The sequence below is a fragment of the Thamnophis elegans genome, chromosome 13, assembly GCF_009769535.1.
Source record: "Thamnophis elegans isolate rThaEle1 chromosome 13, rThaEle1.pri, whole genome shotgun sequence".
Classification (NCBI taxonomy): Eukaryota; Metazoa; Chordata; class Lepidosauria; order Squamata; family Colubridae; genus Thamnophis; species Thamnophis elegans.
In genome coordinates, this window is record NC_045553.1 from 1,138,688 (window position 1) to 1,190,750 (window position 52,063).

The 52,063-nt window shown below is 49.8% G+C and overlaps 1 protein-coding gene across 5 annotated transcripts; it reads left to right on the forward strand.

Moving 5' to 3' along the window:
* Nucleotides 1-709: 709 nt before the first annotated feature.
* ATXN2 (ataxin 2) lies at nucleotides 710-50,770 on the forward strand. Of its 5 annotated transcripts, none has more exons than XM_032229063.1 (25): nucleotides 710-772; nucleotides 12,753-12,789; nucleotides 15,474-15,533; nucleotides 18,518-18,589; nucleotides 19,825-19,975; nucleotides 22,136-22,260; nucleotides 25,358-25,449; nucleotides 26,801-26,998; nucleotides 28,169-28,347; nucleotides 30,411-30,611; nucleotides 33,419-33,622; nucleotides 34,141-34,338; nucleotides 35,214-35,327; nucleotides 36,818-36,888; nucleotides 37,000-37,307; nucleotides 39,492-39,555; nucleotides 39,925-40,077; nucleotides 40,292-40,358; nucleotides 40,492-40,676; nucleotides 41,402-41,534; nucleotides 44,584-44,637; nucleotides 47,546-47,691; nucleotides 48,183-48,410; nucleotides 49,038-49,206; nucleotides 50,036-50,770. In XM_032229063.1, exons 3-25 carry the CDS (start codon nucleotides 15,501-15,503, stop codon nucleotides 50,062-50,064), a joined length of 3,174 nt encoding a protein of 1,057 aa, XP_032084954.1. In that variant the 5' UTR covers nucleotides 710-772; nucleotides 12,753-12,789; nucleotides 15,474-15,500; the 3' UTR covers nucleotides 50,065-50,770. The 5 variants fall into 5 exon arrangements, with proteins under 5 accessions (XP_032084954.1, XP_032084955.1, XP_032084951.1 ...); XM_032229064.1 differs by having other exon boundaries at nucleotides 40,292-40,352; XM_032229060.1 differs by having other exon boundaries at nucleotides 726-772; nucleotides 33,419-33,592.
* Nucleotides 50,771-52,063: the final 1,293 nt, after the last annotated feature.

The window sequence follows — 52,063 nt, forward strand, 5'->3', positions numbered from 1 at the left end:
GGGGGAGCATTGGGGAAAGGGGGAGCATTGATCAAAGGGGGTTCCGTCCAGAAAGGGGGAGCATTGGAAAAAGGGGGAGCATTGGAGAAAGGGGGATCACTGCAGAAAAAGGGGGAGCATTGGAGAAAGGGATCACTGCAGAAAAAGGGGGAGCATTGGGGAAAGGGGGAGCATTGGGGAAAGGGGGAGCATTGGGGAAAGGGGGATCATTGGGGAAAGGGGGAGCATTGATCAAAGGGGGTTCCGTCCAGAAAGGGGGAGCATTGGGGAAAGGGGGGGGTTCCCCGTGGAAGCCCGGATCAGCCCCCTCTCCCAGCTCCCCTCTGCACGTGCTCAGAGGCCGAGTGCAAGGGGGAAGGGGGGGGGAAGGGTCGGGGGCGCGCGCGCGTGCCCGGGGCAGCAGCAGCAGCCGCCGCCGCCGCCGCCGGAGGAAGCAGAAGGGAGGGAAGCGGTTCCGGGGCTGGGCGAGCGATCGAGGCCGAGGCGGGCAAGGCAGCCTCCTCCTCCTCCTCCTCCTGCTGGCCCTCCGCTCCGCCCCGCGGCCGGATCCCTCCGCGGGCCTCCTCGCCATGGCGCTGAAGCCGTCTCCGCAGCCCTCGCCGTCCCCGCCGCCGCCGCCCGGACCCTCCGCACCCGCCGCCGCCGCCGCCGCGACGCCCCCGCAGCCTCCGCAGCAGCAGCCGCCGCCGCCGCAGCCCCCGGCCGCCCCGGCTCCCCCGGGCGGGCGCAAGGCGGGCGGGGCGGCCCCGGGAGCGCGGCCTTCGCTGGGCAGGTGGGTGCCGGACGGGGGTCGCTCGCCCTGCGGGCCCCGCTGCGTCCCTGGCCGGAGAGGCCGCCGCTGCCCTTCACGGCCGGCCGGGAGGGAAGGGAGGAGAAGGAGGGGAGGGCAGCGCCGCGGCCTGCTCTGCCGCAGGGACCGGGAGGGGGGGGGAGGACGGGACCCCCCCCACCCACACAGCCCCCCCCCACCTGGGAGGGGAGGGGGCTCCCCTGGGCTGAGCGGCTGGGTCTCAATCCCCCCCCCCCAAATAATGCCAGCCTGGCCATGGGCCCTGCATGCCCCCCTCCACCCCCACCCCCCCCCCGCTGGGCATCAACAAAAGGTGGGGAGGGGGCTGCAATGGGGAAAGGCAAGGTATTTCTCCCCCCCCCCCCGCCCGCCTAGGCCTCTGGAGGGGGGGAGGAAGGGGGGCGCCTCCCTTATCGTCCTTCCCCCCCCTCGTCCCCCCTTTGCAAGGCCGCGCAGGAGACTTTTTTGGGGGGGGGAATTCTTGTGGTTTTGCAAGGGTGGAGAGAAATCACTGGTGGGGGGGGTTTCTTTCTCTCGCTTTGGCCTCCCAAATTGCAGCCGGGTTAGCTAAGCTGCTGCTGGGGCTCAGGGAGGGGGCTGGGGTGGGGGTCTCTGCCAGCCTCCCTCCCTCCTTCCCTCCCTCCTTCAGGGGCTTCTAAGGGAGAGGAGAAAAGTTCTTGCAAGATCCAACCCTGGTTTGATTCTCTCCCCCCCCCCCCAACTCGAGATTCCCCCAGATTGGATCTGGCAACCCTATCCCCGAATATCCCAACGTTTGCCTTCGTGCGGCAGAAAAAAGTTCTAGTTGCAGATCCAGAAGGTTCAAGCTTTTTTGGGGGGGTGGGATGGGGGTGCGGGTCTCCCCAAAGCCCTTGATGGACGGGGGGGGTCTCGATCGCTGGGGGCGGGGGGGGGGAGCCTGTTGCCGTTTTTTTTCCAGGGGGGGGCAGACAGCTGTTGAGACGACTACCCTACACCCTCAAATGCCTTTTTCGGCTTATGCAACGCTGTAGTTAGTATGAATGGACGGTATACGGTTACCCCCCCCCCCCCCGGCAAAAGCAAAGCGCTCTTCTGCTTTTTCTATTCCGAGGCCGGTTCTCGTATTTGGAACGTGGCTATAAATTCAGCCTCTTTAGACCTCCGGAGTAAAAAAAAAAATCTGAAGGGAAGAAAGGTAGGATGCGTCCGTCTTTCCTCCGAATGGGAATCGAGGCTCGGATTTTGCACCAAATTTTTTTTCCCCCCCTCTCTAGTTTCTGTGGCTGGTGAGTTTGCACGGATCCCTCTTCTCCCTTACACAGAGTCCCTTTTTTATGTAAGCTCATTAGCAGAGAGACGGACAAGCAGGAGGAACGCTTTTGTAAATCTGCCGGCCGAGGGCTCCTTCCGCCCCGTGAGCCTTAGAGTGACCTGGGGGAGCCCATTAATCCCCTGGGAATGTCAACCCTAAGGCAGAGATGTCCCATAGGTGCTTTTTCAGGAGGCAACTGGACTTTTCTTATTTATTTTTTTCTTTGGAGGCCTTCCCATCCTAAAAGCTTCTTCAGCTCCGACAGGATAGTCAGGAAGGGAAGGATTGATATTCCTTGCAGGCAGCTGGCTAGTTGCATCCTTTGAGAGGGTCGTTGAGGCCGCTGGGAGCCTTATCCGTGTCCTTGAAACGGTTCCTAGTCTGGAGTTTTTTCCCCCCTGGAGATCTGTTCCTACTCCCACAACCACTCCAAGGGGGTCCCTCCCAAATTGTTCAGCTAAAAGTCTGTAGAGACTCCCAATCCATGATCTGGACTGCTGAGAATCTCTCTACAGACTCCTAGGATACAGAGGGAAGACCAGCGAGGTGAGTGGATGGGCAGCGGGGACAAGCAGGAAAATCACGAGGCCTCTTAAGCATTTCTGAATGGAGCTCGGATTCTCCTGTAAAGATGGGACTTTGCACCCTCCCAAGACATCCCCCCCCAAATGCTCCGGATTTCCTTCCTGTCCAGTTTCAAACTCAGTTTGACGTCGCATCTCCCGGAGCTGAAAGGCACCAGGAATGTCTTTGCTAGAGGACGCGGTTTGCCCATATGTTAAGGAAGAAGGACGGTCCGTTGGTGATCGGCCTGCTTGGGGCCTAGCCCTCCCCCCCCTTATGTCCGACATGTCCAAGGACCGCTTGGGAATGCTTCTCTGCTCCCCCAATTGGGTTGGGCTCCAAGCCTCCTGAGATGTGGCTCAATCCTTCTTGGCTTCGTGTTAAGACCGTTGGGGGGGTCAGGGTTGAATTGCTATCTTGCAGCTGACATCAAAAGTTAACTTTAAGGCCTGAAAAGCAAAATTCTTCCCTTCTTATCATGGAGGCTCCGGTTCAGGTTTAGCATTGCGGATTTTTAAAAGGGTAAAATTGGTGCCTGATTAATAGAACTTCCATTTTGGCTGTCATGCGTTGGGTTGGAAGCCCCCGTGCGTGGGTGGTAGGTAGGCCTATCTGGTCATGTTTGGGAAACTTTTGAGAGTTTTTATATTGCAGGCTATTTATTTATTTTTTTAAAAAATCCCTCTCTGGAGCATGGAAATCTGGTGCGCTCTGAGAGATAAATAGTCCAAAAACTATATACAGTCCTCTGAGAAATGGGACTTGATAAAAACCATCCTTGTTTTATTACCAAAAGCATTTTCGTTTCTCTTCTGTTCCTCTAATCCAGACTTTCTCAACCTGGGGGCAACTTTTAAGAGGTGTGGACTTCAACTCCCAGAATTCCTGGCTAGCCAGGAATTCTGGGAGTTGAAGTCCACACCTCTTAAAGGTTGGGAAACTCTACTAATCTAATTTACAAGAATGCCCTTTTCAGTAAAGCAAGGATAGAGTAGGGAAAAAACCCTCCAAAGCCATATAATTACGACTTTGGAGAAATATTTCATATAAAGTTCAAGAAAGGATTAAGATAGGCCTCGACTTACAACGGTCCATTCAGTGACCGTTAGAACAGCACTGGGGAAAAAAATGACTCGCGACCATTTTTCACACTTACGACCTTTGTCGCCTTCCATGTGGTCGGAATTCAGGTGTTGACTCATACTTACAACGGTTGCAGTGACTTCTCCCAAGCCAAGTCAACGGGGAAGCCAGATTCACTTAACAACCGAACACCTGCAGTGATTCACTTGACGGCGGGGGCAAGGAAGGTCGTAAAACGGGGCAAACTCACTTGAGAAATGGCTCGTTTTAACAATAGGAATTTTGGGGCTAGATTTTGGTCGTAAGTGGAGGAATGCCTGTAGCAATCTCAGTGTCCTTAACTGTTTGGGGCCTGAGAGTCATTAAAAAGGGGGGTGGGATTTATATCCATGTAAAGGGCTGTGGTGGCTGAGTGGCTAAGATGCTGAGCTTGTTGATCAGAAAGGTCGGCATTTCGGCGGTTCGAATCCCCAGCGCCGCGTAACGGAGGGAGCTCCCATGACTTGTCCCAGCTTCTGCCAACCTAGCAGTTCGAAAGCAGGTAAAAAATGCAGGTAGAAAAATAGGAGCCACCTTTGATGGGAAGGGAACAGCCTTCCGTGCGCCTTCGGCGTTGAGTCATGCCGGCCACATGACCACGGAAACGTCTTCGGACAGCGCTGGCTCTTCGGCTTTGGAAGGGAGAGGCGCACCGCCCCCTAGAGTCGGGAGCGACTAGCACAGATGTACGAGGGGAACCTTTACCTTAGATGAGACTTGTGGCCAGCCAAAAAGGCTTAGACCAATAAACTCAGTTCAAAGGATACATTTGATTTTATTTTTTGGCCTTAGTGAAGCTGGGAGAAAACAGGAAAATACGCACGGAAGCTGAATTTGAAGGCAGCCCCAATGATGGATGAAACAAACACTTCCGTTGTGTATCAAGAACTTAAAAGAGAAGAATCGGCCCGCCTTCATTTGAAAGGGATTCTGTAAATATTTACAGGGCTCCAAAGAGCTCCTTATCCAGCAAAGCCATTTTATGAAGGGACAGGAGCTGAAGGGAGCTTGTGGCTCATAAAAGCCTCATGCCTTAACATTTCATCGGCAAAGGTGCCACCAGGATCCTAGGCCAGGGGTTGGCAACCTGCAGCTCTGGAGCCGCATGTGGCTCTTTCATCCCTCTGCTGCGGCTCCCTGTTGCCGGTCAGTTCCACAGTTGATAGGGCTTTCGGTTAGGGCAGGTAGAGGAAAAAGGACGCCACGCTAGGAGGAGACTCTATGGTGGGGGAACTGGACTTCCGGTCGGCAGAGGAAAAAGGATGGTGCGCTAGGAGGAGACTCTATGGTGGGGGAACTGGACTTCCGGTCGGCAGAGGAAAAAGGATGCTGCGCTAGGAGGAGACTCTATGGTGGGGGAACTGGACTTCCGGTCGGCAGAGGAAAAAGGATGGTGCGCTAGGAGGAGACTCTATGGTGGGGGAACTGGACTTCCGGTCGGCAGAGGAAAAAGGATGGTGCGCTAGGAGGAGACTCTATGGTGGGGGAACTGGACTTCCGGTCGGCAGAGGAAAAAGGATGGTGCGCTAGGAGGAGACTCTATGGTGGGGGAACTGGACTTCCGGTCGGCAGAGGAAAAAGGATGCTGCGCTAGGAGGAGACTCTATGGTGGGGGAACTGGACTTCCGGTCGGCAGAGGAAAAAGGATGCTGCGCTAGGAGGAGACTCTATGGTGGGGGAACTGGACTTCCGGTCGGCAGAGGAAAAAGGATGCTGCGCTAGGAGGAGACTCTATGGTGTGGGGGGAACCGGACTTCCGGGAGGGCTTCCAGTTAGGATCTTTGTGGCTCTTTGAGTGTTTAAGGCTGCCCCTGTCCTAGACCCACCTGGCTTTCCTCCGGCAATTGCAACCAAACTCCCGTTTTATGATGTACGATGGGCCTTCTACCCGCCCCTCTGCTAGAAACTCCAGGGTGCAAATTCCCAGAGTCCACTGGACAATATTTATTGCTCTGGCCGGCATCTCAGGCCTGCGGGCAGGATAACCTTAGGTTTCCTTAAGGAGGGCCCAGATTGTTGGGGGCAAGAGGCTGACTCTGCAAACCGCTTGAGAGGGCTGTAAAAGCACTGTGAAGCGGTATATAAGTCTTAAGTGGGAAGGAGGGAAGGAGAGAGGGGAAGGAAGGAAGGAGAGGAGAGAGGGAGGGAGGGAGGAAGGAAGAGGCAAGAGGCCGACTCTGTAAACCGCTTAGAGAGGGATGTAAAAGCACTGGGAAGCGGTATATAAGTCTTAAGTGGGAAGGAAGGAAGGAGAGATGGGAAGGAAGGAGAGGGAGGGAGGAAGAGGCTGACTCGGCAAACCGCTTAGAGAGGGCTGTAAAAGCACTGAAGCGGTATATAAGTCTTAAGTGGGAAGGAAGGAAGGAAGGAGAGAGGGAGGGAGGGAGGAAGGAAGAGGCAAGGGGCTGGCTCTGTAAACCGCTTAGGGCTGTAAAGGACTGTGAAGCGGTATATAAGTCTTAAGTGGGAAGGAGGGAAGGAGAGAGAGGAAGGAAGGAGAGGAGGGAGGGAGGGAGGAAGAGGCTGGCTCTGTAAACCGCTTAGAGAGGGCTGTAAAGGACTGTGAAGCGGTATATAAGTCTAAGGGCTATTGCTGTTAAGTAGCCCTGAGCATCATTCACCTACAAGCAGCCTCGGGTTTGGCTTCGGGTTCAAATCCTTTGCAAATGTGGAAGGGAATCCTTTTCAGCCCAAGAGACACATACAGGTGGTCCTTGACTTGCAACAGTGACCATTCAAAGTTACGGCGGTGCTGAAAAAAGTGACCAAGGACCATTTCCCACACTTACGACCTTTGCAGCACGGTCGCGTGATCAAAATTCAAACCCTTGGCAACAGCTTCATATTTATGACGGGTTGCCGTGTCCCTGGGGTAACGGGATCCCCCCCTTTTGCGACCTTCCGACAAGCCGCGTCCATGGGGAAGCCGCTTAACAACCGGGTTACCAACTTACCAGCCGCAGTGATTCACTTAGCAACTGCGGCAAGAAAGGTCGTAAAATGGGTCAAAGGTCGCTGAACAAATGTCTCGCTTTGCAACGTAAGTGTTGGGCTCAGTTGTGGTTGTAAGCCGAGGACTGTCTGCAACAGCGACGGAAGGTAAATGACGAAGGGATCCATATTCACCCACTTTCCCCATAAACCAAATGGGTCAGAAGTGACTTAGAACTTCATCACGAGGACAGAAGTTCTGTAAGCAAAACCATTGATCCATTTAAGCAGGTAGGTAGGCAGGTCATAGAGAGGTAGATATAAATAGAAGAGAGGGGGGAGGGATAGATGATATGGATGGAAGGAAGGAAGGAAGGAAGGATGGATGGATGGATGGATGGATGATAAGAGTGCGAGGATAGATGATATAGGATGGATGGATGATAGATGATATAGATGGATAGTTAGTTGGATGGATAATAGATGATGTATGGATGGATGATATATGATAGATAATATGGATGGAGAGAGAGGATAGATATAGGATGGATGATAGATGATATATGGATGGATGGATGATAGAGAGCAAGGATAGATGATATGGATGGATGGATAGAGAGATGACATGATATGGGTGGATGGATGATAGATATAGATGGATAGTTAGTTGGATGGATGATAGATGATGTATGGATGGATGATAGATGATAGATAATATGGATGGATGGATGGATGGATGATAGAGAGCAAGGATAGATGATATGGATGGATGGATAGAGAGATGACAGATGATATGGGTGGATGGATGATAGATGATATAGATGGATAGTTAGTTGGATGGATAATAGATGATGGATGGATGGATGATATATGATAGATAATATTGATGGATTGTGAGAGAGGATATAGGATGGATGATAGATGATGTATGGATGGATGATATATAATAGATAATATGGATGGATGGATGGATGGATGGATGGATGGATGATAGAGAGCAAGGATAGATGATATGGATGGATGGATGGATAGAGAGATGACATGATATGGATGGATGGATGATAGATGATATAGATGGATAGTTAGTTGGATGGATAATAGATGATGGATGGATGGATGATATATGATAGATAATATGGATGGATGGATGGAGAGAGGATATAGGATGGATGATAGATGATGTATGGATGGATGATATATGATAGATGATATGGATGGATGAATGGATGGATGGATGGATAGAGAGATGACAGATGATATGGATGGATGATAGATGATATAGATGGATGGATGGTTGGTTGGATGGATGATAATGTATGGATGGATGATAGAGAGATGATAGATGATATGGATGGATGATAGATGATGGATGGATGATAAAGAGAAAGAGATGATAGATGATATAGGTGGTTGGATGGATGGCTAGATGGATGAATGGATGATAGAGAGATGCTAGACGATATAGATGGATGGATGATAGATAGATAGATAGATGATAGATAGATAGATAGATAGATAGATAGATAGATAGATAGATAGATAGATAGATAGATGAGACAGAGAATAGGAACCACCTCACCTGTGACTTCTCTTGGATGCCTCTCTGAGTTTGGTTCAAGAGTGCGAAGAAGTTGGCAGGTCAACTGGTTGACTCCTCGAGCTAATATCACGGTTGTGCGAAAGGAGAATCCCGCAAGAAAGGATTGTGGGTGCCGCCCCCTCTGGTGTTTTGGTTCCAGGTAGTTGAGAATACACCACCGAGTTGTAGCAATAGCGCTTAGACTTATATACCGCTTTCCAGCCCTCTCTAAGCGGCTTACATATTATTGTGTTTCCCTGAAAATAAGACCGGGTCTTATTTTCTTTTGACCCCCGAAATAAGCGCTTGGCCTTGTTTTCAAGGAGGTCTTCTTATTTTTGAGGTGCAGGAGGCAGCAAGTGGGGTCACCTCATGGCTGCTGCTGTGTTGCAGTATTTTGGGGGGGATTATTTTGGGGGGAGGGATTATTTTAGCACATGCGCTCAAAAGCCCCGATTGGGCTTATTATCCGGAGAGGTCGTATTTTAAGGGAACTGTGTAGATGAGCGTTTCTCAACCTTGGCGACTTTAAGTCCCATGGACTTCAACTCCTAGAATTCCCCCAGCCAGCTCTGCTGGCTGGGGGATTCTGGGAGTTGAAGTCCACGGGACTTAAAGTCGCCAAGGTTGAGAAACACTGGTGTAGATATTCATGTCACACAGAATATGACGTACATATGGAAACACGAAGGTTTTTTTGCCCAACTACTGGTGTAAGGATTATTCTTTATATCATTCATGTTGTCTTGTATTCTTGTATGGAGTGCACCAGTAGAGGCCGAACCAGTTTTGTTGTTCGTGATGTACAACAACAATAAAGGCTTTGACTTTACAGAGTCAGCCTCTTGCCCCCCCCAACAATCCGGGTCCTCATTTTACCCACCTCACGAGGATGAAAGGCTGCGTCAACCTTCAGCCTGGTGAGATTTGAACTGCCAAATTGCAGGCAGCCAGCAGAAGCAGCCTGCAGTACCGCACTCTCACCACTGCGCCACCGTGGCTGCTACCCCTTCTCTGGTGGGCCACGAAGCACCTGCAGGAGCTGAAGCAAGCTGGCATCTTCACTTAGTGTCCGTCCCAGTTTGGCAGCTGGTCCAGGAACATGCCTGGTTCTTTTTCCTCCTGGTTGTAAATTGCTCCAAGGGGAGAAGGAAGGACTTGTGAGGCTGTGAGCACAATGGTATCTTTCCCCTTGGAAGGATGCCTGTGACAGTCATCTTACGGAGAGCCCATCCGACTCCTTGTTGGGCATTGGTTGAATGGTTCATAAAGTCGTCTGGATTCCATTTATTTTATTTTATTTATTTGTTTGTCAAACATGAAAAGGTATAATAAGTATAAACCTGGTGATGAACAATAGCAATAGCAATAGCAGTTAGATTTCTATACCACTTCATAGGGCTTTCAGCCCTCTCTAAGCGGTTTACAGAGTCAGCATATCGCCCCCACAGTCTGAGTCCTCATTTCACCCACCTCGGAAGGATGGAAGGCTGAGTCAACCCTGAGCCGGTGAGATTAGAACCGCCGAACTGCAGATAACAGCTGAAGTGGCCTTGCAGTACAGCACCCTAACCACTGCGCCACCTTGGCTCTTCAAAGGAATGAATACAAATAAATGGGGACAGTAGGACAGGGAGAGTAGGCACACTGGTGCGCTTATGCACACCCCCTTAACCGACCTCTTAGAAATGGGGTGAGGTCCACGGGGGACAGTTTGAGGTGGAAGCTATGGGGGGTTGTTGAGGACGTAACAACGGAGCCAGGCAGAGCATCCCAGGCGTTGACCTCTCTGTGGCTGAAGTCGTATTTTCTGCAATTGAGTTTGGAGCGGTTGACCTTGAGTTCGTATCGATTGTTTTGCCCGAGTGTTATTGAGGTTGAAGCTGAAGACGTTGTTGACCGGTAGGACGTTGTAGCAGACAATTTTGTGTACTACGCTTAGGTCAGACCCTAGGTAGTTCCAGGTTGTCCTGGCCCAAAATTTCGAGCCTGGTGGCCTAAGCGATTCTGTTGTGAGCAGAGGAGTGGAGGACTCTTCTCGTGAAATACCTCTGGACCCGCTCGGTTGCGTTAACACCTGACGCACGGTGCGGATTCCAGGCAGACGAGCTGCGGATTCCAGGCAGACGAGCTGCATTCGAGGATTGGTCCAGCAAAGGTCTATTCTCTGGGACTCCCCTAAGAGGAGATACCACCGGTCTCTTTGGTGGGAGGAGATCTGGGGAGCACAGCCGGCGACCCCTTTTTCCAAGCCCTGGTTTGAGCTAGAGGGTGAGCTAGAGGGTCTTCCAAGTGGCTGAGGGAGCCCCCTTGGAAATCCTGGGGTGGGAGCAGCTGCTCCATTAAGAGCCAGCCAGGGGGTGAAGCTCCCAGGACCCTCATTGGGTCCTGCTTGGAAGCTACAGGATCTGGACTTGGAGGTGGGCAGACCTGCTACCCCTTGGAGAGAATAAGTTGAGACTTTGAGAATCCTTGATTGGTTGGCACCTCTCCACACACCCCACACCCCGCCCCCAGCCTCTTTGGGTTATGGGAGAGAGGTGAAGGCCTCTGGGAGGAAAGGCGCCACCATGCCCCCCTCCCTCCTCTTCTTCCAAGGCTGAACAAGGGCTCCCAGTCACATGACTGAAATTTGAGTGTTTTGCTCCTGAATGTAATGCAAGGAGGAGGACCTGGTTGGCGGTAGAGGAACTTACACTGAGTAGTTTGTCTCCTCCCTGTACTAACATTTGGTCAGCAATTCCTATTCGCGCTGCTAACCAAAGCTTGTTTCTTGGACAAGCATAAATTGGGGGGGGGGGAGGGATGGTCATAGAGGGGTTTTAATGGAAAATTGGGGCGCTTCCTAGGCAGGAAACGGGGAGTTTTCGAGGGGTCCTTAAGGGAGCAGGGATGCATTGCATTAATTAGCAAGTTGCAAGTATTTCATTGGTCGTCAAATTGCTTTTAATACAGGGAGACAGAAGCATAAGCGTTTAATTGCTTGGGGGGGGGAAATGACTGCCAAATGCCCGTCCTCAAATCCATATATTGTGGGGGGGGGGGGAGAGAGAGCGCGAATCCCGATAGGAAAAGGAAGAGCCAAAAGCTTGAGCTCCTGTTGCATCTTCCAAGCGAAGGGAGTTGAACAGCCTGTTTTAGGTTGCCACATTCCTGGGCTTACGGGGACTACACTTCCCAGCATTCCAAGGGAACCTGGCCCCGGTGGTGGTGGTGGTGGTGATGAATACCGAGCATTGTTGTCCGGCAAATTGGGAGTGTCACGGTTGCTTGTTCCTGGTGCATCGAGAGAGAACCGCAGCGGGAGCCCCGGAGCTGTGCCGGGAGGCGGGTGGTTCTCTGCAGAGCATCGGCTGGGTTGCAAAGCATTGGGGCTTGCATTAACCCTGGGGGGGGGTGGGTGGGGGGGTTATTTTCATGCTTTTCAGCTGGCCCAATGCCACTCGGGAGGTCCGTTGTGCAACATGCACAGCCTCGCGTGGCGAGGAGGGAGGGAGGCAGATCAACTCCCTTTCACCTGCTGCTTTTTAAGGGGTGTTGTCAGAAAACGGGGGGGGGGGGGATCGCAAGCAAAAGCTCCCTTTGGCAGAGATTTTGGCTTCGTCCACGCCGAATCTGCCCCCGGGGTTTGCTCTCTTAAGAACCTCTTCCCAAGGAGAGAAGAAAGAGAAGAAAGGGGGGTAGGAAGGAGGGAGGGAAGGAGAGAAGGAAGGAGGGAAGGAAGGAGAGAAGGAGAGAAGAAAGGAGGGAAGGAAGGAGGGAATGTAGGAGAGAAGGAAGGGGGGAAGGAAGGAGGAAAGGAAGGAGAGAAGGAGAAAAGAAAGGAGGGAGGGAAGGAGAGAAGGAGGGAGGGAAGGAGAGAGGGAAGGAAGGAGAGAAGGAGAGAAGAAAGGAGGGAAGGAAGAAGAGAAGAAAGGAGGGAAGGAAGGAGGGAATGTAGGAGAGAAGGAAGGGGGAATGTAGGAGAGAAGGAAGGGGGAAAGGAAGGAGAGAAGGAGAAAAGAAAGGAGGGAAGGAAGGAGGGAAGGAGAGAAGGAGGGAGGGAAGGAAGGGGAGTAGGAGAGAAGAAATGAGGGAAGGAAAGAGGGAGGGAGGGAAGAAGAAGTAGGACCGTTGTAAGATAAGATGGATCTATGGGATGTTAAAAAAGCAATCTTCAAGTATATTGTCAACAGTAGGGAAAAATTGTTATAAATACATATTAATAACAGTTATGAGATCATATAATTGTGAATGTATATATGAAATTGATAAAATAAAATAAAAATTAAAAATTAAAAAAAAAAAACCAAGAACCTCTTCCCGTTAAAACTCAACCCGCCTTCCAAAAGTCCTGCATTTAATCATCTCTTCAGCTTTTCATCCCTGGGCTTGAACGAACAGTCTCGGCAATGATAATAACTCTTCAATTTGCTCTGATCTCACCCGGCTTTTTTTAAAAACAAATATTGTTATTTTTTTTTTAATTTCAGAGGGCGCACCAGTGGCAAAGGGCCCCCTCAACCCCCAGTAAGTACCTCCTTTCGTTTTTCTGCTTCTTTGACGCTTGTTGGTTGATTTTATTCTTTATAAAAGTCAAAAGTCAAGTGTGTTTGATTGATTAGAGCAATGGAAACTGCCTGTCTCCATTAAGAACCTCACCCCACTTAATGTCACAATACCCGTAGATGTGTCAGGGTCTCTACTGCACCTTCAAATTGTCACATGGAAATATTCCCAGAGATAATTATCTAGTAAAATTATTATTATCATCATCTTTGGTGAGATTCACAGCCTTTGGGGCTGGTTGGTAGCTCAACACCTCGAGTCCTAATCAAGGATCTAGGAACTGTTAAGGTAACGTCGGAGGATATAAGCTGTATTATTATTATTGTTGTTATTATTATTATTATTATTATTATTATTATTATTATTATTATTATACTTTATTCATTAAACATGAAACAGTCAACTGAACCTTCAAAAATGCATCACAAATACCATTGACTGGTGCTAATGGTTGATATGAGATGATGATGATGATGATTATTATTAATATTATTAATATTATTGATATTATTTGACCTCTGTGGGTTTTCGATGTTCTCTTGCCACAACATTGGTTTTTAAGAAACCCAGTTATATATAATTCCTCCTGTGGAGTCTTCTGAAGGTCTCTTCTCAATGTTCTGAATCCCCACGAATGGTTTAGACCAGGGTGTCCAAGACCTGTGGACTTCAACTCCCAGAATTCCTCAGGCAGCATGGAATTCTCCCCAGCCAAGAATTCTGGGAGTTGAAGTCCACAAAGTCCTCCAGGTTGGACATCCCTTGGCTTCAGCATTTTATGTTCTGAAATGTCTTGTTGGCAAGTCCAAGACTGTAAGGTGATACCCATGAGTAGGACATGTTGGAGAAAGACACTTTCCCCTCTGTTGGGTAGACAAGCTCCCTCCCTCCCCCCATCTCACCTGGTTTGGGCTCCCTGAAGGTAGATACCTCATAAAGTCTATTGGGGACCCCACGTTGGCTTGACCTTTGCCCCAGGAAGCAGTTGGGTTTAGAAATGCTCTACCAGCACCCGTAATGGAGGAATAATATATCTAGTCCTCTTATCATGCACCCTTTTTTTACTCTCCTGGGGTCAGCCAGAGAGACCCAGGCCAACCTCCTGCAGGTTTTGAGGGGTTAAGACCCAGCAAGATTAAGACCCAGCAAGGTGGCTCAGTGGCTAAGACTCTGAGCTTGTCGATCAGAAGATCGGCAGTTTGGCGGTTCGAATCCCTAGCGCCGCATAATGGAGTGAGCTCCCGTGACTTGTCCCAGCTTCTGCCAACTTAGCAGTTCGAAAGCATGTGAAAAATGCAAGTAGGAAAATAGGAACCACCTTTGGTGGGAAGGTGACGGCGTTCCGTGCGCCTTTGGCGTTGAGTCATGCCGGCCACATGACCACGGAGACGTCTTTGGACAGCGCTGGCTCTTTGGCTTTGAAACTGAGATGAGCACCATTGCCCCCTAGAGTCGGGAATGACTAGCACATGTGCGAGGGGAACCTTTACCTTAAGACCCAGTGAGCCAAAAGTCACATTTTAGCCACCTTCACTGAGTAATTTCCCCAGCACATTAATCGGTGATGTCACAAACCCCAGGCCACTTGAGTGTAAAGCAGGGGTAGATCCCCTCCCCATCCCTCCACCTTTAGCAGAGCAGCCTGGATCACATCCAGTCAGAGGACAGACAGACAGTCAAGCTGCTGAAAAGGAGCGAACGATAGGATGGAGTTTCCCTTCTTCTTCCTCTCTGCCGCACGAGAGTAACGTCCGGAGGGAGGGAGGGTGGGGAAAAATGGAAGACGGTCCCACTTTAGAACCTCTGACCACACGACAAGGACGGCTGTGCAAGCCCACCAGAAGCAGCTCCATGGGGGACATTTCCTCTTTGTCCATCCTGGGCGAACGAGGATCCGACGCTTGGAATGTACGTCCGTATGGGGTTCCGTTGAGTAGCAAAACCCTACGTTCCTACCCACCCACCCCCGAGAAGGCCGTAGACACGTTGACATGGTGGCGCGAGGTTCTAGGAAGCCTGAGAGTAGGCAGAGAGAGAGAGAGAGGTGGTTGGATTCTTGCGTTGAGGTGGTCCGAGCTCAAGAGGTCTCAAGACCTTTAGATGTTTCTGAAGGCCTCCTTCTCAATCTTCTGTGGTTCCCCGTGGATGGCTCAGACCAGGGCAACTTTTAAGACCTGTGGAATTCTGGGAGTTGAAGTCCAAAGGTCATCAAAGTTGGGCGTTCCCAACCTGAGTTATGGCTATGTTCCACTGGCGGATAAGCCAGTGTTTCTCAACCTTGTCAACTTGAAGATGTCTGGACTTCAACTCCCAGTGTCAACATGGCTATGTTCAACTGTCCGATAAGCCAGTGTTTCTCAACCTTGTCAACTTGAAGATGTCTGGACTTCCAACTCCCAGAATTCCCCAGCCAGCGAATGCTGGCTGGGGAATTCTGGGAGTTGAAGTCCAGACATCTTCAAGTTGACAAGGTTGAGAAACACTGCGATAAGCGGAGTTTCTCTCGATGGGTTAAGATTTTTCCCAGCCTTCCAGGTTTTTCTTGTCAGCCACGTATAGATCTCGCTGCCAATCCTTGTGCGTTGTGTGTGGTGTGTGCCGTTGTGCTCTTGATGTGTAGACCACACTCTCTTCTCTTCTTTCAGATCCCCTTTCAAGGCATATACGCAAACATGCGAATGGTTCACATACTCACGTCCGTTGTCGTAAGTTATGGCCACCTCTTTCCTTTGGCGATGCTTCGCTTTGCATTGGAAATGTCTGCATTCAGGAATCTAGCAATTTTGTTTGGGGAAGGGGTTGTGTGTGTCAGGGGGGTGGGCAATCTTCCAGTCTGCTCTCCTCCTTTATGCTTTCTTGCCTTGAGGCTGCCAAAGGTGTGTTTTGTTTTGTTATTTTAATTTCCTTTCCTGATGCCAAATTCAGTGTCGTCCCCCCCCCCCCCCCCCGATATCCTGCAGAGGAAAAAAGTCATTTATTTTTTGGGTTGGTTTGCCGTTGCAAAGAAAGAAAGGGGGGAAATTAGGGAGCCCCCCCAGATTCTATGCTGTGGTGTCCTTGTCGGAGTGAAGTGAAGTTTACTGGCCAAGAAGTAAGGCTGGGTAGTCCTCGACTTACAACGGTTCATTTAGCAACCAGTCAAAGTTATAAAGTCACGGAAAGAAGAACGGAGGGTTGATTTCCACCCTTAGGGCCAATGCAGCATCCCTCAGGGTCACACAGAGAGCCGAGGTGGCCCAGTGGTTAAATGCAGCACTGCAGGCCACTTCAGCTGACTGCTATCTGCAGTTCGGCTGTTCAAATCTCACCGGCTCAGGGTTGACTCAGCCTTCTATCCTTCCGAGGTGGGTGAAATGAGGACCCAGATTGTTGTTGGGGGCGATATGCTGACTCTGTAAACCGCTTAGAGAGGGCTGAAAGCCCTATGAAGCGGTATGTAAGTCTAACTGCTATTGCTATTGCTATCTATCTATCTATCTATCTATCTATCTATCTATCTATCTATCTATCTATCGGATTGTTGGGGGCAATATGCTGACTCTGTAAACCACTTAGAGAGGGCTGAGAGCCCTATGAAGCGGTATGTAAGTCTAACTGCTATGGCTATCTATCTATCTATCTATCTATCTATCTATCTATCTATCTATCTATCATCTATCTATCATCTATCTATCTCTATCTATCATCTATCTATCTATCTCTATCTATCTATCATCTATCTATCTATCATCTATCTCTCTCTCTCTATCATCTATCTATCTATCATCTATCTATCATCTATCTATCATCTATCTATCTATCTATCATCTATCTATCTATCTATCTATCTATCATCTATCTATCTATCTATCTATCATCTATCTATCTATCATCTATCTCTCTCTCTCTATCATCTATCTATCTATCTATCTATCATCTATCTATCATCTATCATCTATCTATCTATCTATCATCTATCTATCTATCTATCATCCATCTATCTATCTATCAATCATCCATCTATCTATCTATCATCCATCTATCTATCTATCATCTATCTATCTATCTATCTATCTATCTCTATCTATCTATCTATCTATCTATCTATCTATCTATCTATCATCTATCTATCATCTATCTATCTCTCTCTATCATCTATCTATCTATCTATCTATCTATCTATCTATCTATCTATCTATCTATCTATCATCTATCTATCATCTATCTATCATCTATCTATCATCTATCTATCTATCTATCTATCATCTATCATCTATCTATCTCTATCTATCTATCATCTATCTATCTATCTCTATCTATCTATCATCTATCTATCTATCATCTATCTATCTATCATCTATCTATCTCTCTCTATCATCTATCTATCTATCTATCTATCTATCTATCATCTATCTATCATCTATCTATCATCTATCTATCTATCTATCATCTATCATCTATCTATCATCTATCTATCTATCTATCTATCATCTATCTATCATCTATCTATCTATCTATCTATCTATCTATCTATCTATCTATCTATCTATCTATCTATCTATCTATCTATCTATCTATCTATCTATCTGGGTGAAATGAGGACCCAGATTGTTGGGGGCAATATGCTGACTCTGTAAACCACTTAGAGAGGGCTGAAAGTCCAAGGGCTACCCGTGTCTTTAACTTTAAGCGCCGTTAAACAGATCAGCCCGTGGTTGGACTAGGAGTAACGTTGGAGCCCATAACGGAGGTGGCCAGAGACCGACTGACCTTCAGCCCCTCTTTAAAACCTTGCTTTTATTGTCCGTCCTCAACTCTTGCGGGTTTTTTCCCCCTCCGGCCTGTTTTGATTCTTATTTTTTGCCCTTTGATTTCTGCCCTCTGGATTTTGCATTGCTTCTTTTGTGTGTGTGTGTGTGTGCCTCATTGGGTAATGAATTAATAAACTCAAAGCATGGGGAGGGTTTGTTAAGGTTGGGGGTCTCCTTCTGTATTGCATGGGGGAGGCTGTGTCAGGACTGGGCTTTTTTAGGGGAGCCTGGGGGGGGAAATTAAAAATTAAGAAAGCTCAGAAGGCCTAGAGCAGTGTTTCTCAACCGTACGTTTGCTGGCTGGGGGATTCTGGGAGTTGAAGTCCACAGGACTTAAAGTCACCAAGGTTGAGAAACACTGGCCTAGAGAGATGAAGAGTTTAAACCTTGCCTATACATTTATGAAGGGACACGGTGGCTCAGGGGCTAAGACGCTGAGCTTGTCGATCAGAAAGGTCGGCAGTTCAGCAGTTCGAATCCCCAGCGCCGCGTAACGGAGGGAGCTCCCGTGACTTGTCCCAGCTTCTGCCAACCGAGCAGTTCGAAAGCTCGTAAAAAATGCAAGTAGAAAAATAGGAACCCCCTTTGGTGGGAAGGGAACGGCGTTTCATGCGCCTTCGGCGTTGAGTCATGCTGGCCACATGACCACGGAGACGTCTTCGGACAGTGCTGGCTCTTCGGCTTTCAAATGGAGATGAGCACCGCCCCCTAGAGTCAGGAACGATCAGCATATACATGCGAGGGGAACTTTTCTCTTTATACATTTATGTAACTTTGATTTATTTGTAAAAATGTATTAGCCTCCCACCTTACCATGTGGGTAACTCTTAATCCCAATTTTTGAACGGACCTTCCTGATCAATATCCCTTCTCTCTCCCCTCCTTTTTCTTCCACCCAGGGATCAAAATGTGAAGTACAGGTGAAAAATGGAAGTATATATGAAGGAGTTTTTAAAACTTACAGCTCTAAGGTAAAATATGTTTTTCCTCCTTGCACAACCCAATCAAAATGGTCTCAATCTTCCGGCTGGGGATTATAACGCCTGCTGGGTCTCAGAGTTACGTAAAGTTGGGTTGGAACTGGAAATACCCAGGAATGGGATTTCCCTGAGCCACGGAAGTGCATCATTTTTAGGAAGTCCTTCTCTCTCAACCAGTCGTAATAATGGGGCAGGAAGCACGAGAAGGTCGGAAGCTGTGTTTTGCCCTCTTAATTCTTGGAGCAAGTAAAAAAAATCACATAAAACAAAGTGAAGATAAATGGTTGGGCCTTAAACTTCTCTATAATTTCATTGCTCTAGAGCAGCTCTCTCAACCTTGGGCATTTTGAAGACGCGTGGACTTCAATTCCCAGAATTCAATTCCCAGGGTTCAATTCCCAGGGTTCAATTCCCAGAGTTCAATTCCCAGGGTTCAATTCCCAGGGTTCAATTCCCAGAATTCAGTTCCCAGGGTTCAATTCCCAGGATTCAATTCCCAGGATTCAACTCCCAGAATTCAACTCCCAGGATTCAATTCCCAGAGTTCAATTCCCAGGATTCAATTCCCAGGGTTCAATTCCCAGAATTCAGTTCCCAGGGTTCAATTCCCAGAGTTCAATTCCCAGAGTTCAATTTCAATTCCCAGAGTTCAATTCTCAGAATTCAATTCCCAGAGTTCAATTCCCAGAGTTCAGTTCCCAGGATTCAATTCCCAGAGTTCAGTTCCCAGGATTCAATCCCCAGAGTTCAATTCCCAGAATTCAATTCCCAGGATTCAATTCCCAGAATTCAATTCCCAGAGTTCAGTTCCCAGGATTCAATTCCCAGAATTCAATTCCCAGAGTTCAATTCCCAGAGTTCAATTCCCAGAATTATGGAATTGAATTCTAGGAATTGAATTCTAGGAATTGAATTCTGGGAATTGAAGTCCACAAAGTCTTAAGGTCACCCAGTTTGGAGACCCCTAATTTAGTGGCTAAGTGGAGAGAGAGAATCAAAGGAGACCTTAGTCTTAAACTGGACCTCAAATGTCCAGCTGCAACTACTCTTCATGCACCTTGTTGAACTGTCCAATTCTTGACCGTTGAGGATGTCTCCTGTCTGTGGGGGCATTTCGCTGCTGGGCGGGGAGGGAAACGTGGCATGTGGTGGTTTTGCTCCATGAAGCTGCCCGCCAGGAAGACCGGCCTGATCCTGCCCCCCCCCCCCCCCCCTGTGTCTTTCAGTGTGATTTGGTGCTCGACGCGGCCCATCAAAAGACAACAGAATCCAGTTTGGGTCCGAAACAGGAAGACATCATAGAGAGCATTCTCTTCAAATCCTCAGATTTTGTTATGGTGCACTTTAAGGACATGGATTCCAGCTATGCCCAGAGAGGTATGGAATGAGGGTGTTGTTTTTTTAAATGTATTTGAATGTTTTTCTAAAATTGGATCCACTTTAAAAATAGCAGCTATTTCTGTGTCCCTTTCAGTTTGTCCAGAGTTTAGCTCTTCAAAGAGAGTCGGGTGCCCATGTCATCTGTTTAGGGCGTGGCTACTGGAGAGGAAAGAAGGGCCAGGGGTGACATGATAGCAATCTTCCATTATTTGGGGGGGGGGGCTGCCACAAAGGAAGAGGGGGGGATCAACTTATTTTGCAAAACGCCCAAAGGCAGGACGAGAAACAACGGGTGGAAACTAATCAAAGGAAGAAGCAAGCTGGAATTAAGGAGAAAGTTCCTAACAGTGAGGACAACTAACCAGTGGGACTCCTTGCCACCAGAAAGAAGTTGTGGTTGCTTCATCAACTGGAGGTTTTTTTCAGAAAGCCCTGGACAGCCACTTGTCTCAAGTTGTGTTGGGTCTCCTGCTTGAGCAGGGGGTTGGACTAGAACAGTGGTTCCCAAACTTGGCAACTTTAAGACTTGTGGACTTCAACTCCCAGAATTCTCCAGCCAGCAAACTTGGCCCCTTTAAGACTTGTGGACTTCAACTCCCAGAATTCTCCAGCCAGCAAACTTGGCCCCTTTAAGACTTGTGGACTTCAACTCCCAGAATTCTCCAGCCAGCAAACTTGGCAACTTTAAGACTTGTGGACTTCAACTCCCAGAATTCTCCAGCCAGCAAACTTGGGCCCTTTAAGACTTGTGGACTTCAACTCCCAGAATTCTCCAGCCAGCAAACTTGGGCCCTTTAAGACTTGTGGACTTCAACTCCCAGAATTCTCCAGCCAGCAAACTTGGCCCCTTTAAGACTTGTGGACTTCAACTCCCAGAATTCTCCAGCCAGCATAGCTGGCTGGAGAATTCTGGGAGTTGAAGTCCACAAGTCTTAAAGTTGCTAAGTTTGGGAACCACTGGACTAAAAGACCTCCAGCTCTATTCCGACGGATTGATTGAGTTAAAACAGTTGTGATTGCACAAGAATTAAGTATTTGTATTTGTATTTATATTTATTATACTTATATGAGTCATATTCCTCATTGCTTTGGTCATTTCAGCAATAATGTCTAGGAGTAGAAGTCACTTTGGGGGTGGGGGTCCTTGGTGCTCCCCGAGCTTCTTGGTTTCAACCCCAAATATTCCCCCTTTCTCCCCCTTTTAAGGCTTGGAAAGCCTTGTCGAGGGTCCCCCCCCCAACATCTGGAGATCTCTCCTGTCCCAATGAGCCCGACCTCCCTTGCGGAAACAAATTATTTTACCCCGCTTGGTTCCCCAAACACAGTAGTTGGGTGTCTCTTCCCAGGGAGGAGTGAAGAAGGTTGGTTGAGCCGGATTTGTCTACCGAGTAACCGCAAGGATTTTTCTTGGACTGGTTGAACAGGAAGTTCCTTTGACTTAACAAAGGGATTCCTGAGGATCCGGTATCTTGGAGAGGGTGGAGAGGTAGCTGCATGCCAAGAATTGCTATCCTGCAAGAAGAGATCCGCAGGGTTTCTTGGTCTCTGGGTCAAATGCACGTACTTCTGACGCGCCACCTGATTTTTCACGATTGAACTGAGGACCGGTCGGATTCCGAGATGGGGGGGACACTCAGTGGGAAATGGAGAGGATTATTATCATCCTTGACTCTAAATTCCTTTCTGGGAAAAGAGAAACAGATCTGGAAAGGTTATGCAGGGACCACCGTTCAGAGGATCTATCCTAGATCTTGTTTACCATCGATTGCTACGTGTAAATTCTGACGGGTCCCGAGGGATCCTGGTTATAGGCTGGTCAGCTAGAATTCTGTTTTAGGTTGTGGGGGGTCCTTGGTGCTGTCGGAACTTGGCTGTTTCCTTGCAGACGTTTCCTCACCCAGCTAGGTAACACCATCAGTGTTAGGAGGAAGTGGGGTTTGTGGAGAGGAGGAGGACTCTGGAATCCTGGTGCTGCCTGCGCTTGGCTGCCTTCTTGCAGATGTTTTGCGACCCATCCATCATTCATCAGTGCTGACATCTAGGGGGGTTTTAACCTTAAATCCACACAGGGTTCACTTTAAGCCGTAACTTGCCGACAGGTAGAAAATGTGGCCCAGGAGATGATATGTTCTGATATGCCGTTTCCTTCAACCACAGACGCTTTTACCGATTCTGCCATCAGTGCTAAAGTGAACGGTGAGCACAAGGAGAAGGACCTGGAGCCCTGGGACGGAGGAGAAGGCGCCTCTGCAGAGGATCTGGAGGCTCTAGAAACGGATGTTGTAAGCATCTCTTGACTTGAGCTCCAAAGGGGGTGGGGTGGGGGGGCCTCTGAGGGGTTTACACCCTGCTGTGATGATTGTCTCCCCTTCTATTCCTCATCTATCTATCTATCTATCTATCTATCTATCTATCTATCTATCTATCTATCTATCTATCATCTATCTATGTAATCCTATGTATCTTCCATTTATCTCTCTATCTTTTATTATATATCAATCATCTTTTATATCTATCATCTTTTCTATATGCAATCCTATCTACTATTTATATCTCTATATCTATCATCTTTTCTATCTATGTAATCCTATCTACTATATATAAATAGATTAGATAGATAGATAAATAAATAGATAGATAGATAGATAGATATCATCTATGTAATCCTATCTATCTTCCATTTATCTCTCTATCTTTTATTATATATCAATCATCTTTTAAACCTATCTATCATCTTTTCTATGTAATCCTGTCTACTATTTATATATCTATATCTATCTATCTATCTATCTATCTATCTATCTATCTATCTATCTATCTATCTATCTATCTATCTTCTTTTCTATGTAATCCTATCTACTATATATAGATAGATTAGATGGATGGATGGATGGATGGATGGATGGATGGATGGATGGATGGATAGATAGATAGATAGATAGATAGATAGATAGATAGATAGATAGATAGATAGATAGATATCATCTATGTAATCCTATCTATCTTCCATTTATCTCTTTTTCTATCTTTTATTATATATCAATCATCTTTTATACCTATCTATCGTCTTTTCTATCTATGTAATCCTGTCTACTATTTATATATCTATATCTATCTATCTATCTATCTATCTATCTATCTATCTATCTATCTATCTATCTATCTATCTATCATCTTTTCTATCTATGTAATCCTATCTACTATATATAGATAGATTAGATAGATAGATAGATAGATAGATAGATAGATAGATATCATCTACCTATGTAATCCTATCTTCCATTTATCTCTCTTTTATATATCAATCATCTTTTCTGTCTGTCTGTCTATCTATCTATCTATCTATCTATCTATCTATCTATCAATCATCTTTTCTATGTAATCCTATCTACTATTTATATCTATCTATCTATCTATCTATCTATCTATCTATCTATCTATCTATCATCTATCTATGTAATCCTATCTATCTTCTATTTATCTCTCTTTCTTTATATCTTTTATCTATATATCAATCATCTTTTATAGCTATCTAATCTATCTTATCTATCTTCTATTTATCTCTCGCTATATCTATCTTTATATCTATATCTACCTACCTACCTACCTATCTATGAATCAATCAAAATTACTGGCTTCTGATCTTACCAGAGGGTGACTTTGGACAGCTTACTAATACATAAAACTCTATAAAACGGAAGATGACAAAAATGCAAAATGAATGCTCAGAGTTTATGGAGATGGTGGTTTAATCTGTTTGGAAAAGGGGCTTTTTAAATCCCTCCAGCTGTCAAAAGAACGTCTCTTTAGTGAGTTGATCACTTGATTAACTTCAGAACTTTGGGGGATTCCGTCTTCCCGGAAGAGCCAAAGTCCCAATTGAATTCACCCAGGAGTTTTGATTCAAAAGTTTCCCCTCTCCTCCCGGCTCTGAACCTGAGATTTGGGGTTTATTCTGTTTGTCTTTAGACCCAGAGTATTTAATTCTTCTGGGTAGGGACTCCCCCCTACCCTGTTCATTCGAAGCAGGGGGTGGGGGTGTAAGCTGAACCCTTCCTCTGTTGCTGAAGGGGGGGGCTTTGCTTCGGAGGGGTTTCCATCCTCACATTCTGTGCAGGGGTTTAAAGGGAAATTGAGGCAAGGAATCTCCAAACAAAGAGCTGATTGCAGTGGTGAAATCTTAATTTCCCCCGCCACAACTGCGCTAAGTTGCAGGCGGTATCCCTGTGGTTCATGCCCAGCTGAAACCCACTACTGCCCCCCCACACATCGGTTCTGTAGGCGTGGCTTGGTGGTGGTGGGTCATGTGATTGGGTGGGTGTGGCCAACTCCCCCCCCCCCCAGACACACTTTCAGCTATTTTTTTTTTTTTTTAGTTTTTTAAAGCATTTTTTCCCTACTGGTTTAGCAACAGCAATAGCAGTTAGACTTATATACCGCTTCATAGGGCTTTCAGCCCTCTCTAAGTGGTTTACAGAGTCAGCATATTGCCCCCAACAATCCGATAGATAGATAGATAGATAGATAGATAGATAGATAGATAGATAGATAGCAATAGCAATAGCAATAGCACTTAGACTTATATACCGCTTCATAGGGCTTTCAGCCCTCTCTAAGCGGTTTACAGAGTCAGCATATCGCCCCCAACAACAATCCGGGTCCTCATTTCACCCACCTCGGAAGGATGGAAGGCTGAGTCAACCCTGAGCCGGTGAGATTTGAACCGCCGAACTGCAGAACTATCAGTCAGCTGAAGTAGCCTGCAGTGCTGCATTTAACCACTGCGCCACCTCGGCTGGGAAAACATGCTTTAAAAATCTAAAAAAATAGCTTCCAACAATCGTGCAGTTTAGCTGTGTGATCCTCAGCTTTTTCTTTTGCTACCGGATCGCAGAACCAAGGACCATTGTCCCAACCGGTTTGGCTGAACCGGGAGGATTTCACCCTTGGTTGGGTGGTGTGTGCAACCTGGGAGATTGATCTGCAGATATCCAAGGGCGAAAACATTTTCCACCCCCCCCCCCTGCTTCAACAAGAGGAGGACATTGAAACCGGAATGAAAGGGATTTCCCGGTTTGCATTTTGCCAAAAAAAAAAAAGAAAAAATTATGCCTGCCACGCGTTTCCACGAAACCTTTGCAGCTGGTAAACCACAAGAATTCCTTTCGGCTGGTGGGAAGGAAAAAGAAAACTATTTCATTTAATCCAAGTCGTCAGGACGGCCGTGTTCAGGGGAAGGGACGCCTGGCTCTGGATAAAACAGGGCCAAAAAACCAAACTTTGGAAGATTTGGGAAGATGCCGAAATGGCGTCTTTCAAAGGCGGGAGAGATAATTTTTGCCATTTTAACACTCGGAATTCTTTCTTTCCGCCTTCTAGTCGAACGGATGGGATCCCAACGACATGTTTCGCTACAACGAAGAAAACTATGGGGTGGTATCGACCTACGACAGCAGTTTGACTTCCTACACGTACGTTGCCATCGGTTGCAGGGTTTTTATGGGGCCACATCAAGATTTTGGCACAGACCAGCCATTTTATTTATTTATTTGTGTGTGTGTGTGTGTGTGTGTGTGTGTGTGTGTGTGTGTGTTGCATTTGTGCTGATAAATAAATAAAGGGAGACTAGTATAAATCTATTTCAAGCTATTTAGCTCTCATCAGCTAGCCATACCCTTACTGGGATTCGAACCTGTGCTGTATTGCATCTTAGGCAGATGTGTTAACCACTAAGCCACAAGGTTCTCCTCCTTATCAGCTGAGCCAGGGAAATAGGTATGTATTTAGTGTCACAACCCCTGGTATGCCCAAATATGGGAGAAAGTCTACTGCTTCCATTCTCTGTCTATCGGCTCGTCACAAGCCGATTGTGACGAGCCGATAGACAGAGAATGGAAGCAGTAGACTTTCTCCCATATTTGGGCATACCAGGGGTTGTGACACTAAATACATACACACACACACACATATATCAAGTTTTTTATTTTATATTGTTTATACATATCATCACTGCATGAATGATGGGATACCTGAGTATTGTACATTTCAATACCAACAGACATAATCCTATCTATCTTCTATTTATCTCTCTTTCTTTCTATCTTTTATATCTATCTATATATCTATTAATCATCTTTTATAGCTATAACTCATAGTTATTACATTTCATTTTCATTATTTCATATTATTTACCCATCTCTTTAACTATCGCCCTTCAGTTCTAAACCTTCCTCTTCCTCTTTCTTATATTGATACACGTATACTGTATTTCCCCTTTTGTTTCTATCTCTGTTTTAACTTTTCCCCCCACCCTCCTATCACTTTTATTTTCAAAGACACGGTAATATTTCTTTTCTGTTTCCCATCTTCCATCTGTCTTGTTATTCATATTTCCATTATTCAGCTCTTCACATCCGTCTATATGAAAGTCCCATCCTTCCTTTCTTTCTGATTGTTATTGGTAACAGAAATGTATATTGAGATGTTGAGTAATGAAAGGAAGGAAGGAAGGAAGGAAGGAAAGGAAGAAAGAAAGGAAGAAAGAAAGGAAGAAAGAAAGAAAGAAAGAAAGAAAGAAAGAAAGAAGAGCCATTTTAAAGAGGGGCAGATTTCAACTCCCGGAATTCCCTGGGGAATTCCAGAAGTTGAAGTCCACCCCTCTTAAAGTGGCGTAACGTTGAGAAAGGCTGGCTAAATAAACCCTTGTTTTCCTTGGGATGTGAATCTTCTCATCCAGGGATTCCTCAGAGTGTCATCCATGGAGATACGTATTTTTTTTCTGGGTCACAGATGGATCCCCTTATCTCTCCCCCCTGTTTTTAGGGTGCCCCTGGAAAGAGATAATTCCGAAGATTATTTAAAACGGGAAGCGAGAGCGACCCAATTAGCAGAAGAAATCGAATCCAGCGCCCAATACAAGGCTCGGGCGGCTTTGGAGAACGATGACCGGTCAGAGGAAGAAAAATACACCGCAGTTCAGCGAAATGCTGCCGAACGAGAGGGATCCCTGGCAGCCCCCAGGTAGGGGGAAGGGGGACGGCAGAGAACTTGGGACTGACCCTCCCTCCCTCCCTTCCTTCTTTCTCTCTCCCTTAAATCAATCCATCCTTCTTCCCCTCTCTCTTAAATCAATCCTTCCTTCCTTCTCTCTTCCTTAAATCAATCCTTCCTTCTTTTTCTCTCTCTTAAATCAATCCTTCCTTCCTTCTTTCTCTCTCCCTTAAATCAATCCTTCCTTCCTTCCTTCTCTCTCCCTTAAATCAATCCTCCCTTCTTCCCCTCTCTCTTAAATCAATCCTTCCTTCCTTCCTTCCTTCTTTCTCTCTCCCTTAAATCAATCCTTCCTTCCTTCTTTCTCTCTCCCTTAAATCAATCCTTCCTTCCTTCTCTCTTCCTTAAATCAATCCTTCCTTCCTTCTTTTTCTCTCCCTTAAATCAATCCTTCCTTCCTTCTCTCTCCCTTAAATCAATCCTACCTCCCTTCCTTCCTTCTTTCTCTCTCCCTTAAATCAATCCTTCCTTCCTTCTCTCTCCCTTAAATCAATCCTTCCTTCCTCCTTTCTCTCTCCCTTAAAGCAATCCTTCCTTCTTTCTCTCTCCCTTAAATCAATCCTTCCTTCTTTCTCTCTCCCTTAAATCAATCCTTCCTTCCTTCTCTCTCCCTTAAATCAATCCTTCCTTCCTCCTTTCTCTCTCCCTTAAATCAATCCTTCCTTCTTTCTCTCTCCCTTAAATCAATCAATCCTTCCTTCTTTCTCTCTCCCTTAAATCAATCCTTCCTTCTTCCCCTCTCCCTTAAATCAATCCTTCCTTCCTTCTTTCTCTCTCCCTTAAATCAATCCTTCCTTCTTTCTCTCTCCCTTAAATCAATCCTTCCTTCTTTCTCTCTCCCTTAAATCAACCCTTCCTTCCTTCTTCCCCTCTCCCTTAAATCAATCAATCCTTCCTTCCTTCTTTCTCTCTCCCTTAAATCAATCCTTCCTTCCTTCTTTCTCTCTCCCTTAAGCCAATCCTTCCCCTCTCCCTTAAATCAATCAATCCTTCCTTCTTTCCTTCCTTCTCTTTCCCTTAAATCAATCCTCACTCCCTTCCTTCCTTCTTTCTCTCTCCCTTGAATCAGTCCTCCCTCCCTTCCATCTACCTATCACCTACCTTAAATGGCACCTCTGTTCCTTCCTCCACCCTTCCCAGGGAGAACAAGTACATCCCACCCAGCCAGCGCAATCGAGACGCTCTCCCTTGGGGCGCCGGAAGGCAGAACTCCCCCAGGGCTGGACCATCTGGATCGGGCCCCTCCATGCCCAGACCCGGCTCTCATGCGCCAGACTACAGCCTCAACTCGGGCACCGACCAGAGAATCGTGAATGGAGGCAAGTATTCCCGTTGACCCCCCCCCAACCTGGCCTTTGGGAAGAGGGCCACCGTTGCGTCCCTGTAAGAGTAGCTGAAATCCCTTAGCTCAGTGTTTCTCAACCTTGTCAACTTGAAGATGTCCGGACTTCAATTCCCAGAATTCCCCAGCATGCTGGCTGGGGAACTCTGGGAGTTGAAGTCCAGACATCTTCAAGTTGCCAAGGTTGAGAAACACTGCCTTAGCTGAAATGGGGCCTAAAGTTATTGGGGGTGTGTGAATCTGCACCCCTGGAGCAGACTGAATTGTAAAGCAGTGTGTCTCAATCTTGGGCAACTCCAGGTGGGTAGACCTCAATTCCCAGAATTCCTCAAGGAAGCTACCCTGCCTGGGGAATTCTGGGAATTGAAGTCCATCCATTTTCAAGTTCTTTGTAGTTTGACTACAGAAGGTTTGGGCCTTCTCTCCTCTTATAAGAAACATTAAGGCACGGTCCCTTGAGCTAACGTCCTAAGTTGGTGGTGGTGGTGGGGGATGAGGTCTGGAGCCCAATTGCAGAACGTAGAATTCTCTGGAAGCGGAGAAGGTGTGCCAATCGAGGGTAGGGACGAGGGCGGCTGGGCAGTATTGCAGGTAAGTGGAGGAGAAGGTAACTCCTCTACCAGGGGCTGAAACTCTTCATGGAGTCATTTGGGAAGCATCAAATAACTGAGGACTTCCAGGCGACTTCGGACTGAATGAAGTATGGGTGTTGCCCATTCACACAACCGGGCCCACACCAGTAGCCTTTGGGACTTTGGGGGGTGATGGGGAAGAGAGGACTTGGCTTGGGAAGTTGGTTTGGGAGTCATGCCCTCTAGAGCAGGGGTCTCCAACCTTGGCCACTTTAAGACTTGTGGACTTCAACTCCCAGAATTCCTCAGCCAGCTAAGGAATTCTGGGAGTTGAAGTCCACAAGTCTTAAAGTGGCCAAGGTTGAGAACTTCCTTCTGGTGTCAGGAGGACAATGCTCCGAGCTGGGGGAAGATTGGTTGCGTAGATTGGAAGCGTACCCTGACAGCAAACATCTATGGTTGGAGAAAGGGGGGGCGCGGACTTCTGTTCTTCTGCCTTGTCTCTACCCATGGAAGACCTGGACCCAGCAGTCAGGGTGGGGGGGGGGCTATCTATTTAAAGAACCCCCCTGTGAAACCGCTAGCTTCTACCGCCACCGTTCAACCCACGGGACTTGAAGTCCTGCGACCACAGCCTGTGGGAGGGTTTGGTGCCTCCACTGTGATCATCTCCAGAACATCAGATGAGGAAGTGGGCTCCAGAGGACGGGCATGATCTAGACTCCATGGTGTCTTCTAATAAGTTGGATTTATTTAACCCCTTGGTGGTTGATGGTGACCTAGAAGACGATAGTCTTAAGATACGATCCTTAGTCTTAAGATAAGAGCCGAGGTGGCGCAGTGGTTAAATGCAGCACTGCAGGCTACTTCAGCTGACTGCAGTTCAGCAGTTCAAATCCCACTAGGCTCAGGGTTGACTCAGCCTTCCATCCTTCCGAGGTGGGTGAAATGAGGACCCGGATTGTTGTTGTTGGGGGCAATATGCTGACTCTGTAAACCGCTTAGAGAGGGCTGAAAGCCCTATGAAGCGGTATATAAGTCTAACTACTATTGCTATTGCTAGAGTGCTGTATTGCAGCCACTTCAGCTGACTGCTATCTGCAGTTCGGCTGTTCAAATCCCACTAGGCTCAAGGTTGACTCAGCCTTCCATCCTTCTGAGGTGGGTGAAATGAGGACCCGGATTGTTGTTGGGGGCAATATGTTGACTCTGTAAACCGCTTAGAGAGGGCTGAAAGCCCTATGAAGCGGTATATAAGTCTAACTATTGCTATTGCCTTCCCCAAGTTTGGTGGGAGCGTGGAGAAATCCCCAGGGGGGGGGCTGAAAAAGATATGATGAGAAAAATCATTTTGGTCATCTTTACTTTACCCCTCACCTCCCCCCAGCCCCCCACCCCCCATATTGATTTTCATTTTGCTTTTCGTTTTTTTTTATGCTTTCCTTCTTCATCTCATTTGTTCTGTCAGGTGTTCCCTGGCCCTGTCCATCTCCTTCCTCTCGCCCTCCTCGCTACCAGTCAGCTCCCACCACTCTTCCACCACGGGCAGCCACCCCTACGAGGCCGCCCGCCAGGCCCCCCTCGCGGTCCTCCAGGCCCCCGCCTCACCCCTCTGACCATGGCTCTCCAGCTCCCGTCGCTACACTGCCTAAACGCATTTCTTCAGAAGGTACCAATATAACCACGGGAAAAAAAATTATTTCTTTTTGGTTTGTTCATGAGTTTGCGTTTTATTTTTGTCTTTGTGTTTTATTTCCCCCCCTCCCCCCTTTTCTGCGAGTGGCGGGTCAGAGGGGAGCCTGGGTTCTTGGAGAAGACTTGGCTGGTTGATCTCCTCGCTCCAAAGAAGCTGGAATGAGTTGGCCCTGTTCTCAAGCTGTGGGAAGAGGAGAAGAAGCACCATTCGTGGTGTAGCGAAGGCCCTGTAGATGCAACAGCTTTTTTGTGACGGTTGCTCCCAGGTCTCACGGCTTCCCCAATCCCTTCTTCCCCAACGAGAAGGCTCAAGGGTTAAGGTGGACCATTGCTCCAAGCCATCTTCAGGGCTCATGTTGCTTTCCACCAGAACGGACGGTTCCATCACAAAACCGCGCTCGACTAAACCGCGTCCGACTAAACCGCGTAGCTGACGTCATCAACAGGGCGACAACAGTGCGGAGACAGAAGCACGCTGTAAACCCTAAACCTAAAATTAACCCCTAAACCTAACCCCCCTAAACCTAAACCTAACCCTAAACCTAACCCTTAACCTAATCCTAACCCTTAACCTAAACCTAACCCTAACCTTAACCCTTAACCTAACCCTAAAGCTAACCCTAAACCTAACCCTTACCTTAAGTTGAATCGGCTTGCTTTCAAAGCGCTATTTAAAGCGCCCTTCTTTCTCCGCGCTGACTGTTGTCGCCCTGTTGATGACGTCAGCGACGCGGTTTAATCGGGCACAGTTTTGATGGGTCACGGAACGGACGGGTCCATTCAGATGTGTGGTTCAATTGTGTTTCTCAACCTTGGCCACTCGCTGGTTGGGGTATTCTTGGAGTCGAACTCCACTACTCTTAAAGTGGCCAAGGTTGAGAAACCGAGTTAAATTGAAAACCCAGTTTATTTTCTCTTTTTGATGAATTATGAATTTTGCTCCAGAATGCAGCTTGGAAGGTTTTTGAGATGAAATAAATAAATTAGTTAAGGGGGATCCTGGAGGTTGTTTGGGTGGGAGGGAGATTGTAGGTCAAATTGGAGAAGATTCGGGGACTTCAATATGTTAAGTTTCTGCCCCACCCCAGATGAGAATATGGTATCTCTCCCTCTGTCCTCACAAAGTGACCGTTCGCTCCTCCACTCTTTTCGACACAAGATTTTCCTTCTTCCCTATTCGCACATTCATCAGAAATTTCCCCTTTCAGATTTTACTTCTTGCAAATTCCCGTTGAAGAGCAGGGTTTTTCTGGGAGAATAGACAGGTAGAATTTCATGGGGTCTCTGTGTTCCCTTTAAAGTTGTGGTGATTCCTGAAAAGTCTTTTTGGCTGAGTTGGATGATTTGCAATGTTGTTTTTGGTGTCCTGCAGGGAAACATCGTGAGCCAAATTTAGAGAACCAAAACGCAGCTAAATATACTGTATTTTTCGGAGTAGAAGACACTTGTTTCCCCCCCCCCTAAAAGAGGGTGAAAATTTGGGTGCGTCTTATACAGCAAACAGCCTGTTTCAGTTTCTGTTTCAGCACAGCCTGATTAGCGCAAGCAGCTGATGGTTGGTTGGATCGGCCTCCAGACGATCAGCTGTTTCAGGCTGCAGGGATTGCCATTGCCTATTGCCGCCTCTGTGCGCCCCAATTTTGGACTCCGCGTCCCATTTTCGGCCTCTGCACACCCCATTTTCCACCCATTCTGATCCCTGTGTGGTGCACAGAGGCCAAAAACGGGGCGTGCGGAGGCTGAAAACGGGATGCGGAGGCCAAAATTGGGGGACGCAGAGACGACAGTAGTCTATGGCAATCCCTGCAGCCTGAAACAGCTGATGGTCAGGAGGCCGACAATCAGCTGCTTGTGCTAATCAGGCTGTGTTAAAACTGAAACAAGCTGTTTGCTGTTTGCTGCAAGGAGGCAAATGGCTGGGAGGCAGATTTTTTTCCCCTCTTGTTTTCCTCCCCAAAACCCAGGTGCGTCTTATACTTTAGAGCAGTGGTCTCCAACCTTGGCAACTTTAAGACTTGTGGACTTCAACTCCCAGAGTTCCTCAGCCAGCTTTGCTGGCTGAGGAACTCTGGGAGTTGAAGTCCACAGGTCTTAAAGTTGCCAAGGTTGGAGACCACTGCTTTAGAGTGTCTTATACTCCGAAAAATATGGTATGTTTTGAAGGAGCAGGCGATCGATTCACCCTCCTGATGGATAAGGGTCAGACTCTGATGGCCATGAAGAAATCCTATGGAAAAAATATTGGAGATTCCCTTCGTTGCAGGGAGTTATAAAAAAAACAAGAAAACAATCCGTTGAAAATGGACATTTTGGAAGAGATGCCCCGTTTCATAAATGCATTTTGCAAAGCCCTGAAGAGGCGTGAGGGAGGAAGACGCTTGCTTTAAATCTGGTGAAACCCCGTGTAGATAGTCCTTGACTTACGACCACATTTGGGTACTGGAACTTCTGTTGCAAAGCGACATTAAGTGAATCGTGCCTGATTTTTACGACATTTTTCCCCTTCGGCTGTAAGCCAATTTGGCTCCCTTGGAAGCCGAGCGCCCAAATTTTGCTCAAATGACCGTGGGGATGCTGCAATGGACGTAAGTGTGAGAAAATGGTCATAAATCACTTCTTTCAGGGCTGCCGTAACTTCCAACGTTCATTAAACAAATGGTCGTAAGTGAAGCATTACCTGCATGGCCACGTGGCTGAAATGCAGTTGGTGGACTGTCGCGGAGGGTTCGAAGGGGCTTTTGCCTGGTGTTCACGGTTTGGGGGTCGTGTGGCTTTTTCCAGGACCCCCCCGGATGTCTCCCAAGGCGCAGCGGCACCCGCGAGGCCACCGAGTCCCGGCGGGGAGAGGCGTCATCTCCAGCGGCTTAGAATTCGTCTCCCACAATGTGCCGGGCGAAGCCAGCTCCTCCTCTTCTTCCTCCTCCTCTTCCTCCTCGGCCCGAGGCGGCTCTTCAGGTGGGACGTGGTCCTCGGTGGTCATGGGGGGTAAGTTGAAGCTTGGCACACGCCAAGGAATGTCCTGCTCCAAACATTGGGGTTGAAAACATCCCTGAATTTCCAGACCGGCCTCCTTGCCCGTGGTCCATTTTGGGGACAGAATACACCAGACATGCCCTTAACACAACTCCCTTGTAACGAGGAATCTTTTGGGCAGGTTGGCTGGGGATTTTGGCCCCACCAAGAGGGCCAAATTGAATTCGAGGCTATCAACAAACACGCATGATCAGAAATACCGGTTGCTGCGTCACACGTGTCTTAGGAAGTTCCTGGTCAGCAGATGATGGTGGTGTGGGCATTCGTGCCCTATGCTGCCAATTTTATATCTCTTGCCCAAGCATGGCAACTTTTAACACTTGTGGACTTCAACTCCCAGAATTCCCCAACCAGGAATAGGATTCTGGGAGTTGAAGTCCACAAGTATTAAGGTTCACTTCTGGCCTAGGTCGCAGTGGGAGGAAGAGCTGGGGAGCCCCGTAACAAACTGTCCTCTCCTTCCTTTCCAGTCACCAGGTCGTCCCCCAAGGCGCACAGACCCCGGTCTCCGAGGCAGAGCAGCGGGGGAGGGGTCCCTCCCGGCCCGGCCTTGTCTTCCCCCCAAGCTGGCTCCACCCCGGCCGAATTTGCAGCCAGCCCGGTGCCAGCGGCTTCACCCACCCCTGCCAGTCCTGCCACCCACAGGGCAGGAACCCCATCGGCCGAAGGTAAAGGACCCCGGCTGCCTTTTCAGCCTACCCCCCCCCCCCTCTTCTCCCCGGGCTGTTCCTGGCTCAGAATGGGAAGCCTGAGGATGATCTAATGCAGAAGGAAACGGGGAAGAGGGGCTTCCCCCAGTTTTGGCGTTAGACGTGAAGTGTGTTTACTGGTTTTCCTGGACGAGGGCTAGCATTTGGCGTCTTTTTCCTCCAGAGTAGGAAATAGATGGAGGAAGAATTGTGTTTGTGGGGGGGTCCTTTGAGCTGAAGGGTTTTCCTTGCAGGCGTTTCATTGCCGAACTAGGCTAATATCATCAGTGCCCCAAGGGGAGGGCGGGTTTGCAAGAAAGAGGAGGAAAAGGAGGACTGTGGGGGTCTTTGGTGCTCGGTGAGCTTCGGGGGTTTTCTTGTGGACGTTTCATACCCCAACTAGGTAACATCATCAATGTCAGAAGAGGGGTTGATCTACGAAGAAGAAGAGGGAGGAGGAGGAGGAGGACTGGTGGGTTCCTGGGGCTCTCTCATCTTAATGGCCTTCTTATGCAGGCGTTATCACGAGCCAGTTTGGTAATGTCATCAGTACAAGGGAGTGGGGGGTTTGCTACCTTCCCTCGCACTGACGACGTTCCCTACTTGGGCCGTGAAAGGTCTGCAAGAAAACTCCCAAGATCAGAGGGCCCCAAGGACCCCGCATTCCAACACAGTTGCAGATATTCTCTTCTATCCGCCACATTTCACTCGGGGGGGACTTTTAAGTGGCATGGCGACCACCTGCTCTCCGGCCTGCCGGCTGCCCCTTGGGTTGTCGGGATGCTGCTGTGCGTGGGGAAGCCAGCCAGGCTCTGGACTGGCACGGCTGAGGTGACCCCGGTTTTCCTTCCTAGCAAAAGACTCCCGGCTGTATGAGCCGAGGCAGGGCGGCTCCTCCCCTGCTGCAGCCAAGGAACATCTCAAGCCCACTGAAGCTTCTCCCAATTTTAGCAAGCCGGAAGGCAAAGGTGAGGTGGGATGGGGGGGGTCCTTCTTGCCAATATGCGGAGGTTTCTGGGGTGCTGGGTGGTCTCCGAGCTGGGTGGTTTTTCTTGCAGACTTTTCACGAACCAACTGCCAGTTACCTCCCAAAGACCCATTAGATCACACAGGGTCGGCCTCCTCCGGGTTCCGTCTACTAGTCAATGTCATCTGGCCACTACCCGGGGGAGGGCCTTCTCTGGCGGCTCCGGCCCTTTGGAACGAGCTCCCCGCAGAGATTCGGACCCTCACCTCTCTCCAGGCCTTCTGAAAAGCCGTTAAAACCTGGCTGTGTCGGCAGGCCTGGGGTCGATGAGTTCCCTTCCCCTCTCGAATCATGTGGCTGTTGGTTGTTTTAAATGCCTTGTACTTTGTTGCAGTTTTTGTGTTTCCCTTCCCCTCCTTGGGTTTGTGCGCCGCCCTGAGTCCCGCTGGGAATAGGGTGGCATATAAATAAAATGAACCTCGAACCTCAAACTAGGGAACATCATCAGTGCTAGAAGGGAGTGGGGTTTGCAGAGAGAGGAGGAGGGCTGTGGGGTCCTGCGTGCTCTCTGAGCTTGGCTGTTTTCTGGCAGGCCTTTCACAACCCAACTAGGGAACATCATCAGTGCGAGGAGCTGTAGCAAACTCCACACTCCCTACTAACACTGATGACGTCCCCTAATTGGGTCGTGAAACATCTCCCAAGAAAACTACCAAGCTCAGGGAGCAGCCAGGGCCCCCCGCAGCTCAACCTGGAGCTCCAAATATTCTCTTTATCGCTGCTTTATTAACCAATTTCGGTGTATAGATGATGTACAATGGCAAGAAAGCCTATACTGCACTGCCATTTAAGGCCCATATTCCTGGACTTTAAAAAAGGCACATTGGTAGGCTGCCGAGGTGCCAACGTATAGATGACCCCTGAGAACATTTTCAGCGGGGAAACGTATCTATCGGCATTTGGGGAAAGTCTCAATATTGGCAGAATAATTTGGGGAAAGTCTCAGTACAGACAGTCCTCCCCCTTATAGCCATTCATTCAGTGACCATTTCGAGTTAGGATGCGACAGAAAAAATGGGTCTTCTAACCGGTCCTTGCACTTACGACCGTTGCCCCATCCCTACGGCCGTGTGGTGGTGGGTTGCATGCGGTACGCCCCGGTACGGGCGTACCGGAGTCTGCCCGGAACATCGGATACCGTTCCGGTACGGTGCTCCGGAGGGACCATTCGCCCGCCCGAGCTCCTTACCGTTCTTAAGTCTTTGGCACTTCTGTGCATGGCCCGTACAGCGCCTGTGCGATGCTCCGCTGAGCAGCTGGAGCATTGCAGAGGCATTAAGATGCATGCACTCGTGCTGCGCGCGTCCATGTGGATGCTGGCTGGCCCATTCCATCCGTACCAGTTGGAATGGGATCCGGAACACAACACTGGTGTGGATGGAATTGGGATGCCCCCAGGGGAATAACTGGCGTCTCTCCCCCCTCCCACAGGAGTTTCTCCGGCGGTTCTAGAACACAGAAAACAGATCGACGATTTGAAGAAATTCAAGAACGACTTTAGGGTAAAGACTCTGGCGGGTCCCCCCCCCCTGTCTGTAAGACCCAGGTTAAGAAATAAATCCATTTTCTCCCTCTCCCCCCCCCCTCTTCTTCTTCTCTCTTTCCACCCCCAGTTACAATCCAGTTCCAACCCTGAAATGGTGGAGCAGCTACTGAGTAAAAACCGGGAGGGCGAAAAAGTCCGGGAGGCCCCCAAGGAGAAGGTGGACCCCAGCCCTAAAGACTCGGCGGCCGAGCCGGGCAGCAGCGTGGCCCCCTTAGCCGGCGGGAGCAACGCCCAGAACAGCCCCAGTGTTTCGCCCGCCAGCAGCCTGGCCGAGCCGAAGGCTGCGCCGGAGGTGACCTCCCAGGGGGTGCAGACCTTGGGCCCCGGGGCCAAGCAGGAGAAGGAGGACAAGGACGAGAAGAAGGATGCCACCGAGTGAGTGAGGGGCATGGAATGGCTCTGACGAGCTTTGCTGGGGGGGTGGGGGGGTGTCTCTTCTGCCCAACTGAGCCTCTGGTGAAGGCTGGGACAGCAGGGGGAGGGGTGGTAGGTGCTTCGTTTGTCCACCAGGGGGCAGCCTGCCATTTGTGGACCGGAGGCCTCCAGGGCTGGATTCAGTTTCTCCTTTCTCTTTGCTATATTAATTCTATTTATTTTGTATCATGTCATTTTATGCCAAGGCCTCCCTTCTCTTTCTTACTTACTTTCCTTCCTTCCACTTACCGTATATACTCGAGTATAAGCCGAGTTTTTCAGCCCACTTTTTGGGCTGAAAAAAGCCGGCTCGGCTTATACTCGAGTCTACAACTGGATCCGGCAGTGCTGTTGCCTGTTGGAGGAGGAGGGGATTCCTTCCTGCGAGACCCCGTCCAGAAAAATGCGGGGAGCGGCATTTGTGGGAACTCCGGCCGCTGCCCACCCGTGGGGAGAGAGGGAAGAGCCCCGAGCGAGCCGCCTCGGTTTGGCAACCAAACCCATCCAGCCTTTTACCTCCCGTCCCCCCCGCCCGCCCGCTCGCAGCCCCCTCCCCGGGCTGGCGCCAACTCCTCCCCGTGCCCGGCCTCCAGCCGAGGCAAGTCGGTGTCTCTTTAAGCTAGAGAGAGGAGGGGAGGGAAGGCAGGGACCAGCCGGCTGACAATGGGCCGGAGCGGCTGAGTTGGAGCAAATTCCGCGGCGGAGGCGGCGTCCCAGCTCCAGCGGCTCCGAGGCGAGCGGCTTGACCCTTCCGCTGGGCGCTCGGAGATGAAGGCGCGCTGGCGCTGAGTTGAGCGGCGAGCTTGCCGAGCGCGCGGCTCCGGGAAGCCCCCCTTCTCCTCCCTGCTGGAAGCCGAGCGAGCCCCGCCGCCCATGGACTCCCGCGGCCGCCCCAGGGCTCCGGGAGGCAGGACCCGGAGGCAGCCCAGCCCTGCCGCCGCCCCGCGCCCTCCACCCGCTGCGCGAGAGGGGACCCCACTTTCCCCTTGCCGGATGCGTCCCTGGCGGAGCTGAGCCATGCGGCGGAGGCTCCCACTCTGGTTCCGGAGCTTGCTGTGCCTCTGGCCGGTCCTGGTGGGACCCGCGGCAGGTAAGAGGCGCCGTCGAGCGCCTCGTACAATGATTTATGTATGAGGTTTAAGTGACTGAGACACACTCCTGGCTACGCAGCAATGTTATTTCTGACTTAGTATACTATGAAATCCCCCAAATCCTCCCCACTCCAGGGGAAGGATACTATGAAATCCCCAATTCCTCCCCACTCCAGGGGAGGAAATAAATATTCAAAAACATTATTGGTATCTATTTTTATTTTTGAAATTTACCGGTAGCTGCTGCATTTCCCATCCTAGGCTTATACTCGAGTCAATAACTTTTCCAGGTTTTTGTGGTAAAATTAGGTGCCTCGGCTTATATTCGGGTCGGCCTATACTCGAGTATATACGGTATCCATCCATCCAATCTCTCCTTCCTTCCATCCTCTGCTTCGTTCCCTTCCTTCCATCCATCCATTTATCCATCCATCCTCCCCTTCCCTTCCATCCATCCTCTCCATCGTTCCCTTTCTTCCATCCATCCATTCATTCATCCATCCTCTTTCCTTCCATCCATCCATCCAACTTCTCCTTCCTTCCTCCCTTCTTTTCTTCCTTCCACTGTCTACTTCGTTCCTCTCCTTCATTCCTTCCTTCCATCCATCTATCCATCCATCATCTCCTTCCCTTCCTTCCATCCATCCTCTCCTCTGTTCCCTTCCTTCCATCCTCTGCTTCATTCCCTTCCTTACTTCCATTTATCCATCCATCCTCTCCGTCCTTCCATCCTCTCCTTCATTCCCTTTCTTCCTTCCTTCCATCCATCCATCCATCCTCTCTTTCTTTCCATCCATCCAACCCTTCCTCCCTTTTTTCTTCTTTCCATCCTCTCCCTTCCTTCCTTCCATCCATCTATCCATCCATCATCTCCTTCCCTTCCTTCCATCCATCTATCCATCCATCATCTCGTTCCCTTCCTTCCATCCGTCCTCTCCTCCGTTCGCTCCCCCATCCCTTCCCATGTGCAGCCTGAAGCCCCCGAACACCAGCCCAAGGTGGGCCTTTCTTGGCCTTTCGTACATGAGTGTTTGTGTGTCTTTTGTCCCTTCAGACAAGTCAGAAAATCCACGTTGAATCCCCATGCGAAGGAGTTCAACCCCCGGTCTTTTGCCCAGGTGAGCCCCCTCCCTCCAGAGCAGAGATTTCTCCCTTTTGGGGAGGGGGTGAAGCAGCTCCCCCAAATTCTCCAAGATTGGTTGGCGGCCACAGTTGCCGTGAAAAGCTGAACTAAGAGGTCCTTGACTTACAACAGTTGAATTTAACACGGTCGGATGAACGAAATTCAGACTCATCTTTACGACCGCCGTCGTGTCCCAGGGTCACCTGGTGATCCCCTTTTGGGACCCCTGGGGCCCACAGAAAACCTCCCTTGTGACTCTGAGAGGATCCCGGAAGGGGAGTTTGGGGGTCCCCCCGGGGGGGGATTGTTTGGGCCCCCGGAGCCTCCCCTGAGCGGCCCTCTCGTCCCCTCCTGTCTCCTCCAGCCCAAACCTTCCACCACACCAACTTCGCCCCGTCCACAAGCCCAGCCCAGCCCCTCTATGGTGGGCCACCAGCAGCCTGCTCCGCTCTACACGCAGCCCGTGTGCTTCGCCCCCAACATGATGTACCCGGTTCCGGTCAGCCCAGGCGTCCAGGTGAGGGGAGGGGCCCAGAGGAGCCCCCCTGGGGAAGGAGGGGGAGGCAGCCCCCCAGAGAGGGCAAGGAAGACGCTTGGCTCTTCTCGGCCCACTTGTGGACTTCAACTCCCAGGATTCCCCTGCTGGCTGGAGGGGTTCCGGGAGTTGGCGTCCAGTTGAGGAAGCCCGGTGTGGCCTGAGCTCTTTAACGCCTGTCCACTTTCCCTTCCAGCCCTTGTATCCCATCCCCATGACTCCCATGCCGGTCAACCAGGCCAAGACCTACCGAGCAGGTAAAGGTGAGGAGAGCACGGGGGTGGGGAGGGGCGGGGCCTGTTTTTGGGATGCACGCAGAGCTCCCCAAGGGGGCGGAGGCTCAGCTGGGCCCCGGCCGCCCTCCTGGAGGTGCCTCCCTTCTCTCTGTCTCCACAGTGGCCAACATGCCTCAGCAGCGACAAGAGCCTCACCCGCACAACCCTCTGATGCACCCGGCCTCGGCCGCGGGGGCCCCCATGGTCGCCACGCCGCCGGCCTACTCGGCCCAGTACGTCACCTACAGCCCCCAGCAGTTCCCCAGCCAGCCTCTGGTGCAGCACCTGCCCCATTACCAGTCTCAGGTACGGCCTCAGCCATGCTGCCCCCCCCCCCCGGACTGACCGAGCCCCCCCCCCCCCCAGCCCAGCAAAAGGCTTCCCTGGAGGGTCCCTCGTGGCTGTGGGAGCCCCCAATGGAGGGGGGGACTGTGAGCAGCTTCTGGAGTCTATGGGGGGAGGGTCTGCTGTGTGTCCCCCCCACACTGCTCAGCCTCCATGCTGGGGGGGGGGGACGACCCCTGTCAACAGATGGGGGGCGGCTGGTGTGGCTTCAGATGGGGCAGGGGTCCCGGTTGAAGGCTGCCTTGTAGGCATCTTCATGTGGGGCTAAAAACCCCTTTGTGTATCCAGCCTCACAATCTCTTTTTCTCTCTCTCTCTCTCTTTCCCTTTGTCTCTTTCTTTCTTTTCTCTTTTTCTTTCTTTTCCTCTTTCTCTTTCTTACGTTTTCCCCTCTTCCTCTTGCTTTTCCCTTTTCCCTTTCTTTCTTTTCCCCTTCTTACGTTTTCTCTCTTCCTCTTGCTTTTCCCTTTCTCCTTTCTTTCTTTTCCCCTGTTCCTTTTCCTCTCTTTTTCCGTTTCCTTTTCTCTTTTTCTCTCTTCCTTTTCTTTCTTTTCCCCCTTTTCTTTCTTTTTCTCTCTTTTTCCCTTTCTTTTTCTCTTTCACTCTTCCCTTTTTCTCTCTTTCTCTCTTTTTTCCCTCTCTCTCTCTTCTCCTCTTTCTCCTCCTCCTTCTCCTTCTCCCCCACAGCACCCCCACGTCTACAGCCCTGTCATTCCGGGCAACGCTCGGATGATGGCGCCGCCCGCCCATCCACAGCCGGGCCTCGTTTCTTCTCCAGCCACCCAGTACGGGGCCCACGAACAGACGCATGCGATGTATGGTAGGATGACGTGATTTCCATTCTTTTTTAAACCAAAAAAACCTACCCCACGCCCTTTTTAACGCCCACCACCCACCCACCCACCACGCAGGGCAGCGCGTTTGCGGAGGAGAGGAGAGGAAAAACGGCACTTGTGTTTTGAGTTTGTCCGGGAAAACGAAACCACTGTTCAAACGATGCTGGTTTGAAGAATAAAGTACACTTCTAAAGCTCCCCCGTGGGCCCCCCGTTTCAGTCTCTGATCCGTCTTCGGAACATTCTGGATATTTGCCCCCCTCCCTCCTGCCCCAGCCGCTTCCCACGCTCCTTATCAGCATGTATGAAGGTGGAGACCCCAGACCCTCGCGGATGAAATGGTCTTGCAGACCCCAAGGCTGATGGAGAAGGGCCCTCGGCCACCCTCCCGCCACGGGTGCCCCCCCCCCATTGCGCTTCTCTCCTGGCGAGACCATGGGTCTCCCTCCGTCCTCCTGCACCCCCTCCCTCCCCCAGAACAATCCCTTCCTCTCGGCGGCTTCAGCTGGGCCTGCAGGCCCCCTCCCCAGGCAGGAAGCGCCCGAGCGATTCTTCATCCATGAATAAGGCCTGTGTTTCCCTCCGGCAGAGGCTCCCATGGGCTCAGACACCCCCAATGCCAGCATCGGTTCCCGGGAAGTGGGGGACACCCTCAGGCCGGCTCTTAGGGCAGGAGGAAGGCCGGGGGGGTGGGTGGGAGAGGGGGGAGCCCCCCCCCCTTCCAACAACTCTCTGCCTAACTAAATTCTTGTATTTCAAGCGACGGAGTGGCTTGGAGGAGAAGCCACGAAGCGTCTCCTGTTAACAAACTTCGGTTCCCGTGATTTTAACTTTTAAAAAAAGACAGAGATATTACTCTTCCTCCTCACTTTTGTCCCTTTCTCTACAAAGAGGGTGCAGCTGGTGCCAGAAATGGCAGAATCCCTGCGACCCACAGCAAGCAGGCAGCCCCCTTGCAAAGAGGGTCCAAGCTGTGGGTGCTCCTGGTTAGGAGAATCCCAAGACCCTTCTCTACCTGATACCCACCCACCCACCCAATTCAGCCTTCCTCATCGCTCTGTTTACCACATTCATTGGCCGCTTATCTTAACTCCTCTGCGTTAAAAACTCCCCCACATCCCCATTGGAAGCCCAGCCGTCTTGTTGACACAGGCTGCATGGGGTGGGGGGTGGGGGGCAGAAACCCCTGAACCCCCAACTGTCATAGGGGGTGAAATCACGATGATCCTGGTGGTTCCCTCGCAGGCTGGAGAGAGGATCTGTTTTGAGGGAGGGGGGCTCAGGCAGGGGTATTTAAGGTTACTTAAGAGGTTGTGGGGGATGCAGTGGCTAAGACTGTCGATCAGAAAGGTCGGCAGTTTGGCGGTTCGAATCCCCAGCGCCGCGTAACGGAGTGAGCTCCTGTGATTTGTCCCAGCTTCTGCCAACCTAGCAGTTCGAAAGCAGGTTAAAAAATGCAAGTAGAAAAACAGGAACCACCATTGGTGGGAAGGGAACAGCCTTCCGTGCGCCTTTGGCGTTGAGTCATGCCGGCCACATGACCACGGAGACGTCTTCGGACAGCGCTGGCTCTTTGGCTTTGAAACGGAGATGAGCACCGCCCCCTAGAGTCGGGAACGACTGGCACATATATGCAAGGGGAACCTTTACCTTAGAGGTTGCCATCTTGGCAGGGTGCCATCCTGACAGTGTTATGACGATCTTTAGCTTGTTGGAAAGGGAGAAAAATCCTGGTTAAAATCTCAAAAGTCGTCATACATATTTTTGGGGGGGGGGGGCAACAGCATTCATATGTACCGTTTCTCAAGGTTGAGAAACGCTACTTTAACATCTCTCCCTCTGCAAAATTAAAACGGTGTGAGGTTCCCGATCTCCGTCCTGCAGTGTTTGCCATCTTCTGAACCAGATAGATAGATAGATAGATAGATAGATAGATAGATAGATAGATAGATAGATAGATAGATAGATAGATAGATAGATAGATAGATAGAAGTTTATTTATATGCCGCCCTTTTCCCTGGGGGGACTCAGGGCGGCTCACAATCCAAGGGGGAGGGGGAGACAAACTTTTTAACATATAAGACAATACATAATTAACAAACACAACATTCATACCATTCGGGCGGGTTACAGTGTTAGCCCCAGGCCTGACAGGATAGCCAGATTCTGAGGGCTGTGCGGAAGGTCTGGAGGGTGGTGAGGGTACAAATCTCCACGGGGAGATCGTTCCAGAGGGTCGGAGCTACCACCGAGAAGGCTCTCCTACGCGTGGTTGCCAGTCGGCATTGACCGGCAGATGGAACTCGGAGGAGGCCTAATCGATGAGATCTAATAGGTCGCGTGGAGGTGATTGGCAGTAGGCGGTCTCTCAAGTACAGTTGACCAAAGAAACGGTAAATCCTCACGTCTTCCTTTCTCCGGAGGGAACGGAGAGTGGTGCCTTCCATGAAATCACAGCTCACAAAAAGATGCGAGGCCTTTGGCTCAGATTGACTCCCAATCCCCCATTTAGACAAATCTGTGAACCAACATTCTGCAGATTCTGCGTTGTATTCTGATTTTTAGTGGTTTCCCATATCCGGTTTCTCTCTCTCTCTCTCTCTCCCTCTCTGCCGACTGGTTTTCTCTCTGTTGGGAATCCAGTAGGATCCACTGGGCAAGGGGCTTTGCAGGGGGGGAAATGAGGGCTGATTTTCCCGGATCGTAATCAAGTGTTCTGTCATCTCAGTTGCAAATTGCTCGAAATGCGTTTTTTGAATCCTGTTTAATTTTTTTTCCCCCCGTTGTGTCTTAATCGTATGCAAAACGACTTTTAACGATGAAACGTCTTAATTGTAACGAATCCTGAATGGCAATCTTAATCTGTGGTTTAAACTTTCTTAAAACTTCTTTATTTAAATTGCAAATTGGTTTGTGCATGGAAAAAAAAAAAGGATAATTTGACTGTTAAAACTTTTTCCCAGCAGCTTGGAAGTGGTGCTTTATTTAATCTTGTGGCATGTGGCTAATTTCCCTTTTTATTTCTCAAATCCAGCATGTCCCAAAATTCCCTACAGCAAGGAGACAGGCCCTTCTTTCTACTTTGCCAGTGAGTTGAGGATTTTGTTCTTGTACTAACCGGGATGTTACACGTTGCACGAATCTTGTCCGTAAAAGGGTGGGGGGGGGGGGAATCAGACGCCCTTCCCTAACTAAACCCTTTGCCCCAAATCTCCTCTCGGCACACAGAAATTTTCTTCCGGGGGGGTGGGGGGCAGGGGTTGAGGGGTTAGTGGACTTGTAGGGTCTCCAGAGATGCCGAAGGAAGCTGTCGGAGGGACCCCTGGTTCTGTTTGGCAGAGAAACACAGGTAAAATGACCCAACAGGCTAGGTTCCAATGGGAAAGAGAGGCCTCTTCACCAAAAGTCCTGCTCACCGGCGTTTGTTTCTCATGGTTTTGTGGTTATTAATACATTTATTTGCTACCTAACCTGCTACTCTAGGTGGGTAGAATAGAGTAGGAGTGGGGTAGAGTAGATTAGAGTAGAGTAGAGGAGGTTGAGTAGGAGGAGGATAGGGTAGAGTAGAGGAGGTTGAGTAGGAGGAGGATAGGGTAGAGTAGAAGGGTGGTAGAGTAGAAGGGGGGTAGAGTAGAAGGAGGAAAGGGTAGAGTGGAGTAGAAGGGGTTGAGTAGGAGGAGGATAGAGTAGAGTAGAAGGGGGTAGAGTAGGAGGAGGAAAGGGTAGAGTAGAAGGGGGTAGAGTAGGAGAAGTGTAGAGTAGAGTAGAGGAGGTTGAGTAGGAGGAGGAAAGGATAGAGTAGAGTAGAAGGGGTTGAATAGGAGGAGGATAGGGTAGAGTAGAAGGGGGTAGAGTAGGAGGAGGAAAGGGTAGAGTAGAGTAGAAGGGGTTGAGTAGGAGGAGGATAGAGTAGAGTAGAAGGGGGTAGAGTAGGAGGAGGAAAGGGTAGAGTAGAAGGGGGTAGAGTAGAGTAGAGGAGGTTGAGTAGGAGGAGGAAAGGATAGAGTAGAGTAGAAGGGGTTGAATAGGAGGAGGATAGGGTAGAGTAGAAGGGGGTAGAGTAGGAGGAGGAAAGGTAGAGTAGAGGAGGTTGAGCAGGAGGAGGATAGGGTAGAGTAGAGTAGAAGGGGGGTAGAGTAGGAGGAGTGTAGGGTAGAGTAGGAGGAAGGTAAGGTAATGTAGAGTAAGGGGTAGAGTAGGAGGAGTGTAGGGTAGAGTAGGCTCTGCTTGCCTCCCCTCCCCCTCAATCCCTTTCCTCCGCCCTATTCCTTTCCACTCTGAGCAGAGAGGGAGTAAGTGGGGCATTGAGCCTCATCCTGCCACAACTTCTCCCCTCGCTGGGGGTCTCCCAACTGCCCCAAGAGGCCGGCTCCAACTCCCCCAGGACGGTCAATCGGAGGGTCTATGCAGCAGGTTGAATGGGGGGTACGACCCCCGCCCCGGAGGAGTTGACACCCCCCTCCCCAGCATCTACTCCCCCCTTCTATTCCCTTGGGCAACCCTGGCATGCCCCCTGGGGGTCCTGAGCCCCTTCCCACCAGCCCCCTTGTGAAATGGAGCCCCCCGCACACTCCATCCGTGGGACCAGGGGAAATGGCCCCTTTATGGCCTGGGAACTTCAACTCCCAGAATCCCGTGCTGGCTCAGGAATTCTGGGAGTTGAAGTCCCCAGGCCATAAAGGGGCTGTTGATGCTGGGAAAGAGGGCCAGGCTTCCTAACCCTTCGGGCAAAGCTCTTGACCACCATCTAACCAAGTTTGGCCGTCTCCGGCCTGAGTCGTGGTCAGCGGTTTCCTCCGAGCACATTTTTTGGCAACGTCCGGCCTCCAGGATTCCGGTTGGAGTGGGCTCCGGCCTCCGTTGCACAATTAGCCTTTCTCCGTCTCCACCGTCCCCTCCCCCCCAACCTCGGAGTAGCTACTCAGAGCTTTTGCAGGCGGCTTTTCCGACTTTCTCTTTTCCTTCCTTCTTGTCTCCCATTTTTTGCTGACCTTCGTTTTTTTCACTTCTCCTTCTGCAGAATTAAGTCTCCTAACCACTTCCTTTGAGGCATCATTTTTTTGGGGGGTGGGGGGAGTGGGGCAGGCGCAGAGAGGTGCCCCCGTCATATTTCTGCTCCGTGCAAAGCAGGAACATTTGCAGGTGCCGAGGGAGGGGGTGTGTCTCTTAAGGCCAGGTCTGTGCCCCTCTCCCCCACCGCTTTTTTTTCGGGGGGGGGGGTTTCCTCGATCCGTAGAGCAGGGACATGATGAAGGCTAAATTTTCTCTCCCTGCCAGATTTGACTGCAAATTCTAACTGGAAGGAAGGAAGTGGGGGGGTGAGCCAGGATTTTTCTCCTGGGGCGGGGGGGGTCCGAAGCAGTTTGGCTTTAGCCGCCCGGAGTCCTTTGGGATTGGGCGGCATACAAATTTATTAAATCTTGAATCTTGGCTTCGGGATAAACTGGAATTTGGAGATGCCCCTTGGTGTGGTCCAATCCAGCGTAGTCTTTCTCCACCATGTATCCTGGGAGTTGAAGCCCACCCACTTTCCCAAGTTGAACACGGGTGAGAAACACTGAGCTGTTCAGGACCCCCGCCCAAGAAAACCAGGAGGGTATTTCAGGGAATAGCGTGAGCTTGGAGGACGAGGAATCGGGGAGGGGGAGGCATTTGACACCCCACCCCCTTGGTTGGTGGGTCTGTGAAACCATTATCTGCCTTAAAGCCCCCCCCCCATCTTCCTCCATGCACGAAGAAGTGGGAGGGTGAAGCCAAGGGGGTGAGACCCCCCCTCATCATGTTTTAAAACAGGGGTGTCCAAACTTTGGAACTTTAAGATTTGTGGACTTCAACTCCCAGAATCCTCCCAAGTCTTAAAGTTCCCAAGTTTGGACAGCCCTGTTTTAGATGAAGCAGGAGGCGGACCCCCAAAGGCGGGGGAAGTGGCTGCCTGAACACCACCACCACCCCCCGCTTTCATGGCCTTTTCATCCCTCTTTTCTCTCTCCCCCCAGTTTCCACCGGTTCTCTCGCTCAGCAGTACGCCCACCCCAGCGCCACCCTGCACCCCCACAGCCCCCACCCGCAGCAGTCGGCCACCCCCACAGGGCAGCAACAGACGCAGCATGGGGGGAATCACCCAGCCCCCAGCCCCGTGCAGGTAAGCACTTTCCTCGGCGTGTGGGGTGGAAGGCAAGCTGCCTCCCAGGGGGGTGGGATGGGGTCGGGGGAACAGGCAGGGTAAGGGCTCCCAGTAGGGCCAAACGTTGGGAGGAACGTCTGTCCGATAGAGGAAGTTCCCGACTTACAACGTCCATTTGTGTAGTGACGATTCAGTGTTACATGGCACTGGAAACAAGTGTCTTCAGGACGGCTGCGTGTTCCGGCGGGGGGTGGTGGTGACATGATTCCCATTTGTGGCCTTCTGACGAGCAAATGGGGGAAGCCAGGTTTGTTTAATGACCACGTGATTCACTTAATAACTGCAGTGATTTGCTTGCCCCCCACATACAAAATGGTCATAAAATAAGGTGCAGCTCACTTAACCACGCTGCTCCTAATTCTGGCCGTAAGTCGAGGACTAGCTGTCTCGCCTGAGTCCGGTGATGGCTGTGACACCCCCCCCCCCCGCTAACCGTCTCTCCTCCGCAGGCCCACCAGCACCAGGCGGCCCAGGCCCTCCACCTGAGCAACGCCCAGCAGCAGTCGGCCCTCTACCACACCGGCCTGGCCCCGACGCCTCCCTCCATGACGCCCGGCTCCAGTGCCCAGTCTCCGCAGAGCAGCTTCCCCACCGCCCAGCAGACCGTCTTCGCCATCCATCCGTCCCACGTGCAGCCGGCCTACACCAATCCCCCCCACATGGCCCACGTGCCCCAGGTAGCCCAGCTGCTCCCAGGCCCCTTTGCCCCCCCCCCCCGCGCTTCGGCTGCTTCAACCCACCTGGCTCTGGCCAGCCCCACCGTCCGTCTCTCCTGCCGCTAGCCAGTCATGGCCGGACTTCGGCCCACCCGGGAAGTTCTGCCTAGCACAGGAGGGTCTTGGGACAAAGTGGGGCCCGGCAGGAGGAGAGGGAGACGGAGAAGACCCTCCTGCCCAGGGGGGGGGGTGTGTTGCTTGCAATGGGGGGTTTTCCATTGTGGTTCCCTGAAAGCCTCTGAACTTAGTTTCACTAGGGTTTGGAGCGGAGTTTGGAGGGCAAAATGGGTGAAATTCTGCTTCCCGACCTCTTTCCTCCGCTCCGGCCTTCCTTACATGCCTGCTGCTTATGGGGCAAGGAGGGAGGGTGTGTATGTGGGGGGGGGTTATCCTGGAGCCCCATGGGCTACCCCTGAGGGAATTAAGCCCCTCCAACAGCTCAGACCGCAGGGAGCAGCCGCACCGCGAGTCACGAGGGAGATTCCTCTTTCGCCCAGGCGAGAGAAGAGGAGCCCTTGTGGACGGGGAGGGGGAGATCGTGGCCCCCAAGTGGGGGGGGTCTCCTGACCACCTCTCCCTTTCTCCCAGGCCCATGTGCAGTCAGGCATGGCCCCTTCCCACCCGCCTGCCCATGCTCCAGTGATGCTCATGACGACGCAGCCGCCGCCCGGTGGACCCCAGGCCATCGCCCAGAGCGCACTGCAGCACATTCCAGTGTCGACCGCCACCCACTTCCCCTATATGACACACCCTTCAGGTGAGCCCTGCGCCCACCCGCACAGCCAGCAAGGAATCCAGGGGCATGAGAGAGGGGAAGGCGGGAGGGAGGGAGGCCGGGCACCACAGTCCCTGCTTTGTTAATGCCCGGCATGAGAAGTTGCCCCTTGTGGGCATTGTTGCCCGAGAGCCCTTTTGGGGTTGGGGAGATCGATTTCCATCTGTGGAGCCTTGTCTTCCCCCCCCCAGCTGTTGGAGAGAGGAGGGAGCTGGGGCTGGGAGAGGGTCCGAAGACACAATCTGTTGACCGAGAGAGAGTGAAGTGTTTTTCTCAACCTTGGCCTCTTGAAAAAGACACCCAGAATCCCCCAGCCAGCCTACTTTGAAATGGGTGGACTTCAACTCCCAGAATCCCCCCAGCCAGCAATTTCCCAGGAGTTGAAGTCCACCCACCTTCAAGAGGCCCAAACTGAGGAATACGGGGTTAAATTCATGCACTTTTTTTTGGCCATTTAGATCTTCTACATTCAGGAGAGAAGAAAGGAGGGAAGGAGTGAAGAAAGGAGGGAGGGAAGGGGGAAGGAGGGAGGGAAGGAAGGAGAGAAGGAGAGTAGAAAGGAGGGAAGGAAGGAGGGAAGGAAGGAAGAAGAAGTAGGACTGTTGTAAAATAAGATGGGTTTATGGGATGGTAAGAAAGCAACTTCAATTCTATTGTCAACTGTAGGGGAGAAAAAATTGTTACAAATACATATTATTAATAACAGTTATGAGATCATATAATTGTGAATGTATATATGAGAAAAAAAATAGATCTTCTACATTCCTTGTTTTTCCCCCATTTTTATTTTCTCTCTCTCTCTCTCTTTCAGTTCCTACTCACCATCAACAACAGTTGTAAAGCCGGAGTAACTGAGGCTGGATCCCTCTTTTTGTTTTTTTTTTCTTTTAAAAAAAAAAAAGGCCAAATACCTTCCTTCCTTTCTTCTCCTGCTTCATCCAACTTGGAAGCATACAGAAACAGAAGCAAAAAAACGAAACAAAAATCAACAAAAAAACCCTTAGTATTTCACTTCTTTTTAAGGGGAGAGCAAAACAAAAACAAAAAAATACTCTTCCTAAAGAAACGCCCAGGTGTGTCCCATCCGGTAGGAAGGCTACAAAAGCATTCCCAAATTTTCCGTGGGAGAAATTTGGGGCAGAGGCAAAGGCCTCTCTCCCTCCGGGGGACGATTCCAGGATTCCAGGGGTTTGCGTCAAAATAAACTAAAAACCACCCTTCCCCCCACCCCCCACCCCAGTTCGCTTGCAGAAAAAGGAAAAGGAAAAAAAACTGGAAAAGCTATTTATTTTTTAAAAACAGCCCTTCGGAGTTCCCGATTCCTGAGCTTTTAAGAAGAACAGGAACGGGAATGGTGAGTCTCGCCGCTTGTTCTCACTAAAAAATAATAATAATAATAGCAAATAGAATTATGGGGAAAAAAATCAAGACTCTTAAAAATCCCTTTTGCCGCTAACTAAACTTTAAAAAAAAGAGGTTTTGTGGGGAGGGGGGGGGTGGAAAGAAATTGGTCAAATGGATATGGATTTATTATTTATAAAAAAATAAAAAAAAAAAGCAAATCATGTTTTGAGAGGGAAAAGCACTGCCATTCCCCAAAGGCAGAGGTCTAACTTTTAAGTTAAGGAGAAAAACTTACTTTGTAGATAATATAAAATAAAAACTAAAAAAATAATAATCATAAAAATAAAAAAAAGTTTTAAAAACTGACCCTTTTCTGCTGGCATCTGTGTGATCTGTTTGGTTTCCCCCTCCCTTTTCCTTTCCTTTCTCTCTCCCTCTCTTTTTCTTTCTTTCTCCCAACATGTTGGCACATGGTTGAATAGCTCAGCCTTCAGACCCGCAAGGAAGATGTGCTAGGCCAGTGGTCTCCAACCTTGGCAACTTTAAGACTTGTGGACTTCAACTCCCAGAGTTCCTCAGCCAGCTTTGCTGGCTGAGGAACTCTGGGAGTTGAAGTCCACAGGTCTTAAAGTTGCCAAGGTTGGAGACCACTGAGCTAGGCAACCGAGTTCCAATTTATACAGAGTTGCCAAGGTTGGAGACCACTAAGCTAGGCAACCGAGGTCCAATTTATACAGAGTTGCCAAGGTTGGAGACCACTAAGCTAGGCAACCGAGGTCCAATTTATACAGAGTTGCCAAGGTTGGAGACCACTAAGCTAGGCAACCGAGGTCCAATTTATACAGAGTTGCCAAGGTTGGAGACCACTAAGCTAGGCAACCGAGGTCCAATTTATACAGAGTTGCCAAGGTTGGAGACCACTGAGCTAGGCAACCGAGGTCCAATTTATACGGGCTATTAATGCTAGAAATCCCAAGTCTTCCTACACTAAGAGATACGACTACCTTCATCTTTTCTCTTAGCTAGAAAGCATATTTTGTTAGAATTCAGCCAACAGGAGCAGCTGAGAGTAGAGAGGAGAATTAAAGAGATCCTACAACCAGCCCCGAAAAAACCTCCGAAGAGTTTATTTTAAGGAAGGAGCAGATCCAAATATCAGGATTTCCCAGGGATGAGAACCAGATCGAGACTTCTGTAAGTGAACGGAGAGAGGCGGAACAAGAACGCACGGTTTTCTTCCTCAAAAGACCAGTTTGATTTTCTTTTTTTTATTATTTTGAAATTTATTTGAAAGAACCAAGCTGTGGGACCCACCCAACCCCCTCCTGGGTGGGCTTCTGTCCCAGCAGAGGCCAACCTGTTAGGAGTCCGAAGAAACCCCCCCTGGGTGGAATACAACTGGACAGTCCCGTCCCCCCCCACCGAGTGCAGAGGTCATTCTCTTAAACCGGGGGTCTCCAATCGTGGCCCCTTGTGGTAACTTCCAACTCCAGAA

Excerpts from the sequence above, each read along its gene's own strand:
- ATXN2 (XM_032229063.1), top strand. The coding sequence starts at position 15,501 with ATGCGAATGGTTCACATACTCACGTCCGTTGTC. Across the intron at positions 47,692-48,182 it reads CAGCCCCCAGCCCCGTGCAG|GCCCACCAGCACCAGGCGGC; the intron begins GTAAGCACTTTC and ends TCTCCTCCGCAG. Across the intron at positions 49,207-50,035 it reads CTATATGACACACCCTTCAG|TTCCTACTCACCATCAACAA; the intron begins GTGAGCCCTGCG and ends TCTCTCTTTCAG.